Raw genomic sequence first — 72089 nt, 5'->3', positions numbered from 1 at the left:
ACAACAATACTTTTCTCAAAGTATAACCAGAGTGCTAGGATATTAGGATTCATTTGCCCTTCTAGTCACATAAACGGTCACAACCAACCTTCTCGCATGGCACTAGGTCTGTCATACTAACTTGGAGTTACTAGCTTTCTGTCTTGATTTATTAATGGAATTTTATTTCAAGAATCTCTTTGACTCAACTTGTTTTTGATCAGAAAACTCCTTTATATATCACAGCAAATATGCTTAACATCAAATTAGTTCCCTCAGATAGGAAGCTCATTTCTTCTCCAGTCATTTCCACAGACAGTGTTTTTTTGTCTTTTCTATAGACTACTTTTTCCATTTCCATAGACTATTTTCTCTGCCTGGAGAAGTTACCCTTTTCTTTGTTTCCCATCTTTTACTTAGTTAACTCCTTACATGTCTCTCAACTGTTACTTTGTCATAGCAGCTTTACCTGACTACCCAGTTTAAGACAGACTTCACATTCTTATACCCACCATTTTATGCTCTCCTATTATCATGTGCTTCTTACTTAATCACACTATTAAGGAGTTTCTTAAATTTTATGTTGTTTTGTTGTATTTTTTGCTTTTAGATAGTGATCTATTTAGCATCTATATTCTGGGCCCACTGCGATGTTTAGATTCATGTAAGAAAGGTATTCCATGGACCCCTGTTCTACAGGTTCCATTCTAGTCTTCCTATTTATAGGAGATCTAACCAGTCCATTCTGAAGGAGATCAGCCCTGGGATTTCTTTGGAAGGAATGATGCTAAAGCTGAAGCTCCAGTACTTTGGCCACCTCATGCGAAGAGTTGACTCATTGGAAAAGACTCTGATGCTGGGAGGGATTGGGGGCAGGAGGAGAAGGGGACGACAGAGGATGAGATGGCTGGATGGCATCACAGACTCGATGGACGTGAGTCTGAGTGAATTCCGGGAGATAGTGATGGACAGGGAGGCCTGGCATGCTGCGATTCATGGGGTCGCAAAGAGTCGGACACGACTGAGTGAATGAACTGAACTGAACTGAAATATTCTTTAAGTGCAGTATTTCATATCTAAATGTTGTTAGATGTCATTATATGAGAAAGACTGAAACAGAGACATATATAGAGTAAATATAATAAAATAGAAATTTAGAATTCAAACAGAGAAATATTCAACAGTGAATAGAAGCGGCCAAAAAAATTTTCTTGCCTTGAAAATATCAGTATCCATATTCAGAAGCTTATATCTGATTAGTTAATTTCATAATTATGTTACCTAAATGAGGCATTTTTTTAAATTTATTTTAATTTGATGCTTAGAGGCTTTTCCACATCCTCTCTTTGAATTCTCCTCAAATGTTAAAAGCAAACTCTGGGACCAAATTATAGTATCAGGTTTGCTACTTTATATAATTCCATGATGTTCTTGTAGTAATAAAGGAAATTTATCTACCATTCAGCTTACCAGTCTCTCCATAGATAACCTTTTAGCATTAGTTATCTTTACATAAACTTGATATGATAGTGATTAGGGTTGGGGGTGGATGGCTGAGGCAGAATGAAGGAAAAGAAAGTCACAATAATCCCTTCCCCTGTTGGGACTCTAAACTTATTTTTCTGACAAATTGACTTCTTTGCCAAATTGAATCTAAAAATAAGATAAAGAGGCAAACATATTGCTATATATATATATATATATATATATATAATTGGATTTTTTTGTGTTGGTGAAGGGAATTTCAGATAAGTGAGAAAGGAATGTTTTATAAACATAAATTTATGTTAATTTAGTTACCTACACATAATAGTTATGTCAAATAACCCTTAGAAAACTTTACTAACTAAATCCAGATTACATTATTGGGGTTTTTATTTGTCACCATAAAATATTTGGCCTTCGAGTACAGAATGAAGCAGGGAAAAGGTTAACAGAATTTTGCCAAGACAATGCACTACTTATAGCAAACACCCTCTTCAATGACCAAAGAGAAGACTCTAGACATGGACATCACCAGGTGGTCACCACTGAAATCAGGTTGATTATATTCTTTGCAATCAAAGATGGAGAAGCTCTATACAGTCAGCAAAAGCAAAACAGGGAGCTGACTGTGGCTCAGACCATGATCACCTTATTGCCAAATTCAGACTTAAATTGAAGAAGCTAGGGAAAACCACTAGGCCACTCAGGTATGGCCTAAATCAAATCCCTTATGATTATACAGTGGATGTGACAAATAGATTCAAGGGATTGCATCTGATAGACAGAGTGCCTGAAGAACTATGGACGGAGGTTTGTGACATTGTACAGGAAGCAATGAACAATACCATCCCCAAGAAAAAGAAGTGCAGAAAGGCAAAATGGATGTCTGAGGAAGCCTTACAAATAGCTGAGAAGAGAAGCTAATGGCAAAGGAGAATAGGAAAGATACACCCATTGAATGCAGGGTTCCAAAGAATAGCAAGGAGAGATAAAAAAGCCTTCTTCATTGATCAGTGCAAGAAATAGAGGAAAATAATAGGCAAGGAAAAACTAGAGATCTGTTCAAGAAAATTAGAGATAACAAGGGATTATTTCATGCAAAGATGGGCACAATAAAGGACAGAAATTTTATGGACCTAACAGAAGCAGAAGATATTAAGAAGACATAGCAAGAATACAAAGAAGAACTATACAAAAAAAGGTCTTCATGACCCAGATACTCACGATGGTGTGATCACTCACCTAGAGCCAGACATCCTGGAATGCAAAGTCAAATGGGCCTTAAGAAGTATCACTATAAAGAAAACTAGTGGAGGTGATGGAATTCCAGTTGAGCTATTTCAGATCCTGAAAGATGATGCTAAGAAAGTGCTGCACTCAATAAGCCAACAATATGGAAAACTCAGCAGTGGCCACAGGGCTGGAAACTATCAGTTTTCATTCCAATCCCTAAGAAAGGCAATGCCAAAGAATGCTCAAACTACTGCATAATTGCACTGATCTCACACGCTAGTAAACTAATGCTCAAAATTCTCTAAGCCAGGCTTCAACAATACGTGAACCGTGAAATTTCAGATGTTTAAGTTGGTTTCAGAAAAGGCAGTGGGACCAGAGATCAAATCGCCGACATCGGTTGGATCATAGAAAAAGCAAGAGAGTTCCAGAAAAACATTTACTTCTGCTTTATTGACTATGCCATAGCCTTTGACTGTGTGGATCACAACAGGTTGGAAAATTCTTCAAGAGATGGTAATACCAGACCACCTGACCTGCCTGCTGAGAAATCTGTATGCAGGTCAAGAAGCAATAGTTAGAACTGGACATGGAACAGCAGACTGGTTCCAAATAGGGAAAGGAGTACATCAAGGCTGTATATTGTCACCCTGCTTATTTAACTTATATGCAGAGTACATCATGAGAAACACTGGGCTGGATGAAGCATAAGCTAGTATCAAGATTGGCAGGAGAAATATCAGTAACCTCAGATATGCAGATGATACCACCCTTATGGGATAAATTGAAGAACTAAAGAGCCACTTGATGAAAATAAAAGAGAAGAGCGAAAAAGTTGGCTTAAAGCTCAACATTCAGAAAACTAAGATCATGGCATCTGGTCCCATCACTTCATGGAAAATAGATGGGGAAATAGTGGAAACAGTGTCAGAGTTTATATTTGGGGGCTCCAAAATCACTGTGGACGGTGACTGCAGCCATGAAATTAAAAGACGCTTACTCCTTGGAAGGAAAGTTATGGCCAACCTACATAGCATATTAAAAAGCATAGACATTACTTTGCTAACAAAGGTCTGTCTAGTCAAGGCTATGCTTTTTCCAGTGATCATGAATGGATGTGAGAGTTGGACTATGAAGAGGTCTGAACACAGAAGAATGGATGCTTTTGAACTGTGGTGTTGGAAAAGACTCTTGTGAGTCCCTTGGACTGCTAGGAGATTCAAGCAGTCCATCCTAAAGGAAATTAGTCCTGAATATTCATTGGAAGGAGTGATGCTGAAGCTGAAACTCCAAAACTTTGGCCACTTGATGCAAAGAACTGACTTGGAAAAGATCCTGATGCTGGGAAAGATTGAAGGCAGGAGGAGAAGGGGACAATAGAGGATGAGATGGTTGGATGGCATCACTGACTCAATGGAGATCAGTTGGATATACTCCTGGGTCTGGTAATGGACAGGAAGGAGGCCTGGTGTGCTTTAGTCCATGGGGTCTCAAAGAATTGGGCATGACTGAGCAACTGACGTTATTGGGTTTTTTATTTGTCACCATAAAACGTTACTTGCTTCAAAATACAACACTCATATTAAAGCAGCACTGCTCTTCACAAAGCTGTGTGCTTTTTTTTCCCCCTATCTAGAAAGTTCTCTCTCTGGGGACCTCCATATGTTTGGCAAGCCTACTAAATTTTGCATTCTCTATACCTGATATACACTTGTAAAACTTTTTCCTGTATGATGATCATTTAGAGGTGACTCAATATCTGATTTAGATTTTTTAAGGATTACATCAATTAAAATTGTATATTAGTTTCTTGGTCAAAGATCTACCATTTTTGGAAACTGCTGTAATCTGTAAGGCCAATGGCAAAAAAAAAACAACTGCATATATGAACTGTATTCTAGTTGATTAAAGTTATTTTTCATGTGGACAATGATTAACAATTTTGAAAGCAGTAAATATGTATGTATAAAAGCCATATATGCATATAAAATTAAACAAATGAATAAACGCACAGTGAGCAATGGGAACCAGGTTTATCACTGTTGAATTGAGAGGTTAGAGATAAGCATGGAGGAAAGATTAAGCTATTCCACGTGTTTTGAGATTAGAGTTGGATAACTTAGTTTGAACTCATGTTTAGCCTAATATAGATACAGATGGAAGCTATATCTAAATATTTATAGGCATATAGATATCAATATATTTGTATATCCTCATATATTTATTTGCTCTACGAGATGAGAGTCCCTAGAAATAAGAACACTCCAGCAGCAGTAAGTACACCTAGCTCTCAGATCTTGGTTTCTAATATCGTTCTTTAATACAAGAAAGCAAGACTTCTTGAAGAAATAGTTGATTCTAGGACTGAGGAAGGAAATAAATAAGATGGGACTGAAGCATTGTTTAGTACTAAGGGAAAACAGTCAAGAAATACTCAATGAAAATATAATAGTGTTATATAGAAGAAACATGAGATTCAACTGAGAAAACTCCCAACAGATAAAGCTTGAAAAATCTGACTGACAAAATAAAAAACACAATATTGTTTTATAATCCAAGGAATAAAATAAGTAACCATAAGAACATTCTGATATAAATAAATAGTTGATTTAATAATGAAGAATAAGCAAATGTGTGCAGAAGAACCCCAAGTTATTATGTATAGGTACTCCATCCTCAAGGAAAGGAAGAATAACTCTGTACTCCTAAGTCTGTGCCTCTTATAGTTGCCTCCTTCCAAAAATACACTACAATGAGAAGGGTAATAACAAACAAAAGAGCCCCCAAACACTTTATAGTATGAAAACTGTCCTGCAGAACCTCATCTAAGTGTTCAGGGTTGACACCAACAGTGATAAAATATGTTGACAATATGCATCCCTGATGTGAAGTGATAGGAATGGCTTTTTATCTCTGTCTCCCTCCAAAAAAACCCATGCATACCTGAGTGCTAAGTTGCTTCAATCATGTATGACTCTTTGCAATCCTATAGAACTGTAACCTGCAAGGCCCCTTTGTCCATGAGATTCTCTAGACAAGAATAGTGGAGTGGGTTGCCATGCCCTCCTCCAGGGGATCTTCCCAACCCAGGAATTGAACCTGGGTCTCTTAGGTCTCCTGCACTGGTAAAGCGGTCCTTGCCATTAGCGCCACCTGGGACGGCCACCCCCCTCTCTCAAAATAAAATCCCGTAAGCCTTGCCTAATCATGAGAAAAACATCAGACAAATTCCAATAGAGGACCATCGCACAGTATGCTTAACCAAAACACCTCAAAACCGTCAAAGTCACTAAAAACTGAGAAATTCTGGAAATCTGTTATAGCTAAGAGGAGACATGATAACTATGTGTAATGTTTCTGGAATGAAAAGACAATAGGCAAAAACTATGAAAAACTTAAGAAATCATGTAATTTACAATAAGCTAGCAATATCAGTTCATTGGTTTATTAACTATGACAACTGTACCATACTAAAGTATGATGTTTGTAACAGGATATGCTGTGTGTTGGTTTATGGAAATTCTCTGCACCATCTTTTCCACAGATTTCCTGTAAATCAAAAGCTGTACTAAAGTTAGTAGTTTATTTTAAAATCTACATTAAATAAAAATAAAAGTCCAATATCCTTTCATAGAACTATTTCAAATCAGTTTTGATTTACATAGCTCCTACCTACAGCAACTTTTGAAAGTGGCATTCATGTAGCATTAAGAATGATTTATTCTGTAACTCCTAACAAACAATGTACTCTTTAACAAAGCTTACAATAGCCTTCCAAAAAGAAAATGCATGAGGGAAAATTTTGATATTATAATTTTTATTATGCAATTCAGATCCCAGTGTTAGAAATCTAATGTTTCATTAAGGTTTTAATCATTTATGAAACCATAATATCACTTATTAATAATATAATGTTTAGATATAATGTTTAAGAGAAATGCACTTTTGTTTTGCAAGAAATGGAAGTTATGCTTTTATTGTGAAATATATCATACAGAAGAGTATATACCATTTATATATAGTATAAACAATAATAATCATAATCATAAAATGTGCCTGCATCCTTAGTCTCAAGATTAAAAAAGTAGAAAACTTTTAGCTCCTTTGCGACTTTTTCTATGATTAAATTTCTACTATCTTAACTTTTGTGTTAATCATTGCCTTTGACTTTGTTTTAATTTCTATCTATCATCAAGTATACCTCAAAACACATAGCTCAGTTTTGTAAAACTAAGTACCGAGCATGTACCTCCCTATTCAAAGAAAGTTTAATATTGTCAGTATTGGTTGGAGGCTTCTGTGCTAAGTCACTTCACTTGTGTCTGACTCTTTGTGATCCCATGGACTGCAGTCTGCCAGGCTCCTCTGTTAGTGGGGTTCTCCAGGCAAGAGGAATGCATTGGAAGGCAGGTTCTTTGCCACCAGTGCCACCTGTGAGGCTTCTAGGAATAATTAATCGTGTAGTCTTTGTTATTCTAGCTAGTTCCACGTTTCCTAAATGGTTATAGGAGTCCTTTCTGCATGTCAGTGGCAAAAGCATGGGTTATTTGAGAGAGAGTGCTCATCACAGTTGACCTATGTGTCAGGACTGCAGAGTGGATTATGGGCTAGATGACCAGTTGGAGTCTGGTCCATGGGAATTATCTAGTTTCTGTTTTCTGCCCTCTAACCTCCTCCTGAGTCATCCTCAACTCTCAGGAGAAACCAAACCAGCAGATAATTAATCAACCCATGATAAAGACAAATCAAGCAAGAACCTCTATGCAAAGTTCCCTAGAAAAGAGTATTTTATAGCCTCAGGGGTAAAAGCCTAGACTAGGAGCAAGGAGGGAAGTCACTTGGTGCCATGACTGTGGGAGAGGTATGGAGACTTAAGCATTTCTCAGTTTTCAGCCAGTCTTTATTTTAACCCCATCCACTCCATTTGTATTTCCAGAGGCACACAGTATGTAAATTCCTCATCATTTTGCGGATATTTCCTCTGTAGAAATGTCCTTTTGTGCTGGGTGTGGATTTAACCTTCTTAGCTGTAGTAAATCAGTCCCTATTCAACTGTCTGTTTTGCAGAATGAAAAATATTTGCTATTTTTTCTTTTCTCCCCTGTCTAATGGTACACACACACACACACAATTTTAACTCAATCATTTGATAGTACTGTTTATGGAATTTCAGATCAAAACTAAACTAAAGATATGTGTGTGTGTGTGTGTGTGTGTGTGTGTGTGTGTGTATATATATATATATATATATATATATTCAATCTGTCATCTTAAACCAGAACTTCAGAATTGAAATTTCTCAAATGATAAAAGCACAACTGACATATTTTGATTCATTGGTGGCAAGTTGTATGCTACAGTTGACCAGACAGTAGTATTAAAACTACTTGAATAAGTGATGCCTATTTGCTCATATCTTTCATTTTCTCCTAAGTAAGTCTTAAATGTAGAACCAAATCTCACCAATAGATGCATAGCTATTTAAACTTGTAAAAATTAGTAAGTAGATCCTTAGGAATCAGTTTTTCAATAACCTCTCATTCCCAATCACCAAGTCACAATATTCATTATATTTGAGAAGTCAAATATTATTCTGATCTCAACCTAAGATTTTGAAAAAATAGAAAGGCACTTTTTTTTTTCCAACTAACTATATCAGCACTGACTGGTATTTACAACAAACCATTAATAAATTAACAAAGAATTGGAATTTGCCAAGTTTATGTCATCAACATTGTAGTTATATTACTCAAAATCTAATGGAAAATTTGGAGAAAGTTATTACTACCTATTAGATAACATCTTCTTTTTGGAAATATATTACCTGACTTCTGTCACTTGGTTATAGGACCACCTTATCCTGAATTCCCACATGTTGTACCATTTATTTTTCTTCTACAAACAGGAGAGAATGGTAAGTGAGCACATAATTTTGACACTGTGGTAAACACAGTGACAGAGGTATGCACTGAATGCTATCTGTAAGGAAGAAAAGGGCCAGATTGAAGTCACTGGTGTCAGGGAAGAGGCAAGGACAGATTGAGTCTTAAGGCATTAGTAGAAGGTAGGCAGGTAAGAAGAAAAGAAAGTACATTCCAGAGAGAAGAAATTAAACAATAGCAAAAGAGCCTTACTCACATGTCTGGGCTACTTAGAAGAGAACTGAGGAAATATAAAGTAGGGAGTGGAAAGAGATTATGCTAGAGAAATCTGTAGGGGACAGATTAAGACTTTATGTGTCATACTGTGGAGGGCAGTCTTCTCACAAAGACAGAGTTATTAAAAAGTTTTAAGCACTGAGATGCAATAATTAAAATTGCAAATTATATGCATCACTCTGGAGTCAGAGTAAAGGATGGCTTTGTGCATCTTTTCATTGTACGACTTTGAACCATTTTTATCTCTTCATAAATGAACATGTAACTTTCCATTGCCAGTTACTTCTTAGGATAAAACACATTTTCTCTTCAAAGTATCACTTTGGGCTTAATTCAGTGAGCATTTGAACTGCAACCCATAATGTATATATATATATATATATTCTGAGACCAGAAATTATGAATGTCTGAAATCCTGCTATTAATTACAAAGCTGATTAGTGACATTATTGAAAGATGATGGCCAAGAGGTTAATATCCAAAGTAGGAGGTTGGCAGGGAGAGAGAGAGAGAACTAACAATTCTGGAAGATAGAAGTCTTAATATAGTTTAGCTCTATCAGTAATAGCAAAACAATGCATTTCTCTCATTTTTAATATTTTAAACAAGAAATTTCCATTATTATTTATGTAGCTTTATAACAAACTATCACTCAAATTAGTAATGAGATATGTTACATGACATTTTGTAGGTTGACTGTGCTCAGCTAGGTTCTTCTGTTCCACATTATGTTGGCTGAGATCACACATGCCTCCTTCACTTTGGAATTCAGCTTAGGCTGAACAGGATGGGTGGCTTCGCCCACTGGTGAGCTTTCACCCTCGATGGTAGCAAAGAGAATGGCTGGAGACTTCCATGTGGAAGCTTTTCTCCCCACAGGGTTGGGACTTGGACTCAGTCACTCAGTAATACACCTTGAAATTCTCTACATGAAGTCTAGTTCGCAAGAGGATGAAAACAGAAGTTTCCTTGGCCTAGAAACTACATAGTGTCACTTCCACAGAATCCATTGGTATCAAATTACACAGAAATCTCATATTCAAAGGGTGGAGAAATAAAATTTTATCTTTTGATGGCAAATGCCTCCTATGTGTGTAGAGGAGATTGAAGGCAGCCATATATGGAAATAATCTGTCATATTGCCCCTTTAAAATTATGAGAAAATGAAAAAATATTTTTGATAGATATCAATGCAATTAACATACGTAACTAAAGAATCTCAAGTTTCACAGGAAAATGCCTTTATCATTTCATACAAGTTTTATTACCAAATGTTACCTGTTAGATTTTCTAAGACAGTTTGGTTTACATATGATCTACATCATAGAGTGCCGTACATTTCTGAATTTCTTTTTTGGTAAGAACAATATATTTTTCACCTATTAGCTTCATGTTTAATCAACATAGGTTGTGCAAAAAATTAGTTCATTAAATAAACATTTCTCATTTACATGACTAAAATATTAAATATGTACATTTCTAGCATTCAGATCTACTCTTTTTTTGGAAATCAAACTGTCACCCATAAGAGACAAAGAAAGAAATACTAAAAGAGGTTAATAGCAATTATAAATTTACAGCTTACTACACACTGTTCAAACTAATACAGATACAGCACCATTTACAGTTAGAAACTGTGGCCAAAGGAATTATTCTGCTCTGCATGGAACTGGGTTTATTTAATCAATGTTGCTTCCACTAGAAAAGTGGATTAGTTTTTCTTTAAGACAGAGTTAAAAGTTTTGCAGCTAATTTATTTTAATAAGTATTCTTACTGAAAGATCCAAAAAAAGGTGAGGGAGGGGGCATGTTAAACTGTAATGAAGTACTGGGAAAGAAAGCATGACTGAATTATTTTTCTAGGGTGGATAATGAATAAATTAGCCACACTGCCAGCTTGCCATTTGTATGGAATTTATTACATTTTCCTTTAAGAACCATATCATGACAAAGTCAATTTTTCTCCTGACTGCAAACTGATTGATGGGACAATGTCTGGCTGTGAAAGACTTCCTCTTCATCTTTGTTTTGGCAATGTTGATATCATAAAGAGTGCCTGAAGTTTTCTTGAGTTCATGCTTTCCTACAAATTATAAACAACAAGTATGTTAACACTTTTTTTACAAGCTGTCTAATCATGTAAATTACAAAATGAGTAACTTACATCATGTGACCAAGAGTATATATGATTTTGGGAGGCTCTTATTGTTTTTCTTGGAAGATTACACAGCTATGCTGGAAAACTGATACCTCCACTGGGACTATACATGAGTGAGTTATATTGGGTATTAGGGTTTTTTATTTTTTATGTGAAATGTAACAAATCAAGTTTTTAAACTGGAGAAGTTGATTTACAATTTTTTATCATTTTGGATCATGCTAGTGACTGCGATTCATGGGGTCGCAGAGTCGGATACGACTGAGCTACTGAACTGAACTAAACTGAACAAGTAACCTATCATGCTAGTGACCTATACATTGAAAAATGATCATGATTTCCTTTTGGAATCAATAAAATATTCTGTATTTTTAAGTTAAAAATGGTTTCATGTTTAATTAGGTAAATGTTTCTGTATATTAAATATGTTTTCTTAAATAGATTTAACCTTGCTGCCTGCTTACGCCTAAGATCAGCTTCTGAATTAGGTTGGGGGGATGGTACAACATAACACTGAAATAGCACATGGAAAATAAAAATAACTGCTAATCTTAACACAGCATTGCAAAATGCAGTACCACAAAATTATTTATTTATTTTTGCCACATGGGATCTTAGCTCCCCAACCAGGGATCAAACCCATGCCCCCTGCATTATGAGCACAAAGCCTTAACCATGGGATTAACAAGGAAGTCCCCCAAGAAATATTTTTAAGCACTCGAAGTTCTTGGTGGTTAAGTATCTTCTAGGAAAGAAGATAACCCTGTCCTTCTTGGTCTGTTTGTTTCAACTATCTCTTCAGTTCAGTCGCTCAGTCGTGTTCAACTCTGCGACCCCATGGATGCAGTACGCTCTTTTAATTAACTAAAGAGGACTCGAAATGCTTGTCTGTTTAGAAAGTGAACTTCTTTTCGTACAAACTAATTATGATTGTGCAATAGGTGAAAGCCAATCCTTTGTTAAAACTCTTTTACATAAATGTGTCCTGCTAATTTGATTCAGTTGTGTTTGACTCTTTGCAACCCCATGGAGTGCAACCCCACCGAGCTCCTCTGTCCAAGGGATTCTCCAGGCAAGAATACTGGAATGGGTTGCCATACACGTCTCCATTTACATAACATGAGTTTATATTAAATTTAAGGAATACAAATCTTTTAATCCCCACAGTTGTGTGAATCTTTTGAGCAAATTTCTTGTAATAAGTATTTTCATAAAATAATATATTGACAAAGTATAAATTTCAAGGTCAGTGTATTACAATGAAATGCATACTTTATGTGCATATTCCATAATTAATTGCATTGTTAGAATACATTTTTACTCTGTCATAGGTAAGTCAGTGAAGGCCTTTTGAATGTAAAATGCAATTACATATATAGGCACCATTAGATAGATATGCAAACCATATACATACAATAGCACACATAAAAGTACATCTTGAAACTTTATTACCTATGTCTATTCCAGTTTGTATGTTTTGCTTTGTATTAACAGCAGAAACTAATATCCTTGCTTTAATTGAATACTATAAACAGAAACACAGTTCCCTGATAATTTTGCCTTCGAAGTAATAATTTTTAAGTGACATAGAAGTGTAATATCCTATTCGAAAAGAGCAGTCTTTACTGATATGAGAAGCTTTTACTAAAAACGTACAGTGATGAAAGAAGCAAGGGACATTTTTAGTTTGTGTCTGTCATTGAGAATTAGACAAAGACTGACAATGTCACTAGTACCTCAAACCGACTCAGGAACTGAATCAATGAGTATAGTTTATGAGTATCTCCACCTGAGAATCTGTACCACTTTCCAAGAATTAAAAAGTCTTTTCTCCTGGGTTAGGAATAATTTTTTGATCTCTGATTTTTCCTTCAGCCCCATGATCCAATTCAACCCTGAGTATCTGAAATGCTCAAAAGGTCAGGTTGATTCAAAGATATTTTATTGGATTCCAGTTCTCGGGGTAGTTTCTTTTCTTTTTTTCCCCTTGATTCTTATTTTTCTCTCAGACAGGTCCCCACTTTCTTTAAAGCAAATGCCCCACTTTCAAGGTCACATTTGATGTCTTTGCTCTCAGATTGATTTTCTCTCTTTTATGTATTCTTCCAGGAAGTTGCTTCCCTGCCCTGAGAAAATACAAAGTTAGAAGAAACATGCAAGCCAACACACCAACACACACACACATACACACACACACACACACACACACACACACAAACTAAGAAAAAATCAATTTTAGAATATTTAGTGTAAAGTTTATAAACCTGAAAGTGAAAAACTCTCATCCCAATTTAATTTACACAAGCTATTTTATGATAAATATCTCTTCACAGGAGTAAGACTAAATATATGAGTTACAGTTAGTGATATAATTGACAAAAGGATAGAAATTAGGACCAGCTACAAACATCATAGTACAAAATGAAAAGTTAGAACAATGCTCTTTTCATAAAATATTGAAAAGTTCTATATGCTAAGCTTATAGTGTTAAATCCAACATGAGGCCCATCTAAGTATAGTGCTCTATGTGATGACAGAAATCACATACCCCAGAATCTGGGTTTGATTAAAATCTTTACTTTGTAACTTCATATTTTTCTCTTTTGGTTAGTTGGACAAAAACCTTATGTAAAACTGTTAATGCAATAGTTGGTATGTAACCCTTAATTCTGGTGGCTAATGACAAGAAGAAAATTGTGTATTTTGAGTTTTCCTTTTCCAAAACCTCCCATGGAAATCTGTTTTATTCTATTTAATGTTGGGACTTTGCCCATGCACTTTCTTTATGGACTAAATCTATTTTTATCTTTTCTTTCATGGAGCAGATACCTTATCTATTTTCTTTCACATGCAGGAATTCCTTTGGCTTCAGTGATGAGTAGAAAAAGCCTTAAATAATTTTGGCTACCTCCAGGAAAATGAGACTCCTTATAGTGCTTAAATTAGAAACCTATGCTTTTTATATCTCAAGATCACCTACAAAAATGTTTTTTTTTTTTTTTTAACTTCAAACTTTGGAATCCAAAGGTATAAATGTACTTTCTTATTATTCTAGGTAAAGGATAAAGAGAATTATCTTTTAATTTAAAAAATAGAAGTACTTTTTAAATTTTTTTTATCTCCTGAAATCCAACTTATTTCCTTAAAGAAAAAAAAAATACATTCAATACAAATAAGTTTGCAATTAAATTGCTATAAACTGTAAGAAATGCTGTACATTTGCTTTTAGGAATATATTTATTTTTTGAATACAATTAAAGAACTTAAAGTGCTAGACCCTTCTGCCTAAATTGGAAGTTTTTCATTTACTAAAATTATATATTTTTTCACATTAATAGAAGAAAATTAAAAGTATGTTTAGCTAAATGCTATTTTGAAACATTTAATATCTCTATATTATGATATCCCCAATTTAAAAGAAAACATTTTTTTGGTACAGGAAAGTGTAATCGTAAAGTTTAGGTATCATTTTCCCTAGAAAAAGAAGACTAACATGTTATTTTTGGATATATTTTTTACTTCATGTCAATATCAAACTTACACAATAGTTGTAAGAATAGTAAAAAAGAGTTGCTATAAATTTTGTATTATTTTGCATACAATGATCACAATCAGGATATTTAAGATTAATAAAATATAGTAATCTAATCAACAGTCTATATTCAAGATTTATCAGATGTTTTAATAATATATTTTCACAGATTATTTTTATTTCCTTAGTTCAGTCTAGGATTAGGCATGACTATATTGTTCCTTTTTTGATTAAGCAATTCCTCAGCACTTCATTCTCCTTGACTTTAACGTTTTAAAATCAGTATGAACCATTTATTCTATAGAATGATCTAAAGTTGGGTTTGTGTGATATTTCCTTATGAATAGATCCAGGTTTCACCCTCCCCACAATTTGAACTGGGCCAAGTCTCTGGAGACAGCACAAGATTGAAGATATTGTAGGCATGGTTTAATTCTACATTTTTGCCAATTTAAAAACTATCCCTGCATCATATTTACTAACTGATTGACAATTATTTTTAAGAATACAAAGTTTAAGAACATACTAAAGAATCAAAGTAAGAGTTAGTCAACATTTTAGTATATGATGACAAAATAAGTGAAAATTGTAAACTGACATAAATTTGGGGTAATTTTAGTCAGCACACAATTGGCATGACTTCAGGTTGCTGATACTTCTCCCAGCAGTCTTGATTCCAGCTTGTAATTCACTCAGCATATAATTTCTGCATATGTTAATAAGAAGGGTGACAATATACAGCCTTGTCATACTACTTTCCCAATTTTGAACCAGTCTGTTGTTCCATGGGTCTCTTCACTATGACCCATTCATCTTGGGTGGCCCTGCACAGCATGGTTCATAGCTCCTTTAAGTTACACAAGCCCCTTTGCCACAACTAGGCTGTGATCCATGTAGCGGTTCTTACTCTTTACAGTATTAATTTTATACAATTTTGGGCTTAATACATTTCAAATTTATTTTTCCAAAGTTTTAGTTTAGTGTACCACCATATTTTAAATTTTTCTCTTATTAAAAAATAAAATTGTTATCTATATGATTCCTAAACTTTCTTTTCTTCTCCTTTATCCACATATTATTTTTCAAGGCATAGATTGTTTTAATTATTTCTATTAATAGCATAATCTGATAGACAAAGGGGAAATCTTTCCATTTTTTTTTAAATTTACTTGCTATTTCCAAATTTTCTGTTTCTTAATTATAAAGGAAATAAATCTATAACTTCACCTGAGGATAAATTGGAAAATGTAAGTCTATTGAGGAAACATATTTTCTTCATTTATTCCTTTCTTCTTTAATAATATCAACTCTGCGATAATTTACTAACAATTTAAATGCACACAATTTTTAAAAGACAATTTCAAATAGTATCCCTTCCTTCAGCAATAGTTTTGTGAAGTTGATATTTAATTGGAGAGACTGTGTTGCTCATAGCCACCTGGGGAGAGACTAATGTACACATAAATAAAATGATTCTGAAGACACAAATCTGGAAGGAAAAGGAGAAAGCATCCTCTAGGTATTGTTATAGGGTGGTGAATTCTTTCAATGGGATAAACTGGGATGAATGTTTGAGGATCCTAGGATCTCAGCAACCTCAAGCAGCTTTGGAGAACTTATCAGAAAAAAGAATGTATTTTGATAGCTAATAGAATTAATGAAAATTCTGAAGGACCATTCCAGAAGAATGGTAAAATTAAAAAAAAAAAAATAGAGAACAGGGGACATTGCTTAAGCTATGTTTCAGGACTCTGTGGCCAGGAGGCACAGCTGGTAACCTGGATGCTGGATGCTTGATTTCATTTCTACACCCGTACCACTGCACAAATAATCTCTAATTATTCTCGGTAGAAGTCTGTGGAACTTCCACAGACTCCGAATCTTAGATGAAAGCATCTGATTTTTGCAGTGCAAGTTTAATGCCCATGCTCTGGCTACCAGGAGACAAGGAGAAGGAACATTGTTGCACTTCCTTCTACTGTGTGTATTGGAGCCCAGTCACCAATCAAGACTTAAACAATATAAGATTTTACCAAATTGAGAGCTCAAATTTTGGCAGCCAACAACAACAACGGAAAAAAAAACAAAAAAGACCTCATAATTTGTTGACACTTGAGCTATAACCTAGATGTAGGAAAAGACTGCCTTTCAGAGATTAGAAGTAAGTGTGAGGAATGCCAAATACAAAGGCAGGAATGATTTGAAGCATTCAACAGCAAAAATGGAGACCAGAGTTTATAGAACAACATATTATAAACACTATTTTTGAGATAATCATATTATAGGAAATCCTTCTATATTTAACACTTAGAGTATTTTAGATAAGTGTTTATTATGTATATTATTTCCTTATATAAACATAATAAAAGCTTTTTTATTTTGAATCAATTGCAATCATCTATTTGTTTTCAGTTTTGCTTGATAAACATAGTAATAGGCAATAACTTTTTATATTAAATTCTTTGTTTTAAAATACTTTTCAATTTGATTCCCTATTATTTTGTTCATACATTAAAATCTAGTCAAAAGAAAGAACAAATTTTATGTTTCTGCTGTATCATTTTTTTAAGGATAATTAAAACGAGCCTGGATTTATAAACTATTTTGAAAATATTTTCTTTTTTGTAATCTGGAGCAAATTCTCTAGAATGGGATACACACACACACAAACACACATACACACGTATGTATATACCTATATGTTTAATTTGAAAATTATTTCTCATAAAACTATGTGCAGTTTCCATAATCTAATTCATATGTTTCATTGACTACTGACTGGGAATGATTGACAGGTATGAGCTCTAGTGACACCTTCCTACATCCCCCCAGGCAGACCTTAAGGGAGCTTCAAGTAACTATAGGAGTCACAGGGTAAGTTTGGGGACCTCCAAACTCTCTCTGCTTTTAGTAGTACTATTATCACTGTTGTGTCAGGATTCAGTTTTCAGAAATGGCCATAAGTCTTGCTTGACCTGGATCTATTGACTTACTTAACTGAGGTCTTTCAGAGTATTGCTGCCAGTTAGATGAGAATGCTCATAACTGATTCCAAAGTAATTGCATATTTGATTAATTGTTTCCTTCATTGACTGATGCACTCATTCTGCAATAATTCATGAGGTTTCTTTCTGTTCCATGAGTACAGCCATGGAGTCTGTCTCAGATTGATTTCTGACCCAAATGCTTACTAGTTCTGTACCCTGGGGAAAATTACCTAACTTCAGTGGGTCTCAGTTTCTACATCACAAAATGAGGATAAAAACATCAAACTCATAGAGTTTTGCTTTAGTTTTATAGCAATTATATGATAAATTACATTTCTTTTGGCATACAGTTATAGAAATTTAGTATACTATAACTACTGTGAAAACTAGAATACAGATCAGTCCCATAATTTCCCCTCTCTCTGTTATCTATTTATATTCATACCTCACCCTCACAATGAACTCCTGACAACCACCGATCTTTTTTATAACCCTATATTTTTGAAAACATTATACAAATGTCCAAATGAAATGATGCAACTTATAAATTTTTGAGACAGGCTTTTGCGCTTAGCATAATCTTTGAGGTCCATATAGTCTGTTTTGTACATCAATTATTCTTTCTTTTTTACAGATGAATAGTATTCCATTGTTTAGATGTACCACTATTTTTTAAAAATCCTTTAGCTCATTGAAGGACATTTTTGTTATTCCCATCTATATCTAAGAGAGAGATTAATGAATTATATTGATGGCCCAAACTGCTTTCCGAGGGGCTGTCCCATTTTATATTTCCACCAGGAATGGATGGGAGTTGATTTCCATTCTCCTTGCCACTTGATGGTAACATCATCTTTTTTAGGCATTTTAATAAATATAGTGACAATTCATCATGGTTTAGTTCACATTGATCTAGTGGCTAATGATGCAGAATATCTTTACATGTATTTGTTCATTATCTGTATATTCCTTTTTGTGAATTGTTTGTTCAAGTCTCTTGCTTAATTTTAGTTGAATTATTCAATATTTTACTGTGAATTTGTTTTTAATAAATAATCTTTATTTTTGAGAGAAGTTTTAGATTCACTGGTGGTTCAGTCATTAAAGAGTCTGCCTGCAATGTGGGAGACCTGGGTTCGATGCCTGGGTTGGGAAGATCCCCTGGAGAAGGAAATGGCAACCCACTCCAGTACTCTTGCCTGGAGAATTCCGTGGACAGAGGAGCCTGCTGGGCTACAGTCCATGGGGTCACAAAGAGTCGGACGTGACTAAGTAACTAACTTTCCCTAACTTTTCCTTTTTTTTAAGATTCACAGAAAATTTGAATGGAAAATACAGAGAGCTCACAAATACCACACATCCATACACATATACAGCCTCTTCCACTGTCACTGATCCCTATGACAATGGTACATTTATTACATTTAGTGAACCTACATAGACACAGCCTAATCCCCAAAGTCTCTAACATACCTTAAGCTTCATTCCTGGTGTTGTACATTCTACAGTTTTTGACAAATGTATAAGGACATATATCATCATTGTGGTTTCATATAGTATATATTTAGTGTCCTAAAAATTCTCTCTGCTCTGCCTATTTGTCTCCCCCTTTCCACTGTCCCCTGACAAACACTAATCTTTTTACTGTCTCTATAATTTTGCCTTTTCCAAAACTTCATAGTTGGAATCATATAGTAAATACCCTTTTCAGAATGACTTAATTTACTTGGTAATTGATAACTCATTTCTTTTTTTAATGCCAAATAATTTTTTAGTTACTAGATGAACCACAGTTTATTTATCCACTCACCTACTGAAGGAAATCATGGTTGCTTCCAAGTTTTGGCAGTTATAAACAAAGCTGCCAGAAAGAGACATGTGCATTTTTGTGTGAATGTAAGTTTTCAGTTCTTTTGGGCAACTACCCAAAAGGTCATATGGTAACAGTATGATTAAATTTGTGAGAACCTCCAAACTATCTTCCAAAGTGGCTGTACGATGGTACATCGTACATTCCCACTAGCAATGGATAAAAGCTTCTGTTCCTTCACTTTATCACAAGAAGTTGAGGTTGTCAGTGTTTGGATCTGTTCATTTAATAGGTATATAGAGGCTTTTCATTGTTGTTTTAATTTGCAGTTTCGCAGTAACACACCATGTTGAACATCTTCTCATAGTTGTAGTTATCATCCATGTATTTTCTTTTGTGTAGTGTCTGTTAAAGTCTTTGCCTTGTTTTTAATAGGGGTTTGCTTTCTTATTGCTGAGTTTTAGAGTATTTTGTATACTTAGGGCAAAAATCTTTTATAAAATATATCTTTTATAAATATTTTCTTCAAATCTGATTGTCTTCTCATTCTCTTCTCATTATCTTTCTTATAGGTTTTTAATTTTAATGAAGTATAGCTTATCAATTGTTTCTTTCATGGATTGAGTGTGCCCTTGGAATTGTATCTAAAATATCAGTGGCATAACAAAAGTAATCTAGGTTTTATTTAATGTTCATTGCTTGGAATTTTATTAGTTTGTATTTTACATTTAGTTCTATCATTCATTCTCGGTTAATCTTTTTAAGGATGTAATGTCTGTTCTAAAATCATTCTATTTTATTTTACATGTAGATGTCCAGTTGTTCCCACAACATGTGTTAAAAAAAAAAAAAAAAATTTTTCTCCAATGTATTGTCTTTCCTCCTTTGTCAAGTATCAGTTAACTATATTTATGTAAGATATATGTTTTCTATTTTATTGATTTACATTTCTGTTCTTTCTCCAGTACCACACTTTCTTGGTCACTGCTGCTTTGTACTATGTCTTGAAACTGCATGGTGTCAATCTAATTTTGCTCATCTCCTTCAATATTGAATTAACCATTCTGGGTCTTTTGTCTCCCCATATAACTTTAAAATCAGTCTGTCAATTACTGCTGAATTTTGAAACTTCCTTATATATGCAGATAATAGATTCATTGTAGATTGTGTAATTTGTAAATGTTTCCTCCCAGTCTAAAGCTTGTCTTTTCATTTTTTTAAGAGTGCCATTCTCAGAGTAAAATTTTTAATTTTAGTGAAGGCCAATTTATCAATATTTTATTTTGTAAATCATGATTATAGTGCCATGTGTAGATTTTTGTCCTTTTTAAAAAATTTTACATTTAAATTTATAATTCATTAATTTAATTTTTTAAAGGTTGTGAGAATTGGGTTGAGGTTCATTATTTTGAATATCTATTCTAGTTCTTCCCACATCATTTGTCAAAAAACTATTTTTACTTACTGAATTGTACCTGCATTTTGTCAAAAATCAATTGGGCATATTTCTGTGTATCTATTAATGGAATCTCTTTCCCTATATATCTATCTTTTTACCAATTCCAGACTGTCTTGTTAACTGCAGTTGTGGAATACATTATAAAATCATGTGGTGGTAATCCTTCCACTTTGCTCTTTTTTTAAATGACAGGTAGGCTAGTTTTCTCCTTTATTTTTCATATAAACTTTAGAATAAACTTACCCAAATATAGTCTTGCATTTTTCATATAAACTTTAGAATAAACTTACCCAAATATAGTCTTGCAAGTTTTTTTTAAATTTGAATTATATTATATTTACATATTAATATGTTTAACTGACATCTTTACTATGTTAAATCTTCCAATTTCTGAACACAGTACATCTCTTAAATTATTTCAGTCTTTTTTAAGAAAAATCATTTATCAGTATTTTTTAGTATTTTTCAGAATGAAGATTCTACAAATTCTGCATGATCCAATGAATGTTGGCAATTTGATCTCTGGTTCATCTGCCTCTTCAATATTCAGGTTATATATCTGGAATTTCTTGTTCACATACTGCTGAAACCTAGCTTGAAGGATTTTGATCATAACCTTGCTAGCATGTGAAATGAGAGCAGTTGTACTGTAGTTTGAACATTCTTTGAGCTGTTCAGTTGGGATTGGAATGAAAATTGACCTTTTTCAGTCCTATGGCCACTGCTGAGTCTTCCAAAGTTGCTAACATATTGAGTGTGGCAGTTCAACAGCATCGTCTTTTAGGATTTTAAATAGCTCAGCTGAAATACCCTCACTTATATTTGTTTTGTTTGTTATAATACTTCCTAAGGCCCACTTGACTTCACACTCCAAGACATTTGGCTCTAGGTGAGCGGCATACCATCATGATTATCCAGGTCATTAAGATCTTTTTTGTATAGCTCTTCTGTATATTCTTGCCACCTCTTCTTAATCTCTTCTGCTAGATCTTTACAGTTTCTGTCCTTTATTCTGCCCATCCTTGCATGAAATATTCTTCTGATATTTCCAGTTTCTTGAAGAGATCTCTGATCTTTCCCATTCTATTGTTTTCCTCTATTTCTTTGTATGGTTCACTGAAGAAGACCTTCTTATCTCTCCTTGCTATTCTCTAGAATGCTGCATTCAGTTAGGTATATATTTTTTTTCCCTTTCTCCCTTGCCTTTCATTTCTCTCCTTTCCTCAGCTATTTATAAAGCCTCCTCAGACAATCACTTTGCCTCTTGCATTTCTTTTTGTTTGGTGTGGATTTTGTCTTTGCTTCCTGTACAATGTTCAAACTTCCATCCACAGTTCCTCTGGCATTCTGTCTATCAGATATAATCCCTTGAATCTATTCATTACCTCCACTATATAATCGTAAAATAATTGATTTAGGTCATGCTTGAATGGCCTCATTGTTTTCCCTACTGTCTTCAATTTAAGCCTGAATTTTGCAATTAAGTTGCAATAGAGAGCTCATGATTTGAGCCAGTCTCAGCTCCAGTTCTTTTTTTTTTTTTTTTTTTTTTTTGCAGGCTGTATAGAGCTTCTCTATCAAATAACATAATCAATCTGATTTCAGTATTGACCATCTGGTGATGTCCATGTGTAGAGTCAGCTCTTGTGTTGTTGGAAAAGAGTATTTGCTATGACCTGCATGTTCTCTTGACAAAACTCTGTTAACCTTTGTCCTGCTTCATTTTGTACTCCAAAGGCAAACTTGCATGTTACTCAAGGTACCGCTTGATTTCCTTCTTCTGCATCAGCTATGATAAAAAAAAAAATGATATCTTATTTTGGTGTTAGTTCTAGAAGATATTATATGTCATCATAGAAGTCAACTGTAGCCTCTTAGGCATCATTCATTGGAGCAAAGACATGGATTATTGTGATGCTGAATTGTTTGCCTTGGAAATGAAATGGGAGCAAGTCTGTTGCTTTTTAGGTTACACCAAATACTGCATTTCAGACTCTTACTGTCTATGAGGGCTATTCTATGGAATTCCTGTCCACAGTAGTAGATAAAATTGTCATCTGAATTATTTTTTCCCATTCTCATCTACTTTAGCTCACTGCTTTCTAAGATGTTGATGTTCAACCTGCCACCTCCTGCTTGACCACATCCGATTTACTTTGGTTCGTGGACCTAAAATTCCAGGCTCCCATGCAATTTTGTTTTTTTATAGCATCAGACTTCACTTTCACCACCAGACAGATTCACATATGAGCATTATTTCCTCTTTGACCAGCCACTTCATCCTTCCTGGAGCTAATAGTCCTCTGTTCTTCCTTAGTCGCATGTTGGATACTTTCAGACATGGATGGTGAGCTTCTCACCTTCCTGTGTCATATCTATTTGCCTTTTCATACAGCACATGAGGCTCTTGGCAAGAACACTAGAGTGCATTGCCATTTCCTCCTCCAGTGAACCATATTTTGTCAGAACTCTTCACTATGACCCATCCATCTTGGGTGTCCTTGCACGATATGGTTTGTAGCTTCATTGAGTTATGCAGGCCTCTTTGCCAAGACGTGACTCTGATCCATGAAGGGGTGGTTTCATAGGTACATTTATTGGAGATACAAAGAGAAGCATGCTTACACCTTTTTTGTTGTTGTTATTCATTCGCTCTGTCATGTCCGACTCTTTGTGACCCCGTGGAATGGACTGCAGAACACCAGGCTTCCCTGTCCTTGCTATCCACCAGAGCTTGCTCAAACTCATGTCCATTAAGTCAGTGATGCCATCCAGCCATCTCATCCTCTGCCCTACTCCAGCCTTCAATCTTTCCCAGCATCAGGGTCATTTCTATTGAAGCAGGTCTTTGCATCAGGTGGCCAAAGGGTTGGAGCATCAGCATCAGTCCTTCTAATGAATATTAAGGATTGATTTCCTTTTAGATTCACCAGTTTGATCTCCTTGCAGTCCAAGGGACTCTAAAGAGTCTTCCCCAACAGTTCAAAAGCAGTTCAAAAGCATTGATTCTTTAGTGTTCAGCTTTCTTTATGGTCCATCTCTCACATCCATACATGACTACTGGAAAAACCATAGCTTTGACTATATAAGCCTTTGTTGACAAAGTAACATCTCTGCTTTAAACACAGTATCTAGGTTTTTCATATCATTTCTTTCAAGGAGCAAGTGAATTTTAATTTTGTGGCTGAAGTCACCATCTGCAGTGATTTTGGAGCCCAGGAAAATAAAGTCGGTCACTGTTTCTGTTGTTTCTCCCATCTATGTGTTATAAAGTGATGGGACCGGATGCCATGATCTTAGTTTTTTAAATGCTGAGGTTTAAGTCTGCTTTTTCACTGTCCTCTTTCACTTTCGTCTGGAGGCTCTTTAGTTCCTCTTCATTTTTTGCCGTAAGGGTGGTGTCATCTGCATATCTGGGGTTATTGATATTTCTCCTGGCAGTTTGTGGTTCATCCAGCCTGGTATTTCACATGATGTACTTTGCATATAAGTTAAATAAGCAGGATGACAATATACAGCCTTGACATACTCCTTTCCCAATTTGGAACCAGTCCATTGTTCCATGTCCAGTTCTAGCTATTGCTTCTTGACTTACATTCAGGTTTCTCAGGAGACAGGTAATGTGGTCTGTCCCACAGGTAATGTGGTCACTTCCCATCTCTTGAAGAATTTTCCAGTTTGTTATGAGATCCACACGGTCAAAGATTTTAATATAATCAGTGAAGCAGAAGTAGATTTTTTTTTCTGGAATTCTATTGCTATGATACAACGGATGTTGGCAATTTGATCTCTGGTTCCTCTACCTTTCCTAAACCAGGTTTGAACATCTGGAAGTTCTCATTCTATGCACTGTTGAAGCCTGGCTTGGTGTATTTTGAGCATTACTTTGCTAGCATGTGAAATGAGTGTAATTATGCAGTAGTTTCAGTATCCTTCGGCATTGTCCTTCTTTAGAATTGGAATGAAAATTGACTTTTTCCAGTCCTGTGGCCATGGCTGAGTTTTACATATCTTCTGGCATATTGAGTGTAGCACTTTAATAGAATCACCTTTTAAGATTTGAAATGGCTCAGCTGGAATTTCATCACATTCACTAGCTCTGTTCTTAGTGATGCTTTCTAAGGCCCGCTTGACTTCACAGTCCAAGATGTCTGGCTCTCAGTGAGATAATGCCGCTGTGGTTATCTGGGATTTTAAGTCTATTTTGTCTAGTTCTTCTGTGTCTTCTTGTAATCTCTTCTTAATATCTTCTGATCCAGGTATTAAACTGATATTGTATTAAGGAATAATGTGTTAATACATAAACATTCCTTAGAATTTTGCCTGAAATATAGTGAGGACTCAATAAATAGAAGTTATTGTCATCATTTTTATTATTTTCCAACACTGAGCTAATGCTAGGGTAAGTTCTCTGTCTTCGTGACAGTTAGAGGTTAGAAAAAGAGACAGAGATAAGCAACATACACAAATAATTATAATTTTTAAAAGTGTTATATAAGAAAAGTAGACAGTGAAGGGTTAATGATAATTTTTGTTGAGCAGATTCATTTCATGAATATGCATACATTCATGTGATCCACAATCTTTGAGAGTTGTAGTATATATTTTGTTTATGGAGCTATACGCTCAGTGATCAAACAAGAGATCAAATTGCCACCATTTGCTAGATTGTAGAGAAAGCAAGGGAATTTCAGAAAAACTACTATCTCTGTTTCATCAACTACACTAAAGCCTTTGACTGTGTGGATCATGACAAATTGTGGAAAGTTCCGAGAGAGATGGGAATACCAGACCATCTTACCTGTCTCCTGAGAAACCTGTATGTGGATCAAGAAGCAATAGTTAGGACAACTGATTGGTTCAAAATCGAGAAAGGAATACCAGAGGGATGTCTTCTTTCACCCTGTTTGCTTAACCTATACACTTAGCACACCATGAGAAATGCTGGGCTGGATGAGTTCCAAGCTGGAATCAAGATAGGTGGGAGAAACAACAACCACCTCAGATACGTGGATGATACCACTCTAGTGGGAGAAAGGGAAGAGGAACTAAAAAGCCTTTTGATGTGGGTGAAGGAGGAGAGTGAAATAACCAACTTAAGACTAAATTAAAACAAAACAAAACAAAACAAAAAAAAAAACACTAAGATCATGGCATTTGGCCCCATTACAACATTGCAAGTAGAGGAGGAAAAGGTGGAAATAGTGACAGATTTCCTCTTCTTGGGCTCCAAAATCACCACGGATGGTGATTGCACTCATGAAATCAGCAGATGATTGTTTCCTGGCAGGAAAGCAGTGACAAACCTAGATAGTGTTTTTCAGAGATACTACTGCCAACAAAGGTCTGTATAGTCAAGTGGTATATGGTTGTGAGAGCTGGACTGTGAAGAAGTCAGAACACCAAAAAATTGATGCCTTCAAACTGTGGTGCTGGAGAAGACTCCTAAAAGTCCCTTAGACAGTAAGGAGATCAAACCACTCAATCTTAAAGGAGATCAACCTTGAATATTCAGTGGAAGTATTAATGCTGAAACTGAAGCGCCAGTATTTTGATCCTCTAATCTGAACACATGACTCATTGGAAAAGTCCCTGATATTGGTAAAGATTGAGGGCAGAAGGAGAAGGGGTTGTCAGAGGATGAGATGGCTGGATGACATCAGTGATGCAATGAACATGAATTTGGGCAAACTCCAGGAGGTGATAAAGGACAAGGAGGCCTGGCATGCTGCAGTCCATGGGGTTGCGAAGAGCCAAACACTTCTAGGTGACTGAACAACAACAATACACTCAGTATATTATCAGTATATTTTTGAATTACAAGAAAGTCTCTGAGCAGTTTTATTTATAAGACATTTCACCTTTTTATTAATAACTAAATCCATGGCTTTGTTTTAATGTCTCCTCTCTATCAGTTTATTATTTTTTATTCTGGTTATCTTATTTTATTATACCATCTGATTCTCCTCTTTTGCTATTATTTTATCAAGTGGCAAGATATGTTCCTGGAATGCAGCCAGTCCACCAATATTAAACATTGCCTACTGCCTCGCAGAGTGCTGAGCTGGGCATGTTGGGAAGAAAGATAACAACAGGACCCCAAAGCAGCTGCTCTGTGGCGACCTGAAAAGGAAGGGCCCCGTGCAAGTCAAGTAGTAGGGATGCTGCTAGCAGAAGGATGAGAGAAATTTCAGGATAGATCCTGACTACTGGACAGAAACAACAGCAGAAATTAGGTCTCTTAGATGGGAATGATCTTAGTCTGCCTATATGCATCTCTTGGAAACCAAATAGCACTAAAAAGCCAATATGCGTTGTAACCACTAATATGAGTTTTCAGTATTGCAAAATAGTAGGACAGAAGATTTCAGCAGAGTTAATCTGCTGTAGTCCTTATTTTGCAGGCTGAATTTAAAATAAAAAGTATTTTAAATATGTTCAAGTCAATGTTTCCTAAGGAAACCATGTCTCTTTCCTCTCAAGGCCTTTGGAAATGCTTATTACCTATTACCAAACTTATTACTCAATTAATTTTCACATAATATTGACTTTGTAACTGAAAACTCACTTCCTCAGGGAAGATTTTCCTGAGTGACCTCCAGAGTCAGGTATTTTGCTTTCATAGGTCCTTAAACTCTAAGTGGCACCATTGTATTTCCAGAGCCTGCACTTCATAAATGGTATTAAATAATTAGCTAAAATAACTACAGAGCACTCTGTAAACATTAAATACCCTGTAAACATTAAACACCCTGTCACAAGAATAAATTAATATGATTTGTGTTCTGGAGATGTTTCTAATCTAATCCGTAAAGGTACACATGCAAGAGAATAAACAAGCATGCAGGAGTTCTATCTTCACCATCATTTACAAACACAAACTGGTGGGAGTAAGATTGCTAAGAAGACAGTGTTCAGTCTTCTGGGAAGGCAAAATGAAAGAGGTTGACAAGAAAGGCATTTTAGAAAAACTGTTTCTGAATTGAAACATGAAGAACAATTTTCTATATCCTGGGCATAAGTATGCTTTTCTGAGTGTTAAGTATACACAGATCTGAGTACATATACACACATACACAGTATATGTATATACACACACATATATATTCACAATATATAAGTATTACAGCGCTTACATGTTTTATATTTTGTGTGTATATGTATAATAAAAGGTATCCACATGTATTTTTAAAATACACATATATAACATACACTTTTACTATGACTGAACTAACAGTTATTATAGATCACCTCCTGCTATGCACACAAAGTGGTATAACAGATTAATTGTGATATCTTCAACATATGATTTTAATAATATTGCCCATGTATTATTTTGCTATTACCCCTAACTTAACCATGCATAAACATGGCTTTTACTTACTACAGGCAAATTTTGCTACAGTGAATACTAATATTGAGAATATATTTCTAAAATAAATCATTCTGTGACCCAATAAACATTATTTTGGCACCCTCATTCATATTTGCCAGTTCTTTGTAAGATTATATGGATCATTTTAATCATTTCCTTAAAAAAACAATATAACGGTGTTATTTGTAATGATTATTTAGAGCCATAGCCTATTAACAAGGCATATTTTCTTAAGACTTAAATTGTCAGTCTCTCATGACCTTTCTCACTATTCTAATGTTATAGTGTCTCAAACATAATCTCAAAGTTCTTGAATTCTAATTTTCTTGTATGATGATAAGATTTGTTCATCACTTTGTAACTGAAGCATTCTGTATAGCACCAACTGAGAATGTTTTTGTTCCTGCCTCTGAGTGCCATAGAAATGGAGTGACAGCACTGTAATTGTGAAGCAGTGTATCTTCACTCAACTTAGTCGTTATTTACCCTGTTCAGAGAACTCACACATTATTATGGCTCACATAAGTTTACCCATGAGTCCTAAAATGTCACTTTTTCTCTTATACTGATAACAGACGTTCACTGTTGAGGTAAACAGTCCGACTTTAAGAAGCAGACTGTCCCTGAGGCTTATCCTTATTTAAAAAAACAAAAAGAAAAAATTCATTAAGCCAGAATAAATTGCAATGTATTCAAGTAAAACTGTGGGGAAGGCTTTTTTTTTTTTTTTTTTTTTGGCCTGATGGCGATCCACAGGTGCAGGAAAATGCAGACACATTTAGATGAGCTTTAGCATCACACCTGTGCTGACAGAATGTGCACTCAGAACAGTCAAGAGGAAAATGAAGGCTCTATCCACTTTGTGGACTTGCTAAAGTCACGGGTTAAACTTTGGTTTTTCTTTCTTTTCCTCCTGCTCCATTTGATGGTCTTTATAAAGTTCTGGCTAATTAAAAACATATCTTCCTTTATCTTTGAATTTTTGAGTGTCTTTTAAAGTAAGCCTCTATCTCTTAGGATACCAGTTATAAAAATAACATGTTAAGATTACCTTTTTTTTTAACATTAGAAAGCATTTTGGCAGAAGACTCAGCAGCTTTTCCGTCTTTTTTTGTTCTTTAATCACTGATGGTGTCCCAGTGGTTTCCTTATTAAACTGTATAAATAATACAATAAAACTTTAAATGGCATATGGATAGTTCAACATTTATTCCTTTTAAGAGCTTAATCTTTGAATAAATTATAACCATACAGACATAAACTTTATAATAAACTAACAATTTTTAAGTATGAGAGCAGGAGCCAAAAGAAGAGACTATTTATCAGTTTTCTGTGCAGTGTCTGGAAATTTGACACAGCTGAAACCCAACAGTCATGGTTAAGGTTACCTTAGTTTACAAACTGATCTCTTTTCAGATAGTATCTGAAAAGATACTATACATTTGCTGACTCTTAAATCATTTTTCACTGGACAAGATGTAAATAAAGTTGGGATTCCAAGTTGGCACACTTGTAAAGAATCTGCCTGCTAATGCAGGAGACACAAGAGATGCAGGTTCAATCCCTGGGTCAGGAAGATCCCCTAGAGGAGGAAATGGCAACCCACTCCAGTATTCTTGCCTGGCAAATTCCATGGACAGAGAAACCTATATCTATGGGGTTGCAAAGAGACACAACTGAGTACAGATTCATTCATATATACAAAGTTTGATCTCTTGTCATATATTATTTCTGTATGTACATTTGCTGACTAAAACCACCTTTCATTGGACAAGACATAAACAAATTGCATACAATTTGAAAGAATTGTTTTGTGTAAAGAGAATCTTATTCCATACTTATTCTATAAAAATCCTTTACATTTATTGACAGTGTTTCCAGTTTACAAGGTCTTTGGCAGAAAGAAATTTGTGAAGACAAATTTTCTTAATGGACTCCTCAATCTAAGCACAAATATATTCACCAAACACTAACTTGAAGTTCATATTTTAAGAATATGCCTAGCATATATTTTAACTTTGATTTTATTACAAATTAAGAATTCTTAAACTAGATCTTCTTATATATTTAATAAACATAATATATAAAAATACATGTAATAAAAGTAAAAATATATAATAATTACTATGTTACTTCATACACCATTATAGATAATGCACAGATAATATACACTGAATTTTGTAGGTTCCAAATATTCTTTGTAATAGAACTAATAAAACCTTGATGCATATGAAATATCTCAATCTTGGTCCCACCCAGATTTATTTCTTGATATTCATTTGCTGCCTATCCTGGTTATCCTAATCTCTGTTCCATCCTTGCTCATCTTATTATCCTTTTTATTAGAAATACCTTTAATGAAGTAACAGAAGATCTAGTCTATCTGAAAGCAAATTTTCAAGATTCACACATAATCTCATGTCATTTTTTACTTCTGATTTTTCTACTGCGTCATAATATCTTGGACATACTTCATAAAAAGCACATATCCATTAACCTTATATATACTCAGTGATGCAGATTCTGGTCAATATTTTTTGAAAAGGATACAATTATTCTGTAAACAACAGTTGATTATAATCATAAAACTGATTTATTATTATAAAAGACATAAAATATAGAGAATTAAAATAAGATTCATATCTATTTCACATTCACAACCAGACATTTATTGGTAAATTCTTTCAAAGCTGTACAATTGGTTCTGTTTTACAGAAATTGCCAATATCCAATAATATTCTGGACATCAACCTGCTGTTTCAAATGAGTGTATTTTATTCATACATTCTTCATCCATTGTGAAGACTTATTTTCCTCTTTGTTTGAAATAATACAATTGATTCAGTATCAATATTCTTTTCTCTCTGACATATAAACAAAAAACCAGATTTTGCTGCATTTAATTCCCCTGCCGACAATTCCTCTTGACAGAGACCTGGGTCACCTTTCTTATTTTAATATAGGAGATTTTCTGAATACATATTGCAAATTATGGCAGTTGTGATGAATTATCCAAATATGAGATGACATGGAGAAAGTTATAAAAAGTTTTTCTTTTTCATGTTTTTTCACACTTTAATCCAGCTGACATGTATACATATATATGTTTATATATTGTAAAATTCTACAGAAATCAGCTTGACATTGGTCACCTGTCCATGAAAATTATATACCATTTTAAGCATTTTTGTTCATGCCCATTCCAGAATCTCCAAAGACTCACAAAACCCTTGGATGCCCTTTGTAAGATCTTTTTCTCTAGTGACATTTCTCTTTTTCACCCCATTTGCCTTTGAAGATTTATGATTGTTTTCATCAAAGTCATAGTCTACCTTCTACTGAGACTCTGATTTTTAAGCTTTAATATACCTGAGGATCACACAGGCTTATTTAAATAAGAGTCCTATGCTGCATATTTAGAAATTCAGTGCCTTAGTTGGAGCTTAGAGACCTGATAAAGATGTACCGATTAAACTGTAGATTTCTTAAGTGAAGGATGAGGTTTTATCAATATGTGTATTCCTGGTACTTGGCACCATGCCTAACAATAAACAATGTAATAATTGCTTGTTGAGCTGAATTAAGAGAATTAATTTGAAAAAAAATAGCTTCAGGTATTTTATTAATATTTCCTGCTAGAAAATTTTACTATCCCAGCTAGAATGTGTCAGACTTTTGAGGCTAGTCCAAACGTGGACTCCGGGAGCATTCTTCTCACAATACACACACTTTTCATACGTATCTTATGAATTCACCTGACATCTATTATACACCTAAGTCCTAGGCCTGTATTAGATGCTGTGATATTAAATTGCGTGGGGTGAATTCTTAAACCTCAAGGAATCTAAAAGTTAGGGAAGAGGTATATCAATAGTTCTAAAATAACATAATGGTTTATAACAGAATGAACAAAGCATTTTAAAAGCATTGAAAAATGAAGGTTGAATGCTGTTAAAGATTCTCTCAATATTAAAACCTCAAGAATCAGCATTCTATAATATTTTTTATGCTCATGCAAATCATTCTCTATGCCAATTTTTCAAAGAATTTGATGGCATTAGAAATTGTCAGTGCGCAACACTGTTTGTCATTAAAAATGAAAGCAGTCAGAACATCATCCTGTGCCACTGTGTCTTTCTCATTTGCTTTCTCATTTATATGCAATCATATATATTGTGCCTTTGATTTTAACTTCCTTTTTCTGTAAGAATTCATGATTTTTACTTTTATTTAAGTATGGGCTCAATCATCTATCCTTTACTCAGCCTCCATTTGATTAACCTCTCATCAGAAATGTTTCCTTTCCTGGCCCACGTACTGGAACCTTCTCTTTATTTATTTATTTATTTTTTAAAAATTTTTATTTTTACCTTATTTTACTTTACAATACTGTATTGGTTTTGCCATATATTGACATGAATCCACCATGGGTGTACATGCGACCCCAAATATGAACCCCCCTCCCACCTCCCTCCTCACAACATTCCTCTGGGTCATCCCCGTGCACCAGCCCCAGGCATGCTGTATCCTGGAACCTTCTCTTTAAAATCAAGCTAATGTCTGTTTTTGTTAAAATGTGAACCATCTTTCCTGTCACTGCTGCTTTTCCTCCAAGGATCCCTTCTCTCTTGAGGACTGGAGTTATCTTTACATCTCAACAATTTTTAAATGTTCCCTAAGGCCCTTATGGAGAAGGCAATGCTATCCCACTCCAGTACTCTTGCCTGGAAGATCCCATGGATGGAGGAGCCTGGTAGGCTGCAGTCCATGGGGTCGCGAAGAGTCGGACACTACTGAGCAACTTCACTTTCCCTTTTCACTCTCATGCACTGGAGAAGGAAATGGCAACCCACTCCAGTGTTCTTGCCTGGAGAATACCAGGGACGGGGGAGCCTGGTGGGCTGCCGTCTATGGGGTCGCACAGAGTCGGACACGACTGAAGCGACTTAGCAGCAGCAGCAGCAGCAAGGCCCTCATGGACTTCCTTCATAGTTCAGTTGGTAAAGAATCCTGCTGCAATGCAGGAGACCTGAGTTCAATCTCTGGATTGGGAAGATACCCTGGAGAAGGGAATAGCTACCCACTCCAGTATTCTGGCCTAGAGAATTCCTTGGTCTGTATAGCCCAAGGGGTCGCAAAGAGTTGAACACAACTGAATCAGTTTCACTTTCAAGGCCCTCATGACTGACATTCATAATTGTAATTCCTGCTCTGATGAACCTGCACGATGCCTGGTTTTAGGGAAGGCAGTCATATGCCTCCTATGGTAGAGTAAGTGGAAAAAACAAATCCATCCTGCTCTCATCCTTTGATGACTGAGGAAAAGGCTTGTGACCCCAGCTTAGTCATTCAGATTCTTCCACCTTGGACACTGAATCTTCAGGGAGTGAAGCAGAGATAAGAGGAGTGGAAGGGATGTGTTGCCCCATGGCAGCATCCTGACCAGATTATCTGCTGAACAGGAGTTTCTGGTGAATTGTCTTGCATTCCTGCTTCTTGTGAGCTCTGGCTCAAAAAGTTACTTTTAGCTTAGAGCAGCTGAAGTTAAATTCTACTACTGCAACTAAACTCTGAGTTGACTTCTAGTTAGTGAGAATAAGAAGCAAATAGTCTCAATATTTTCCCTCATGTTGAGTATTTATTTTTAAAATATATAATTTCATGGCAACTTAGCAATGCTTTTATAGTGAAACAAATGTTTTACTCAACTACATTGAAGTTCTTACATCAAATATACTATCAACAGATAAACTATAAGTAGACATATTGATAAGGTAAGACTAAAGATATATGCAAACTCAGCATTTTCCTATGCCAAATAATATATATTTAAATAACTTGTATCATCTCCAGCTTTAATGGTATTTTATTTTGATTCCCATATAATAGTATGGTCTATTCATTGCAGTCAGGATTTGCATTTCCCATTTTTTAAAATTGTGTTTTAGTCTGCCCTTATAAAAATTATTCTATTTAAATGATAATGCTGTGTCTGGGCTATTTTCAGAGTCCAATTTTCCCATAAAAAATTATATTTGACAAGGCAGGTTCAGGATTCAATATAAAAATTATCTACAATCTTTAGAAAATTTCATGTTATTCAATACTAGGGAATCCATTCAATGATATAGTTAATTTCCTATAGGTAGGCCATTGCAGCATTGTTCTTACTTTTGGGGTTCGTCATATTGTTGCACCTTGAGAACTATATATAGATTTTTGTGAAGTATAACTTCATAGATTTGAATGCGGCTCTTAAATGCAAGCCCCAAATAGTCCATAATCATTTGATATTTATCAGTTCACTTCAGTTTCTCAGTTGTGTCTTACTCTTTGTGACCACATGGACTGCAACACAACAGGCTTTCCTGTCCATCACCAACTCCCGAGCTTGCTCAAACTCATGCACATAGAGTCAGTGATGCCATCCAACCATCTCATCCTGTGTCATCCCTTTCTCCTCCTGCCTTCAATCTTTCCCAGCATCAAGGTGTTTTCCAATGAGTTAGTTCTTCGCATCTGGTGGCCAAAGTATTGGAGCTTCAGCTTCAGCATCAGTTCTTCCAATGAATATTCAGGACTGATTTCCTTTAGGATGGACTGGTTGGATCTCCTTCCAGTCTAAGGGACTCTAAAGAGTCTTCTCCAACACCACATTTCAAAAGCATCAATTCTTCAGCTCTTAGCTTTATTTATGGTCCAACTCTTACATCTATACATGACTACTGGAAAGCCTATAGCTTTGACTATACAGACCTTTGTTGGTAAAATAATGTCTCTGCTTTGTAATATGCTGTCTAGGTTGGTCACAGCTTTTCTTCCAATGAGCAAGTGTCTTTTAATTTCATGGCTGCAATCACCATGTGCAGTGATTTTGGAGCCCAAGAAAATAAAGTCTATAGCTGTCTCCATTGTTTCCCACCTATTTGCCATGAATTGATGGGACTGGATGCCTAGGTCTTAGTTTTCTGAATGCTGAGTTTTAAGCCAACTTTTTCACTCTCCTCTTCCACTATCATCAAGAGGCTCTTTAGTTCCTCTTCATTTTCTGCCATAAGCGTGGTGTCATCTACATATCTGTGGTTATTGATTTTCTTCCCTGAAAGTTTCCACCCTGTGCTTCATACAGCCTCGAATTTCACATGATACACTCTGCATATCAGTTAAATAAGCAAAGTGACAACATAGAACCTTGATGTACTCCTTTCCCAATTCGGAACCAGTCTGTTATTCCATGTCCAGTTCGAATTGTTGCTTTTTGGCCTGCATATAGATTTCTCATGTGGCAGATAAGATGATTTGGTATTCCCATCTTTTTAAGAATCTTCCACAGTTTGCTGTGATCCACACAGTATATTCTTATAGGAAGTAATCACACTACACATAGAATGAAAAAGAAAAATATATGTATCCTGTCTTCTATTCATATTTTCCACAGAACTGAATCATTTTTCATCTTGTTTTGTATTTTTTCTATTAATTCTTTACCTTTTCTTTCACATATCAGGGCTTCCTTATTTCTATGAAGTATTTGGGCTGGATGTAGGGAATAGAGTACATGATGGGCCTAAAAATATTTCACAAGTTGAAAAAAGGAAATTAAGCCTGTTATTTTCCCATCTGAAAATCTAAAACAATATCAAACTTGAAAGAATAGTAGCAGTTACAGGTTTTTGTTTTGTTTTTCCTGGAAAGAGAACCTGATTCATAGTAGTTACTCATGAAAAGATAATCTTTTTTCTCTAGCTTATATTAAGAAATATCAGTATAAAATAAATTTTATATTAAGATTAAAACATCTTAATATTTTATCTTAAAAATATTATCTTACCTGTGATTTGTATCTGCTTATATATAATAGAAATACATTTCAAACATCTGGTTACTATTCACATATCCTCATATATATTGTAAAAAGCACTTACCTTATATTATAAAAAGCATATAAAGCAAGTTCAGATGTTTCTCTTAATTCTTCTTTCCTACTTCAATTTTCTGTGATATTGGAGGATAGAGTTATAACAGTTTCCTTATAAGTAGAATAGAATCAAACCTCTGCTTCATGTCTGCTTAAATTTGATAACCTAAAGAATAAGATTAAAAAGCATTTTCTTTTACTATTTAAAGTTTTTCTGCTAAATTTGACAAACTTGTCAATAACTATGATTAAATTACATATTTATTTGATCAAAATAATTAAGTGAAATTAAGACATTTAAGTTAAAAAAATTTCAAGCATCATTTAAGAAAAGTACTGTATTAAATAAAAATCAATTCTTTTTCTAATACTTCCTGGAAATATCTTACATATCTAAGGTAATTGAGTATTATAACAGTAGATTATACAGTGATATTCAGGATTATATACAGTAGATTTAATAATAGCACTTGTACACAAACACTTATCAATAGATGATACTATTGCTGCCGCTAAGTCACTTCAGTCGTGTCCGACTCTGTGTGACCCCATAGATGGCAGCCCACCAGGCTCCGCTGTCCCTGGGATTCTCCAGGCAAGAACACTGGAGTGGGTTGCCATTTCCTTCTCCGATGCATGAAAGTGAAAAGTGAAAGTGAAGTCCCTCAGTCGTGTCTGACTCTTAGCGACCCAATGGACTGCAAACTACCAGGCTCCTCCGTCCATGGGATCTTCCAGGCAAGAGTCCTGGAGTGGGGTGCCATTGCCTTCTCCGAGATGATACTATTAGGCTGGTGCAAACATAACTGTGATTTCAGACTGTGAATTTTAAACATCTTTGTTAATAAAATAGGAACCATTACAATTAATACATTTTTGCCAACAAGAAATGTTTGTTTATTCTTATAGCATAAAAATCCATGCTTTGGGGTTTGATTAATGCATGGAAAGATTTTCTACTGCCTGCTGGTTGTGGAAGAGTTTTCCCTACAGAAAGTTGTTTAATGCTTGAAGAAGTGGTAGTTGGTTGGTGAGAGGTCAGGTGAAAATGCTGGATAAGACAAAACCCAGTTCGTTCAATTTTTGAATCATTGGTGGTGTGATGTGTGCTTGGGCGTTGCATAGAACTGGGTCCATTTTGTAGACCCAAGCTGGCTGCAGGTGTTGTAGTATCAGTGCATCTCATGATTTGCTACATATACTTCTCAGGTGTTATGGTTTCATTGGGATTCAAAAAGCTGTAGTCAGTCAGATCAGCAGCAGGCCCCCAAACAGTGACCATGACCCATTTTGAGGGCAAGTTTGGTTAGGGGAAGTGCCACATAGCTTCTTCTCGGTCCAACCACTGAGCTGGTTGTTGCCATTTGTTGCGTAAAATCCACTTTTCGTCACATGTCACAATCTGATCAAGAAATTGTTCCTTGTTGTTGCATAGAGTTAGAAAAGACAATGCTACAAAGTGATTATTTTTTAAATTTTTGCTCCTCGCATGAGGCACCCACTTACTGAGCTTTTTCACCTTTCCAATTTGCTTCAAATGCTGAATGACTGTAGAATGGTCAATGCTGAGTTCTTTGGCAACTTCTCATGTAGTTGTAAGAGGATAAATGACCCTCTCAATTGGTAGTTGTCAACTTCTGATGGCCAACTACTGCACCCCTACAGGGCTTTCCTCTCATTTGTAAATCTTCTTGAACCACCACTGCACTGTACATTCATTAGTAGTTCCTGGGCAAATGGGTTGTTGATGTTGCAAATGGTCTCAGCTGCTTTACAACCCATTTTGAACTTGAATTAAAAAATTTCTCAAATTTGCTTTTTGTCTAATATCATTTCCCTAGTCTAAAATAAATATAAAATAAACAGCAAGCAATAAGGCACTTGCAAAAAAACCCACAAAGTAATAAATGCACATTAAAATGATGCATAAAATAACCACATTTATTTAAGAATGTATCCAATATCAAGTGGCAAATTTCAACAATGTGAAACTGCAATTAATTTTGCACCAGCCTAAGAGTAGGCTTTCACTTGAATGTCAGTATCAAACAAACTGTAGCATTCCAAAAGGACATAATGGGAAATGATCTCTTATTCTGTATTTTTTCAGTTCACATATTTTGAGCATTATTTTGGTACAAGACATTGTCCTAGGTCTTAGGAATACAAAGATAAACAGAGCATAATCTCTATTCTCAAGAACTTTAAAATGCATTGAGGTCAAGGAAATGAAGGCAAGCCAAATGGAATATTCAGGTGCTGCATAAGCAACATGTGTGGAGGTGAAGTAAAGGAAGTAAACCTCAGAGGAAAGAGACCGAGATATTTTAAATTCTAAACAGGTGTATCTGATAGTGATTTTAATGAAACAATAGAGAAGGAAACAAAATACACTTGAGAATGATTGAAAATCAGGAGCAAAGTCAGAGAACTGAAGACATGCCTGGCAGGAAAGTGTGGAAAGTATGAAGAGGACTGGTGTGGGCAGGAGGAACTGAAGTTCAAAGGAAGAGCAAGCAACACTCTAAAGGTCATTTTAAGAAGTTGCACTGCCCTTTTTGGGCAATGAGGAGTCTTGGTAGCTTTTTGATTCATACAATGATACAGTCTTTGTTTTGGAAAGGTAACTGCCATGAAGGATGAAATAAACAATCAGATGACTAGCGGACTGGTTGGTACCAGGGATAATAAAGAGTTGAATGTGGACGAACTGGTGACTAGAGGAAATGATTTTACTTACTAAGTGGCTTTTCTGGAGTAAATGATAGGCTATACTGATGGGCTGTTAAGTGCTGAGCAATCCTATTACCAAGATGATGCTAAATTTTAATGATATAATCTTGTAACTGCATTTGTCAGAGGTCAAGCTCCCTAAGAGCAGCACATATTTAGAATATTCGTAAAATTCTTTGATTGGAGCATAAATTGCAGAAAATGAAAAATTATATCTTTAGGAGAGAATCATCAATGTCGTGATGTGGAATATAGGAAATTGTATTTAATGATAATTATTAGTGACTGGCAAAAGAATAGTAAATATTTTCTTCTTGCCCTATAGTGTTTTGTGCCAACTTATATACATGTAGCTCTCTAAAACCACTTTTCAGAGAGCAGAGCACATTAAATGCACTCATGATTTGTAATTTAAAACTACAGTTGTGCGAAATTGCAGTTTAAGCTTGTATGGATCTATACCCATTGAGTTTGAATTAAGATTTACAAATATGTATTAGGTTTGATAGGACAGTCATTGAATGAAAAATGCAATTTGTGGTATTGAAATGCAGCAAAAATATGAAAATTTAAAATATGTATAAAATCTTTCTCAACAATATGCTTATTAGATCTTAGGTGATGCATATAGCACATTTCAGAAGTCAATTGGGGTATATAGTCTGAATGCCATGATTCTAAGCTTCTTAATTTAAAAATAAATTGGAGGAACTTATTCTAGAAGTAATTATTTCAGAGAAACATCATGTCCTACAAAACTCATTCATAGTCAAGAGACTCATAAAACAAATCAACCTTTTAAAGTCCCTGGTTTTAAGTGGATGTGGCTGAAAACAGGTTTTTTTTTTTTTTTGCCATAATTGTGCACATCTTTAATCAAAAGATAGTTCTAGAATTAGTCAAATCCATGCAAAAAGGTGAAAAAGCAAGGTTAAATGTTGAAAAAATCATATGCCATCATGTTGAATAATACAAAAATTGTATTATCCTATAATGAGTAAAGTAATTACAAACTGGTCCAGAAACCCAGTTAGTGCAGGAATTAGCTCAGCAACTCTGCTTCTCAGCCCTAGTTGCACATTACAGTAGACATGCACAGCATCATAGCTAGATTATCTCATTTAGTAGGCCTATTTAAAAATATCCCTAGATCACTTTAATGTGCAATCATGGTTGAGAACCACTGCTTTCCCACAAGATATTAACCAAGATGAAGCACATGATTTTCCAGTTTGGGGATAATTTTTATTCCAGTAAACATCTATTAAGATGTGATCTGGGTTCTTATAACTTTCATCCATTGAAATTGCATCAGCGTGTTTTATTTTTTGAAAAGTGCTTCCTCATTTTTACTTATTTTATTTCCAAATAAAGTATGCATTATATAGCAGAAGGGCTATTTGCATTCATTTTTATTACTGTCAGTAATAGTTGATACATAATATAGGCTTTCTATGAAGCTGACACTTAGGTGCTTTATTATAACAATTTTAACCTTTTAATTAGTTCTAGAATGTAGATATCATTATTAACTCCATTTTAAATATAAAAAAATTGAAATAGAGGAGATTTTAAAAACATGCTTCAAATTACATGACCAGAGTTTTGAAAGTGGGGATTTGACCCAAGCATTTATGTTCTCAGCCACTCCATGCTACCTGTCAGTATGCTTAAACAAATCTGTTGAGCTAACCCAATTGTACCTACCAATCATTTTAAGATTTAAAGAAAGTATTATCTTTTCTCAACATTTTCAATAACCAAGAACTTTCATTTCTTTTTTATATAACTTTATCTGCTCAGATTTACTTGTTACTAGGAAATCAAGAAAAACTTTTCTGAAATGCTGAATTCTAACTTGCCAATATCACCGCTTGTGAAATTTAAAATGATGAACTTTAAGAATTCTTGAAGCTTAGGCCCTTATGATTTCCGTTGTATCCAACAACTAAATTGTCATTAAAAGTCTTTATTTTATATTGAATGTAAAACCCTTCTCTTTCATAGGATTATATACACATACCAAGATACTAATCTACTAATATCATGAATTTTATAAAATCTGTTTGATTTATTAATTTTTTTAAATTAAAAAGTTACTCTAAGTGGAACAAAGCCTCTGATATCTTAGGGACCCCACTTTCTCTGTTTCCTCTTTTCATCTCTGCATCTCATTCCTTCCCTGAAAACCAAGCATCCCAAATCCATCAACTAGCTCAGTAGGAAAAAACAAATGGATTGTCAAAAATCCTAAGAATGAAGTTAAGGTATAAATGTTTTTCCTGTTAAGTATCAAATTATTTGCTTCATCCCTCACTGTCTAAATGATAATTTTCCGAATATCTTTCAACTAATTATCTAGTTTGTTTTCCAATCTAGAAAACTAGCCTGCTAGTTTTTCATTAGTGTATCCTTCCCAACAAATCAAAGGTGAAGAATTTATTGAATCTTTTTTCTCCTTTGGCTGTTGCAGTGAAAGTTATAATAAAGATTAGTTCATTAGCCCCGCTGTTGGTCATATAAAGGAAATGTCCCTTTATATGACCCTCATGTATGCTGCTCAGTCATTTCAGTCGTGTCCGACTCTGTGCGACCCCCTGGACGGCAGCCCACCAGGCTCCCCTGTCCCTGGGATTCTTCAGGCAAGAACACTGGAGTGGATTGCCATTTCCTTCTCCAATGCATTAAAGTGAAAAGTGAAATGGAAGTTGCTCAGTCGTGTCCAACCCTTAGCATGGACTGCAGCCTACCAGGCTCCTCCATCCATGGGATTTTCCAAGCAAGAGTATTGGAGTGGGGTGCCATTGCCTTCTCCGCTCATATATGAGGGTCCCTCATATATTTTCTATGTCCCTCATTCCAATGACCATGTCTTCAGTCTATTTTAAATGTGTGGCAGTGTGAATCTAGTACCAATTTCTAACAAGATAGAAGCCCAAATAACATAATGGATACTTGGCCTGAAAAAGTGGTCATGGCTTTGTCACTCTGGGAAAAAATAATTTCAACAATTTTAGGGGGCTTTGTTGGGTTTTGTCTTTTAATATTTTGCTGCAAGGGAAGAAGTCACCTTACTGAAAATGATTACAGAAATATTTGAAGTTTAATGGATGAAATATTGTAATTATCAAAAGAACAGCAAAGATCTTATGGTAAAAGACAAAGTTTAGGCAATGTGGACCAAATAAATCAGCTGAGCTGCTCTGAGCAGTATTAAAAAAAAGTGGGTGAGGTATATGTACAACGTATGTTTTCTTTTAGAAATGTTTGAACATCAGTCACATTATTGGTTTTTCCCTTTGGTCAAAATGTGTGTGGACATGTATGTGTGAGTGTATATCTGCATTACATACTTTTCTCTAAGCAGTTACCCACAGGGTTGCCAATGAGTGCTTATGTCTATTGGAGAAGGAAATGGCAACCCACTCCATTATTCTTGCCTAGAGAATCCTGTGGACAGAGAGCCTAGTGGGCTGCTGTCCATAGGATCGCACAGAGTCAGACACAACTGAAGTGACTTAGCATGCGTGCATGCATTGGAGAAGGGAATGCCATCCCATACCAGTGTTCTTGCCTGGAGAATCCCAGGGACAGAGGAGCCTGGTGGGCTGCCATCTATGGGGTTGCACAAAGTCGGAAATGACTGAAACAACTTAGCAGCAGCAGCAGCTTATGTCTATTAGCATACACAGACACATAGGTATTCATATAGTCTTATCATTTATGGAATTTGCAGTATGAGACCAATATATGACTTCCCTGGTGGCTCAGATGGTAAAGAATACACCCGCAGTGCAAGAGACATGGGTTCAATCCCTGGATCAGAAAGATTCCCTGGAGAAGGGAATGGCTACCCACTCCAGTATTCTTGCCTGGAGAATTCTATGGACAGAGGACCCCTAGCACACTAGTCCATGGGGTCGCAATGAGTCGGGCACAACTGAGTAAATAGCAGTTACACTAGACCAATATGAGCTACTTTGGGAGATATTGAAAAGGCATTGAATATATTGGGAAGGGACAGAGTGATGTCAAGAGGGTTCTCATGGGATGTTGTCTGGTTTTCACTTACCTCACTTCTCCTCTCCTTCAAACCACCCTCGGTTAAATATGCTCATACTGGAATGATAGGGCTCAGCCTTAGAAGCTATTTGTTTTTATCTATACTTTCCTCCCTAGGAAACTCATTCAGTATTGTGACATTAAATCTATTTTCACTTTTCATACTGTCAATGATTCAAAAATATATATCTTTAGTGCTAATCTTTCCTCTGAACTCAAGACAAGGGGTGTCCAAATATGGACATCAGGATCCCTGTATTGGTCAGGTTCTTGCAGGAGATGAATTATACATAATTAGATACTTTGAGGGAAATTGAGTCAAGGGACAATTTTGAAGGCTTGAATAAGGTATAAAGACACCACAAGTGAGAGTGCTGGGCACTGTGCTAGGATTGGAGGGGAAGTCAGAGGGAGAGGTTACTAGAACTCAGAGAGACAGCTGAGAGGGCTGTTTTGTAGAAGCCAGGATTTTGGTTCACAGAAAGGCATGAGAGGCAGCCAAGTTCTCAGGAACTCTGCAGAGAGAGAAATTGGGGAATACAAATTTCAGCTTCATTCTCTTTCCTCCAGCCTTTTGTCATTGGTATTCCCTGTTAGCTGAATTGTACTAGAAGGTGGAAAGTAAGAGTGGTATAGATGCAACTTGCAAAATTAGCCTCCCTGGGGCACAAAGCAAAAGGAAGGAGGGTAAGTGTGAGGGTGAACTAGTTCTGTGTAAGTAGAAAGAGAATATGCCAGAGAATAGTGCATGAAAAAGCCACAAGAAGAAAGCACTCAGGCCAGTAAGTAGTTCAATACATCTGGAATTAAAAAAAAAAAAAAAGTCAGAAAAGCAATTTATAAGGTGAAAGAGATAAACATCAGCCAGATTATGAAGAGTTTTTTAAGCTAAATTAAGGACTTTGGATATAGAATTTTAAAGCAGAGGAGTGTCTTGCTAATATATATGTTGTAGAAGCAACGTCCTGGCTTCTGACTGGAGTCAGGATTATAAAGAGAGGAGGGCTTGAAATTGAAGGAGCCATTGAAGGATTGATAGTGAAATCACCAGGTATAATCAGCACTGTGATAGGATAGAAATAAAAAGACAAATTGATGGAAGATTTTAAATGTAGAATTTGATAGGATTTGGTGATTATTCAGATGTTAAAGCTAAGAGAAAAAAAAAATCAAGGATGATATGAAATTTCTGGTACGTATTACTTAGAAAATGGCAGTACCATTTCTAGTGACAAGAAAGAGACTAGAGAGAAATGAGGAAGGAAATGATGAGTGAGATATTGCACATATTTTAAAATACTAAGTTCAAGTTGCTTTTGGAATAGTTGATAAGTATTCTAACCCATAGGGGAGAACAGTGATACAGATGTAGTTTGGGGAACTATTGGCTTATTAATATTTACTAATGAAGAGAAATGAATGAGGAAATTATGTGATTTAGCCAAAAATTAATTTTAGGTATGACTGACTTAACTCTTACATGTTTTTCAATATACTCACCTAATGACAAGTTTAATAATTTTGCTAAAAATGATACTTAATGCCGAGAGTAAAAGACAGCTTGTTTCTAAAGCCCATCTTTCAATTCTAATTAACTTCTATGGATATTCCCTTACTGTCGTTTGTCAATTTAATGCTTTATGAAGTAAAATCTTCTTAAACAAGCTGTAGAGAAAATATTCTTGCAAAATTATTGGGAAAAAGAATTCCAAGTATCCAAATATTACAATAAGACTTTGAGTTTTAGAATGCACATTCAAGGTCACATAGTGGTCTCAGAGGTCTCATGTTTTTGGTGAGAAAGCAAACGACCAGATATTTATGCTAATGGGTGAATCATTCCAACATACAGTAAATTATAATGAGAGTAAATATTCAGTTAAAATAAATAATGATTATATATATATATATGTTAATCAAGCATTTTCACATAGATCATACCTATGGTGTGAGACTAATGGGGACTAGGGAAGAAGGGAGATGCTAAACAAGAGAGGATATACTATAGATTAGACTTTAATTAATATGCAAGTCTCAAAAGCTTAATCTCCAATGTTCCCAAGAAACTCCATAAAATACAAACATACTGATGTTTAAAGACTGAAATATGGGAAGCCGCTAAAACATGGATGCTGAAATTGCTAACATTACATAAGGGATGAAAAAAATCTCATTGCCTTCATGGAAACTGAATCAAATCCATAGAGAAGCAGATGTTTCCCTTTAGCAAACTTTCAAAGCAGAAGGAACTTGCATTCAGTCAGGAAACTGGCAGAGCCTCTGGAGTTATTTCTAAGTGGCTGTGAGAGTTGAGAGAATGTCCTTGAAGACCTGTGTTCTGGTTAAAATGGAAGTGGAGGCTTTGGCAGACTGTGCTTTCGGCTGCCTGCCAGCGACTTTGAAAAGTATGACAGCTAATACAGCTGCCCAGATAGCTCTTTGGATGCACCTCTGGTTGGAAGACATGATTTTGAAAGAACTCCACACAAGGAATTCCATTTGGCAAAGGCCTGCTTTTTGGCAAGGATGTAGAAAGTCTTCTTGCATAAGCATTGAAGAATAAATTGTGTCCGCCTCAGGATAAAACTTCTGGGGGATAGGAAAAGAGGCAGAAACTTTTCAAACTGACAAGGGACACTAGAAATTTGCAATCAGTAAAAATGATCCAATTGCTAAAAGAACAACAAAAAACTGTACAGTTCTTCAAAGAATCCAGAAAAAAAGGGAGCTGGCCTGGCTGCTCAGTCACTGCTGTAGATGAGGCAACCAAATAATAAAAATCACATGTGAGTCAGAAATGGGGAAATGTACACTTGAGAAAACGTTTATCTAAAAATATTAAAAAATAGTTTGCATTATGTAAAACAGATTTTATAATGTAGAAACCTGGCACCATGCTAATCATGAGTTCATAAAATTCTGACCTAAATTTGCAGACTTGGGTTCCTCCGTTACGTACTGTCTGAGATCTTTTGGAGGAAGACTTGCTAAATATGCCTTATTAGCATGAAATCCGACATTTAGCACACAGTGCAGTATCCTTATGAGGCCAGAGTGTCCACAGGCTTCCCTGGCATGAAAACTGTCATCAAGTCTTAAACTTCATCAGTTCATACACAGCTTCTGATGTGTGAAAAGCAGTATAATGTGTTTTGCCATTGGTTGATAATAAAAAGTCATATTGACTATCTTCTTTCTTTTTTAACATATGTAATCATGACTGCTTAAACCCTGTGAGAGAAAGGTTGTTTTCCCTCAGGTTGTCAGGTAAACTATAGGGTCTTGGTTCAATTTGGATTTCAGACAAACAGACACCATTTTTTTTTTTTTTAAGGTTCAGTTCAGTTCAGTTCAGTCGCTCAGTCGTGTCCGACTCTTTGCGACCCCATGAATCATAGCAAGCCAGGCCTCCCTGTCCATCACCAACTCCCGGAGTTCACTCAAACTCATGTCCATTGAGTCAGTGATGCCATCAAGTCAGTGATGCCATCCAGCCATCTCATCCTCTGTTGTCCCCTTCTCCTCCTGCCCCCAATCCCTCCCAACATCAGGGTCTTTTCCAATGAGTCAACTCTTCGCATGAGGTGGCCAAAGCATTGGAGTTTTTAGGGTAGGTATTCAAATTTAACTAGTTGTCCTATATTTTATTTGCTAAATCAGGCAGCAAATTTTAGGGACAGTTTTATGAGTGAGGGAGATCTTTCATGAGTTTCTATTGCTATGAAATACATAAATTTGCTTGGATAGAGTCCAGCATAAGTACACCTAACAACACATTTTGCTCTACTAAAACATTTATTGCTATCATGCCCCAACCTTTACCCAGTGCATGAGCTTATTTATTTTTGAAGAAATGTGTTTTCCAACTGGACTTCCGATAGGAATGCTGAAGTGAAGTGAAGTGAAGTCGCTCAGTCACGTCCGACTCTTTGCGACCCCATGGACTGTAGCTTACCAGGCTCCTCCGTCCATGGGATTTTCCAGGCAAGAGTACTGGAGTTGGTTGCCATTTCCTTCTCCAGAGGATCTTACCGACCCAGGGATCAAACCTTCATCTCCCGCACTGTAGGCAGATGCTTTACCATCTGAGCCACCAGGGAATTAGGAGTGTTGAAGAACTGGGCAAAATATGTGCTTAGTGTAAGTGAGGGGTGAAGAAAAGAGGGAAGGACAGAGGGAGATGAATGATAAATATTTTTGATGATTAAAAGCTTCTACTTCAGAGAAATCTCTGAAGTTGAATACCAGTCCTGCCAGGTACCTACCCACGTAAACTTGCCTAATTTAAATTAAATACAACCATTACTGACTAGGGTGTTTGACCATATACTCTGTGCGTGTGTGTGTGTATGTGTGGGTCTATGTTCTGTCAGTGATTTTACAATATTGTTATGGAAAAGCTGAGAGCTCAATTCATATCTTATCGCTTAAAGGACAAAGCTCAAAATGACAATGCTTTAAGCTGAGATCAGGGAAAAGAGACATTTGATGGTAATTCGATGAAAGAATCAAGGCGCAAAATGTTATTATAATTTAAAAATTAAATAGACTGCTACTGTTTTGCCATTTTAGAAAACACTTAACCACAAGGCAGTTTTACCCAGTTTTTTGGAGATATTTGACTTCTATGGGTAATCTCCTAGTGTAAACCTAGATGACACATATTTATATTTAGCAGTTTTGAGAAATAGTAGCAAAGAGTATTTAAGCCTTGCTTATGATATCCATCCTCCTTGGGTTCTGTATGGTGAGTTTAGAAGATGATTTAGCTCAGAAGATTAAATATATGAGATTATCCATCAGAACATTTGACTATAGCATCACACTATATAGATATATAGATCTATAGATATCTATAGATGTATAGATACTTGACTGTAGTATCACAAAGTGATTATGAATTTTTGGAAAAAATGTATTTTAACCTTATTATTTCAGTTGGGTCTAAAAATATTTCTAAGTAAATGTTTCTACTGTGCCCATTGTTCCTACTAGATTAAGACTATCTTAAATCAGGGTTTGTAGATATGTTATCTATAGGTTATCAGAGCTTTACACAGTGTATAATGGGCAAAAATACTAAATTGTGGAAAATAAAAAATAATAAAGTTAAGGAAACAATAAGGAAAATTAAGATTCAGATACTAGAGTAAAACATAGGTGGTTCATAAAAATTATGTGACTAACTGGGATGAAATTACTGAGCTGGTTTTTTTTTTTTTTTCTACTTGCCTTGAAAACTGTTAGGCACAATTTTCCCCAAATTTTCTAAAGTAGTTGATAATTGTTTTGCCCTAGCACATGGCTAACAAAAATGTATAACACATGGCTTTATATACCGAATAATTAAAAAATAGATTTTAAGTAGCCATTAATTTATATTGAATGTTGGATTAACATTATCAATTTTTCTCAAATAATAAGTATCTAACAGCTGGGTATCCCTGGTGGCTCAGACAGTAAAGCGTCTGTCTGCAATGCTGGAGACCCGGGTTAGATTCCCGGGTCGGGAAGATCCCCTGGAGAAGGAAATGGCAATCCACTCTAGCACTCTTGCCTGGAAAATCCCATGGACGGAGGAGCCTGATAGGCTATAGTCCATGGGGTCGCAAAGAGTCATACACGACTGAGCAACTTCACTTCAACTTCAACAGCTGAGCTATATTTAAATATATATGAAAGAGTTTAAAACATTCTTATATAGTTGAAATTGTCCTCAAATTGTAAGGTTATGGGTAAAACATAATATTATTTTCTAATCCACATGACGAGATAATATCTACTTTTCAGTAGAAAAGAAATTTATATCCAAAGCACTTAGAAGAAGCATGCGCAGTGTTAGTACATGTTGACTTTTTTTGCTGTCATATGAAACAAGTCAAGTCTCTAGACTGAATATCCATGAAGAAGGATCAATATTACAATCAAGAAAAAAAATAATTTCACTATAGGTAGATGATAGGCATAAATGAAAATTGCTGCTGCGTTACACAGTAATTGACTCATTAATGAGTTGTGTGTTTATTCATTTTAAATAAAACATTTTTCAGGACAGCCAAGTAAAATTGAAACAGCATAAAACAGGAAGCTGTCATAACCAAAGGAAACACCATCAGAATTTTCTAAGTAAAATCATGTTTCTTTATGGCGGGATATATCTAGAAGCTCTCAGGCATACATGGTTAATATTAGCCTAAATTTTCCTACATTTAGCAATATTTAGAAAAAACAAAATAATAAGTTAGCAAATTTGCATTTCTCTAATTATGAGCAATATTGAACATCTTTTCATGTGTTTGTTAGCCATCTGTATGTCTTCTCTGAAGAAATGTCTATTCCACTACTGGGCATATACCCTGAGAAAACCATAATTGAAAATGACACAGGTACCCCAATGTTCATTGCAGCACTGTTTATAGTGATTAGGATGTGGATGCAACCTAGATGTCCACTAATGGATGGGTAAATAAGTAGTGGTACATATATATAATGGAATATTACTCAGCCATAAAAAGGAATACATATGAGTGAGTGCTAGTGAGGTAGATGAACCTAGAGCCTGATAAATAGAGTGAAATAAGTCACTAACAGAAAAACAGAAAAATTAATTGTATATTAATGCATATATAGAGAACCTAGGAAAATGGTACTGATGAACCTATTTGTAGGATAGGAAGAGAGACAGACACAGAGAATGGTCTTTGGGAACAATGGGGTAAGGAGACGCTAGAGAAAACTAAGAGAGTAGCATTGACGCATATATGTTACCATATGTAAGACAGACAGCTAATGGAAAATTGCTGTAAAACTCAGGGAGCTCAACTCATTACTCTGTGATAACCTAGAAAGGTGGGATGGAGTGGGGAGGAGGTTCAAGAGGGTGGGGACATATGTATACTTATGGCTCATCCACACTGTTGTATGGGAGAAGTCAACACAATACTGTAAAGCAACTATTCTCCAATGAAAAATATATTTTTAAAAAAGAAGTTAGCAAAATGTAGCAAGACAGGGTCTTTTCCTTCCAATTATATCACCTAGAAATAAAGGAACTGAAAATCATATATCCCTGTTCCTTGACTCCATTATATCACCCCTTTTTCCCTTGCTGCGCTAGTGTCCAATGCAATCACACTAGCCACATGTGTTCATTTAAATGTAAACAAATTAAACTGAAATATAGTTAGACATTAATTTACTAATTTGCAGTAGTCACATTTCCACTGCTCACATGCTAAATATTCCTTTGGATGGTGCTGAGAATCCCTAAGGGGCCTAAGATCAGCTTCCTTCATTTTTCCCGCTAATAAGTAAAACATGGTTCCATGAATATGGCTTGATTCACCTTCATCTCTTCTCCCTTAAAGAGTGTAACCTAGATTAAAGGGATACAAAACAAAGCTTGAATTCTTCATACGGTCTAAAATCAAAGCTGAATCAAAAAGTGACCTTGGAGAGGCAAAAATGAATGTTCAGGATATGAAGGCCTCGATCCAGGGTATGCTGTCAGATTACCACTGCTTAGAATGACATATTTATTATATCATTTTCTGCCTAATTCACCAGAAACTAGCTGCATATAAAATGAAATGGGAGTTGATGTTGGTGGTGGTCAAGAAATAAGGTATATTAATTACAGAAAGAGAAGGAAGGTAAAAGAAGCCAGGAAGTATAATGGGAATTGAGAGAGGAAAGAGAAACAGTCTCTACTTTACAATTTTGACAAAAGCCGGCTGTTTGGTTAATAATAACAACCAAGAGAAAAGCAGATTTTCAACAAAAGTGCTTTATGCAGACAAAATCTACTGAGCTAAGTGCACCTCAAATCCCCTCAGCATAAAAGCTCAAAGAGCAAAGAACTTTTAATACTGACTCTTCGAGTGTATACAATACTTTCCTTCATGCAGAAGCCAAGCACAATTGTAATAATTTAGTTCTTGTCAATCTGCCTCACTCTTTGCATCATTATGCCTCGAATAGCAAGGTGAGATCTAGGCAAATTGGGCTGGGAACAGGGAGCTGGCTCTGTGAAAATGCATGTTGAAATACAGACACTTGAAGGATATTAACTCAGGGTCTCACAGTGCCAAAAAGCAGATCTATGCAATATTTTTTTCTCCCTTTCTTGAAATCTGAAAACTGAGTGATAGAAGAAATTGAGTGATTGGATAATGATACTTACGGGATGTGGTCATTATATTTATCAATGCCATATGACCATCAGAATTTTGGGAAATATGGAATGATTCAAGTTTGTAAAGGCCGAAAGGACACAATGTTTTAGAATGTTAGATTTGGTTTTGACAGTGGTGGACAAAATAAATTGTCATGGAATGAGGGAGACACACAGCATAAAATAAATACATAATATACTTGAAGTAATATAATTAAGTGCTATGTTGAAAAGTTAAAGTAAAATGAGGAATAATGAATGATGGTGGCTGGTATTTTAGATGAGATAGAAAGAAAAGGTCTTTATCAGGGAGATATTTGAGAAAGGACTTAAATGGAGCAAAGGAGAGCAAGCTGCTAGACTTTGGGGAAACCAGCTTTCCATAAAGAGAAAATGTCAAGTTCAAAGGGCTTGAAACAGCTAAGTTCTTGGGAAAGTTTGTGAAATAGCAAGGAGTCCAGTGTGAATGAATCAAAGGAAGCAAGGAAAAGTGTATGACAAAATAAAGTTAGGGTCCCAGTCAAGACCTGCTGATGTAGGGTATATTTTTAAATATAAAATTAGAAATTGATCATTTCTCAGTATCATCACTGCTCCCACACTGGTTAAAGATACCACTCTTGCTTGCTTTGCCAAATCATTTCAGCAACCACATAGTTTTTTCTAACTTACTACTATAAAGCTTTCTTTCTCCTTCCTGTCAATCTGTATTTACTCATCAACCAGAGTAATCCTTTACAAAAATAACTCAAGCTAACACCACTGTTTAAGATCTCTTTCCAACAACAGATGAGTCTACACGTGAACATCACCAGATGGTCAATATTAAAATCAGATTAATTGTATTCTTTGCAGCAGAAGGTGAAGATCTATACAGTCAGCAAAACAAGACCTGGATCTGTCTGTGGCTCAGATCATGAGTTCCTTATTCCAAATTTCAGATTTAAATTGAAGGAAGTGGGGAAAGCCACTAGTCCATTTGAGTATGACATGAATCAATCCCTTATGATTATACAGTGGAGGTGAAAAATAGATTCAAGATATTAGATCTGAAAGATAGAGTGCCTGAAGAACTATGGAAGAGGTTCATAACACTGTACAGGAAGTGGTGACCAAAACCATCCCCAAGGAAAAAAAAAATGCAAGAAGGCAAAGTGGTTGTCTAAATAGGGCTGGCAAATAGCTGAGAAAAGAAGAGAAGTGAAAGGCAAAGGATAAAGATATACCTTACTGAATGCAGAGTTCCAGAAAACAGCAGGAAGAGATAAGAGAACATTTTTAAGTGAACAATGCAAAGAAATAGAGGAAAACAATGAATGGAAAAGACTAGAGATCTCTTCAAGAAAAGTGGAGATACCAAGGGAACATTACATGAAAGATGAGCACAACAAAGAACAGAAATGACAAGGACCTAACAGAAGCAGAAGAGGTGGCAAGAATACACAGAAGAACTGGACATCGTGGTATGGTCACTCAGTTACAGCCAGATATACTGAAGTGTGAAGTCAAGTGAGCCTTAAGAAGCATTACTATGAACAGAGCTAGTAGAGGTGATAGAATTCCAGCTGAGCTATTTCAGATCCTAAAAGATGCTGCTGCTAAAGTGCTACACTCACTATGCCAGCAAATTTGGAAAACTCAACAATGGTCACAGGACTGGAAAATGAATTTTCATTTCAATTCTAAAAAAGGGCAATGCCAGAGAATGTTCAAACTACTGTACAATTGCGCTCAAGTCATATTCTATCAAGGTAATGCTCAAAATCCTTCATCCTAGGCTTCAATAGCACATGAACTGAGAACTTCCAGATGTACATACTGGATTTAGAAAAAGGCAGAGGAACCAGGGATCAAATTACCAACCTCTGTTGGATCATAGAAAAAAAAAACATGGATATTCCAGAAAAGCATCTACTTCTGCTTCATTGACAATGCTAAAGCCTTTGACTGTGTGTATCATAGCAAACTTTGGAAAATTCTTAAACGGAAGGGAATACCAGACCACCTTACCTACCTCCTGATAAACTTGTATGCAGGTCAGGAAGAAACTGGACATGGAACAACAGACTAGTTCAAAATTGGGAAAGGAGTACATCAAGGCTCTATACTGTCACTCTGCTTATTTAACTTCTATGCAGAGTATGTCATGCAAAATTCCAGGCTGAATGAATGAATGAATAGATAAATCACAAGCTGGAATCAAGATTGCTGGGAGAAATGTCAATGACCTCAGATATTCAGATAATACCAAACTAATAATAGAAACTAAAGTGGAACTGAAGAGCCTCTTGATGAAGGTGTGAGACAGTGAAAAAGCTGGGTTAAAACTCAACATTAAAAAACTAAGATCATGGCATCCTGTCCCATCACTTATGACAAACAGATGGGGAAAGAATGGAAATGATGGCAGATTTTATTTTCTTGATCTCCAAAATCATTGTGGATGGTGACTGCAGCCATGAAATTAAAAGATGCTTGCTCCTTGGAAGAAAAGCTATGACAAACCTTGACAGTGCATTAAAAAGCAGAGACATCATTTTGCCGACAAAGGTCCATATAGTCAAAGTTATGGTGTTTCCAGTAGTTATTACAGATGTGAGAATTGGATCATAAAGAAAGATGAGTGCCAAAGAATTGATGCTTTAGAATTATGGTGCGTCTCTTGGACTACAAGGAGATCAAACCAGTCAATCCAAAGGGAAATCAGTCCTGAATATTCCTTGGAAGGACTGATGTTGAAGCTGAAGCTCCAGTCCACTGGCTATCTGATGAGAAGAGCAAACTCATTGGAAGGGACCCCGATGCTGGGAACAATTGAAGGCAGAAAGAGAAGGGCATGACAGAGGATGAGATGGTTGGTTGGTATCACTGATTCAATGGACATGAGTTTGAGCAAACTCCAGGAGATAGTGAAGGACAGGGAAGACTTGAGTGCTACAGTCCATGCAATCACAGAGTTGGATATCACTTGGCAACTGAACAACAAAAAAATTGAAACAGAGTTCTTATCTTCTCTGTTCTTATCATAGTCTGCGTGGCTTGAACTTCCACCTCTCCTACTGAGTTATGCCCAAATGTACCAGCTTCCTTGCTGCTCCTCAAAAATACCAAGAATGGCCCCACCTCCAGTCCTTAGCCCTGAGCCTTGGGACAAAGTTTCCACTCAAATCTCTGTTCTCATTCTACCTCAGGAGAGGAAACTACCACTTCTTCCTATCAGTTTCCAACCACTTCCCCCAGGTTTCCTGCACTGCAGGTAGACCTGTGTACCACTGCAGCACCTCCTCCATTTGCTTTTCATTTAATGGGCTGGCCAAAAAGTTTGTTTGGGTTTTTCTGTAAGATGTTAGGAAACATCTTTTGCCTTCTGCCGTTTTCTGTCTTCCTGTACCAGAAATAAAAGTTTCCCGAGAGCAAGGTTTTTATTTTGTTCATTGTTTATTGGTAAAACCTGGACCTCTGCTTGGCATATCATAGCTGGCCAGAAACTTTTTGTTTTAAATAAATGAATGAAAAACGGAGGATAGTATCAAATCAACGTTCTCTAATCAAATTGGAGGTCAAGAGTGATAATAATAGAGGAGATAAGGACGACACCAATATTTTTATCCATAGAAACAGTGAATGGTAACTCTCTTCACTGAGATGGAAATCAAAGGAGAGAAGCGGAGTGGAGTCAAAATCAAGTGTTCTGGTTGGAAAAAAAAAATGTTAGCTTTTAGGGTTTTTATTTGGTTTAGAATGTTTGGGTTTGGTTTAGAATATTAAGGGCAATTAAGACAGAATAGTAAATCATAAGTACATTACCTTGGAGGTGGTTTAAAATAGACCTTTAAGTATAACATCCATCACAGTGTATAATTGTTTCAACGAAACATATTCTATTATAGGATATGATGGCAGGAAATCTTTGAAATTAGGAGTTTCTTGGAGTGGCCTAAGGAACACATAGGGTACCAGACATATTAAAAATTCCTCAGCCCCACTTTCCACTTTAACCAACGTATTTCTCTTTTAACAATACAAAGAAAATGTTCTCAGGATAGCAAACAAATAAATTTTAAATTGCTTTGAACTTTTGAAGCCAGGAACTTGAAACTTCTTATTCAATGGATAGAAACTATTAGGAGCCAGAAAGGTGAAATAATTTGCCTTTGATCACAAGTTGGCTGATGATGCAGCCAGGTTCAAGTGAGGTCTGTTAATGCCAAGGTCTTTTCTCTATGTTCTACCCTATCACAATACATTTTTATCAAAGAACTATCACATCATGAAAGGAATTGGGATCTATAAAGAAACTTCTGCATTGTGTTGGTCTGATAGTCTAAATTCAGCTCATACTTGTTTTTGAGAGTTTTTTAATTAAATTTTCAAAAGTTTTAGTGCCTGATTGTTAAATTCATGCATAGTTAAAAACTAAACTATATAAACTTACAATTAAATGATTATATTAAAAAACTAACAAACACCTGAAAATAATTTTCACTGTATTTTACCATTTTCTATATTCTTGATACTATTTGTGTCTATTGCATCTTTATGATGTAAATACTATATAATGCTCTGACAGTAAAGTGCCCTTCCAAATTCTTTATTCAGTGACTTCATGTAGGTAGTTTGAAATCAGTCATGGTAGGCATGCTTACACCATGAAAACTATCAATTGTCATCAGTTGACAGCCCTCTTGACTCATCCCTCCCACCTCCCACAGCCAGACCTTGTTGTTAAATATATACCAGAATACACTGTTGCTGAAAATTAGTATCAACAATATTCATTATCTTTTCTGGGATCTTGGGTAAATCATTTAACTCCTCTCTTAACTTGGTTTGAAAATTAAATACATCAATACCACCCTTATCTGATAATTGTATTGATTAAATGAGATAATGCATATGAACATACACAAAAGACTGTCTATACACAGGACTACTACTACCACATATGGCATATTTTTGGGAAGAAAAAATCCCAAGATCACTTAAGACATTGATTTGTCATAATATTATTTTAATATACAGATTTTTATTACAATAAAATACAAGTGTCATTTGCCAGAAAATTATTCAAATAATCTTCATGTTTTACTGCTTGGAAAAAAAATGGCATACAGTATAAACTTTGTATATTCAAACTAAAAAAAAAATGTTGTTTCTTTGTTTTAATATATAAAGCCTCTGCCAAAATGTTCAATCACTTGCTTCTCCTGTGTAATTCCCTTCAAAGTATTTTTTTGGTTTTATGGAGGGAGATATTACAGCCATAACAAACAATGAGTTGGGCATTCTTTCATTTTCTATGAAGGAGGACTCTCAGAAAAATTCTGTCAGGGACCTAAAGATCCCCAGCAACACCCAGTAAAGACTTGTTCTTCTCATGTTAGACAGATGGACTTCAGGTGGCACTAGTGGTAAAGAACCTGCCTGTTGCTAACTTGAATCTTCACTGCATATATAGTAGATAGGTATTGTCTTTTTATCTGAGCTGTGCAAATAGTTTAAGTCTCTGTTCATCGTGAATGTGTTTCATGTGATTCAAATATTGAAATAATTATAAGTAAATAACTATAAAATTCAGATATTTCCCAGAAAGCAAAATTAAAGCATTTAAAACATGCTGTATGCTAAATAAGAACAGTTTATTTAAAATCCGTATATTCAACTTAGGTAATAAGTTTTATTTCTTCCTTTTCTGAGAGGTGTCCTTGGGTATTGAGTACCATAAACCACTGCACATATGGAGTGAATTTTTAGAAAGAAAATCACTAGCACCTGGATTTCAGTAACGTTCAAAATGGCTTTGTATGTATCCAACTGGCATTATTTTTGCTCATCGAGAATACAAGTTTATAAGCTGAAATTTTTTCTATATCGAGACTGTCCTCTCTCCCTTATCGCCTTTCTTATTCCTATCATACTTCTTTAATCACAATAAAGTCGATTATATTCTAAGTTTTACACTAAGCCCCAGTGACCTGTTTTTCCATTTTCTATTTTATTTACTAATCTTCATGCTATACACCTGAAGTCTCTCCTAACATTCTTTTTATGTGATGCTGAATGATACTACACTATTAGATATAAAAACTAATGGACCAAATTTGAACTCCTTTTAAAATTTTATAATCTGAATGATAAATGTCTTCTATAATCTAACAAGTTTTCAAATTTTAAAACACTTTCAGGAGATTGAAATACTCAGGGTTGTCTTTATAAATTCTGTGAACAATTAATATGAGTTGTTTTTTCCTTTCAGAGTTTGTTCCCAGAAAGATGACCAAAATTGGTAGATTCTTAGAGCCCAGAAGAGATGAGAACTCAACCTAAGATTCTAAGAGATTCTTGAGGTTACCAGAATTCATCACTTCTATTTAAACATATTTTTATTATGCTCCTACACCTATAGAACTTCCCCTTTTTTTCTATTTTTTTAAATAAGTGATTTTATGTATAGGCAGATTTTTCTCATAATGCTAATTCATATTTGTCTAACTATTTTGCCTTGCAGTTTACCACTATTACTGCCAACTACTTAAAATGTGTTCCAACATCTTAGATTAATAAGCATATTAAGGATTTGTGTTTCTATAATCATTCAAGATAGTTCCATGATGATATATTTAATAGACATATAAATTAACAGTGATAATATCCCATGTTGATGCTGTGGGTGGGGGGAGGTTGTATTAACATAGACCCAAAGAGCCAAGGGAATGGCAACCTACTCCAGTATTCTTGCCTAGAGAATTCCATGGACAGAGGAGCCTGGTGGGCTACAGTCCATGGGGTCACAAAGAGTTGGATACGACTTTGCCTGTGTGTACTGAACTGTAACTTCCTCCAACTTTAAAGGAAAACTGGAGAAGGAAATGGCAACCCAATCCAGTGTTCTTGCCTGGAGAATCCCAGGGATCAGGGAGCCTGGTGGGCTGCCGTCTATGGGGTCGCACAGAGTCAGACACGACTGAAGTGACTTAGTAGTAGTAGTAGTAGTAGTAGTAGTAGTAGTAGTAAGGAGCCAAAGGGAATAATGAAGGAAGGGCAGGAGCTGGGGAAGCAATTCGTCTCAAATTTTTTCGTTAATAATACCTTCTTTGCTGTTCAACAGCAACAAGATGGAGCAAAGCCAGCAGTATTCAAACTGTAATAGACCATGGTAGTTCAAATGTGTGATTCTAAAAAAGGGCAGAGGTAAAAGTTAACAGCACATCTTTGGGAGTGTGATTTTTTTAAAAAATCTGCCAAAATCCTGGCGCACACGTGACCTTTATCCTACTACCTTGTCTGATACACACCACCATGCACTGGTTAAAGTCAATGAGTGTTCAGGAAGAAACTTTTTCTTAAGGAGCACTGCTTCACAATATTCTTTATTTTTTTACCTGTATAAAACTTGGAAGGCCTTTCCTCCATTTATTTGCTTTGCTTAATCTTTCTTGTAGTCAGAAAATAATGATTTGCATCCTAGGAGAATGTCTCAGCCTGGGTGATAACACATTTCAGACACATGCCATTAAATTTATAATAGTTAAATCATTGGACATATACATTATCCAGTAATTACAAATGTATTTCAGATCCATTTCAGCAAAAGTCATCAGATAACAATTTGAATTTATTTTAAAGAAACATCTTTAGAGTTCTTTCAAAAGGAAAATACGTATCTGCCATTTTTCTGAACTGAAAACAACAACAAAACCCTAATAGCATTTTTTCTGACTCTGTATATAAAAAAGAATTTTTTTACCCCAAAGTGATTCCTGTCCACTAGAGATACTTGCTAGATGACATAAGATCTTCTTCACTGGCAGATTCAGAGGCTATTTGGAAAGCTTCACTCCCAGCTGCAGCTGTACCTGTTGTGAGGTTTTACTTGTAAATTTCTTGGTGAGTTCAAAATCTATTGCCTATATTAATAAAATGAGCCTAATCCTAGAAGCAATTTTCTAGTATAGTTAAGGAACTTCCCTGGGTAGGAATGGACTATACAGATACATTTTTCCCTTGCAAGTTTACATGAACTAATGCTTGTATAAAAAATAAACAAATTGTGGATTGGGATGTAATTTTCTTTATTAACTAACATTATTGTACTAAAATTGCCTAGGTCAGAATTTACCATACAGTTAGTCCTCACATCACTAGTGAGTTTCAAAGAAGAAATTGACTCTAAAATCTTCTGCTTTTTCTATCTGATTCTAGAAGAAATTTAAAAAAAATGTTTTATGTTTTATAATGCTGTATTTGTTTCAAAAGGAAATCTTGGACTTATCAAGCTGGAAATTAAAAAATCCAAAATCCAAACATGGTACCATGGCCTTGAAGACACTGGTCAATATGGTCCTAAGGGATATTTCTGATCTCAACTCTCACACTCTCTCCAGTTCATACTGGACTAACAACTCTGACTTCTTGAGGATCTTCAAACATATTGATATTAAGAATACCCTGGCCTCAGGGCCTTAACTTAAGCTCTTTCTTAGATCTGAAACAGCTGTTCCTTATCTGCACACCTGAGCTCCCTTACTTAATTTAAATGATAACCAGGGGATCTTCCCTACCCAGGGATGGAACCCAGGTCTCCTGCATTGCAGGTGGACTCTTTACTGATTGAGCCACCAAGGAAGCCCTAGAATGCTGGAGTGGGTAGCCTATCCCTTCTCCAGGGGATCTTCCTAACTCAGGAATTGAACCAGGATCTCCTGCATTGCAGGTCTAAGCAGAGAGGCCTTATCAAATACTTCAGTGCCCCACCACACAGTCATTAAATGCTTTTTTACCTGAACTTATTATTTTCCAGTTTTTAACATCACTAGATATAAATTGGTTTGCTTCAGTTCAGTTCATTGCTCAATCGTGTCCGACTCTTTGCAACCCCATGGACTGCAGCATACCAGGCATCCCTGTGCATCACCAACTTCCGGAGCTTACTCAAACTCATGTCCATAGATTCAGTGATGCCATCTATCCATCTCATCTTCTGTCATCCCCTTCTCCTCCTGTGTTAAGTCTTTCTCAGCATCAGGGTCTTTTTAATTGAGTCAGTTCTTTGCATCAGGGTTATCTGTTCATTCATTGTCTCCTCCCAAAGAGTTTAAGTTCCACAAGTACAGAAACTTTGTGTATTTTGTTTTAATCCCTGGGAAAAATGAGTAGATAATAAATATTTCTTTAATAAATTCACAAAAGAATGATGCATTACACTTTGGTATAGCTAATAAGACTACTTCCCTTAATTTATTTTCAAAATTTACAAAATGTATGATGTTTTAACAGATTAAATACCTAAAGTTGACTTTCGTTTGTTGTGAAATTGACATTACCAAGGATTATATAAAGTAGTAAACAGCTTTTTCTTAATATTCTAATAGTTTGAAATTTTGGCAGAATGAGAGGACATATTTTGGTAAAGACACTTCAAAAAAAATTATTGGAGTTAAGTTGTTTTATAATATTGTGTTAGTTCTGCTGTGGAGCAGATGAAGCAGTTATACCTATACACATATCTACTCTTCAGATTATTTTCTCATATAGGTCATTATAGAGCACTGAGAATTCCCTGTGCTATACACTAGGTCCTTATTAGTTATCCATTTTATATATAGTAGTGTGTATATGTCAATCCCAGTTTCCAGATTTATCCCTCTCCTTACCCATCACTTCTCCACCCCAGAACCAAAAGTTTGTTTTCTACCGCTATGGCTCTATTTCTGTTTTGTATATAAGTTCCTTTGTACCATTTATCTTTTTAGATTCCACATATAAACAATACCTTGTATTTGTCTTTCTCTGTCTGACTTACTACACTTAGTATGACCGTCTCTAGGTCCATCCATGTTGTTGCAAATGACATTATTTAATTCATTTTTATGGCTAAGTAATATTCCATTGTATGTATGTATTACATCTTATTTATCAATTCCTCTATCAGTGGGCATTTAGGTTGCTTCAGAGCCACTTTTGTATTCATGATCTTATTCATATACCCAGCATAAAGCAGTACTTTACCTCCCAGTGTTAGGAACTCTGTTTGCCAGTGTATCAGAGAATCACCAAATAAGATTTTTTAACCAAGGTATAGACAGTATCAATGTCACTTAACCACAAGTCAATCTAACTTCCTCTTTTCCTTTCAGATGAGGATTGACTACATGAATTTAAGGATGGTTTTAAATAAAGATGGTCATGGTTCTATCATTGTCATTTAATTGGAAAAGTCTGCTTCTACTCAAGATGTCAGAACACTTTTTTTATTGAAAAATGAATTGACTTCCTGTTAACAAAAGCCTCATCATCTGTTCTCAAAAATAAACAAAGTAGAGATTCCTTGAAGACTAAATGACATTGATATCTTTATAAAGATCACATTGAATTTAAAAATGAAAAACAATAACACAGTTTGAAAACCATACATCATTTTTAATAACTATAGTTTTGAGGACAAAAAAATTACCATGAGTAAAATGTTCATAGTATATCCTTAGTATTTTTTTTAAAAGTATTTTCTTCCAGAAAAAAAAAAATTATTAAGTCAGTAATGAAGCGATATTTAGTATTTTAGATCTTGGCAATAGAAAAAAAGTAAACTTTCATTAATGTTGAGAAACATAGGGTCAAAATTTCAACAGGGAGTGTAATTAGATAAGACACTCTGCTAGAGATGCTTATTGTTATGGCTAGTGATAAAACTTCCAGGCAATTTTACTAAAGTGGCAAAAAGCTTTTCTATTTATTAAATAAATTTATATTTTTAGTTCAATTTAAACATTTTAGAGCTTTTCTTTGAAATTCTTGATTTTTCATTTGATCTCTTTATTTGCTTTATTTGTAAAATAAAGTTTGGATTTATTTATTTAGTTAATATATTTAATTAACATGTGTTCCACTATTAATTGTATTCAATATATTGTATTCTAGCTTCCCTTAAGGAGATATTTTTTCTATGTTTGTAGTGCTGACTTATTATAAGGTTAGATTCATCTGTTTCTTTTGTTTTTCATCTACAAGATTTAAAAATAATTAGATAATTAAATAATAATTACACACAGGAATAACTGGAAGAGGGTACGGCAAGCCACTCCAATGTTCTTGCCTGGAGAATACCACAGACAGAAGAACCTGGCAGTCTATGGTCCATAGTGTAGCAAAGAGTTGGACACAACTGAAGTGGCTTAGCATACACACACATGCACACAATTAAAGTTAAAACTCTATACAAAAGATATACATAGAGAAGTCTTATTTTCATTGCTGTCCCTCCACTACATTTTTTCCTTTCTCTTATTTTTATTCGGAGAAGGCAATGGCACCCCACTCCAGTACTCTTGCCTGGAAAATCCCATGGATGGAGGAGCCTGGTAGGCTGCGGTCCATGGGGTAGCTAAGAATCCAACATGACTGAGTGACTTTCCTTTCACTTTTCACTTTCATGCATTGGAGAAGGAAGTGGCAACCCACTCCAGTGTTCTTGCCTGGAGAATCCCAGGGACAGGGGAGCCTGGTGGGCTTTCGTCTATGGGGTCGCACAGAGTCGGACACGACTGAAGCGACTTAGCAGCAGCAGCAGCAGCACTGACAATCCTTGTGAAAGCCTGTGTTTTGTTAATTTAAACATAATAGCATGTGTATTATTTTCCCTTTACTTTTCTAAAAGTTAGTATATGATATGCACAATGCTGTACTTTGCTTTGCTTTCTTAAGTTTGCAATATATTCTGGACTTCTCTTTATATTAGTACATTATTTTGGGGGATTGCATAGATCTGCTATCTAAAACCACCAGTTTCTTCAGCTTGGTATGTAAGTTGCTTTCAATGTTTGGTGGTATGAACAATGCCACAATAAATAACCTAGCAAATATATCATTTCATATTTCATATGTGTGTATGTATATATATATATATATGAATCCCAATTAGATTCTTCAAAATAGGGTTGCTATGCCAAAGAGTATGTGTAGTAGTAATTTTGATCAAAATAACCAATACTCTTCTGCATAGTTTTATAACAACAATAATATGTGGAAGAGTATTCTCACAGTTTTGCCAACAAATATTTGGATTTTAACCAATTTGGTATATGAAGAATGTTATATCTCAGTATAGTTTTAATTTGTATTTTTTTTATATGAGGGAGGTAGGACTTCTTTTCGGAGAAGGCAATGGCACCCTACTCCGGTACTCTTGCCAGGAAAATTCCATGGATGGAGGAGCCTAGTGGGCTGCAGTCCATGGGGTCGCTACAAGTCAGACACGACTGAGAGACTTCACTTTAACTTTTCACTCTCATGCATTGGAGAAGGAAATGGCAACCCACTCCAGTGTTCTTGCCTGGAGAATCCCAGGGACAGGGAGCCTGGTGGGCTGCCGTCTATGGGGTCACACAGAGTTAGACACGACTGAAGCGACTTAGCAGCAGCAACAGGACTTCTTTTTATGTGGGTGTAACTATATATCATTTTGCTTATGAAAGATTTGTCTTTTTGCCGTTTTTCTTGTCTTTTTTCTTAACAATTACTTGAAGGTTATTTCTCTATTAAGGAAATTAACTCTTTATGATGGATGGCAAATATCTTTCCTCAGCTATTTTCATGCTTTATTTTCTTTATAATATTTCTTTAATTTTAATTTTTATGCAGTTTTGTGTTTCTATTTACAGTTATTACAAAATATTGGCTATAGCCCTTTGTTATATAATAAATGGTGCCTGCATGCTTAGTCATGGCCAGCTCTGCAGCCCCATGACTATAGTCCACCAGGATCCTCTATCCAGGGAATTTTCCAGGCAAGACATTTTAGTGGATTGCCATTTCCTACTCCATGTGAAATGCATCCTTGAGTCTATCTTACACCCAATAGTTTGTACCTCCTACTCTCCCTTCCCTTTATTGCCCCTTCCTCTCTCCTCACTGGTAACCCCTAGTTTGTCCTCTATATTTGTGAGTCTGCTTCAGTTTTGTTGTATACTCGTAGTTTGTTGTATTTTTGAATTCCATATATAAGTGATATCACTCAGTGTTTATCGTTCTCTGACTTTTTCACTCTTTATGGTATTTCTTTTTGTTGTGCAGCTTTTTAATATATATATATATATATTTTTACTTTTACTGTTTCAAATTTGATATTTTTTATTTTTTTACCTCAAACCATCTGAATTGAAAATTTGCCATAATAAATTTACATATGTGTCATAGCAAAAAACATTAAAGTAACTGCTGAGCATTTGGTAGAAAATGCAGATTGTATTATCATATTGTCTTAGCTGCAGTCTCTGTAGCATCAACCTCCTTCCTGAAATGTTTACAGGTTCGAACTCTCACTAACCTGTACTCACCACCACTTGAACAGTGCCTATAGATTCTATGTCTTTCTTGCTGGGAAATCTCCCTTGAGCATTTCAAGTGGCAAATGCCATGTTTCTGAAATTGTCATTTCTGTTTATTTTGCAAAGTATTTTCCATTTTTTTTTATGTTTGAAGCAAAATATTTAATGGAGTTTATTTATATAACAGCTTATGTTCATTGCAGTATAGAAACAAAGCATAATTTGTATTGAACATCATAGAAGTCACTGCATGCAGAACACAAAGCTACTAATTAATAAATTCATTAAGTATTAAATTATTAGGTAATTGATGTTTTAAATGCTTTATGTTATGCAAAAGCCCATGGGGGACTGTCCTATTGCTGTTTCAGAGTGTTTATTGACATCTGGGAAAGTTAGGTGAAGGTTTTGGATGGACCAATCGTATTATTATTATTTCCATTTAGTATAATGGAAATAAGGCTCCCTCTATCCGAAAATTTGCCATCCAGCATGTTGACCAGCTTGTGTTAGATTCAGATAAACAGTGTTGTTTGTACTTGTTTGAGTTGTTTTCTCTTTATTTCACATATCTTTGATGTATTTGAGTTCTACCCTGATGTTTGGTGTGATCTATAATACCAAATTTTTTCTTCTGCTATATGGCCATCTAGTTATCATAACTCTATAGACCTAATCTTTATTCAACTTCTTTCAGATGTTATTTCATAAACTGTATTCATCAAAGTGCTTGTGTATATCTAACTCTTAAATATTATCTTTTTTTGAAGGTGTAGATATCTCTTTGTGATGGTAATCACCTTTCTTTTGCTACATATTCAGAGGTAGAATTACTGGATCATATTGTAATTCTATTTTTAATTTTCCAGGGAAGGCCATACTCTTTTCTCCCATGTCTGTCCCAATCTATATCTCTTCCTATAGTGCACAAGAGTTCCATTTTCTCTACACTTATTTCTTATCTTTCTGAACAACACCAGCCTGAGAGATGTGATATAATATCTCACCATTATTTTGATTGCATTTTTCTGATGATAGTGATGTTGAGCACATTTTCATGTACCTGTTACCATCAGAATAACTTCTTCAAAGAAATATTTATTTAGGTCTTTTATCTATTCTAAATTTTTTCAATTATTTAAGCTTAAAATAAGTTTATCCATTTCTCCCACTCACTGCTGGCAACCACCAATTGTTTCATGACATCTATGAGCTTGTTCTTATTTCAGTTAGTATAATGCCCTCAGGGTCCATGTATGTTGATACAAATAGTGAGATTTCATTCTTTATTAAATCTGAATAATATTCTATTGTATACACATATATGTGTATGTGTATATATATGTATTTATATATATATATATGTATATAGTTAAAAGTATACATGTATACACACCATTTCTTTCACCATTTATTTGTCCATCAGTGGACACTTAGGTCATTTCCATATCTTGGTTATTGTAAATAATGCTTCAATGAACATGTGTGCATATATATCTTCTGAAGCTAGTGTTTTAATTTTTTTCTGATATATACTCTAAAGTGGAACTGCTGAATCATATAGTAGTTCACTTTTTTAACCTCCATACCTTTTAACATTATTCACAGTAGTTTAAACATGGCAACAAACTAAATATCTATCAATGGATGAATGGATAAAGAAAAAATGATACAGATGGAGATACAGGAATATTACTCAACTGTAAATAAGAAGGAAATCCCATCATTTACAACAACATGGATGAACCTGGAGTACATTATGCTAAGTGAAATAAGCCACATAGAAGGATAAATACTTTATGATTTCACTTTTACATAGAATCTGAAAAGGTCAGACTCGTAGAAGCAGAGTAGAATGGCAAGTGCCAGTGGTGGGGGAAATGGGGAGATCTTAGTCAAAGCAAACAAACTTGCAGTTATAAGATAAATAAATTCTGAAGACCTAAGTACAGCATGATGTTTATAGTTAATAATAGTGTACTGTATATTTGAAATTTCCTGAAAGAGTAGATCTTAAATGTTCTCACTATACACACACACACGGTGACTGTGTGAGGTGATGGATATATTAACTAACTTGCAGGGCTTCCCAGGTGGCACTGTTGGTAAAGAATCCTCCTGCTAACACAAAAGATGCAAAGGACCTGAGTTTGATCCCTGGGTTGGAAAGGTCCTCTGGAGAAGGAAAGGGAAACCCACTCAACTATTCTTTCCTGGAAAGTTCTATGGACAGAGGAGCCTGGAAGGCTATAGTCTATGGGGTCTATAGTCAAACATGCCTAAGTGAGCACATGTGTTGTATTAAATCATGACACTGTTCTTCTTAGAGAAAGATAGCACATGGTACACCCTAAATATAAACAATTTTTATTTGTCAATCACACATCAATAAAGCTGGAGAAAACAAGTAACAACTAAAATTTTTCCCAAATTAATGACAAATACCAAACCACAGAGTCAAAAATCGCTAACCAGAATAAATACATGCAAGTATGCACATGTCTCCCCCAACTCACACAAACCGTCCCCAGGCATGCTACTAGATGTATCATATTCAAACTGTTAAAAAAAAATCAGTTGACTATGAATCTCATCATATTTAGACATTATCTTCTATACCACTGATCTATTTGTCCATCAATATGCCAATACTAGATTTTCATGATTATTAAATAATCAAAAAAGTCTTAAAATTAAAAAATAAAATTAAAATCCTTTATGGTTCTGCCTAGGCTTTATTATCTTCTCCTTTTAATCATTCTTAGAATTTCATCTTCTATATGCTGATAACTCTCAAATATAAACTTCCAGCTCTGTTCTTTCTTGAATTTTGTATCTGTATACTTAACTGCATACTTTACTAATTTGCTGTCCAAATTTACTGAGATTTCAAAAGGAATCTCGGCCTCAAAATGTTCATAACTTAGTCAAATTTCCTCCTCATTGATGTACAATCTCCAGTCTTTTATGGCAGTTAATGACACCGTTTTTTTCATGAAGCTGCTCAAATATTTTCTTCCTCACTTCTCATCCACACTCACTTGCAAGTGATCTTTTAATTTCTTCAATAACTGTCAAAACTAGTCAATTCTTTCCACTTTCACCACTACAACATTAGACGAGAAATCATGATCTGGTTTCTGTTTCTTCTTTCACTCATTTATGCACCAGCTTAGTCCATTCTTCTCAGTGCTTCCCATACGAAGAATATTTGTAGTGGAGATTTAATATTGCAATTCCTGATGACAGCTCATTTATGAGTTCCACTTAGCTATATAATAAAGTCCAATATCTTTTACAGTATTTACAATATTCCCATGATATGCTAATGACCAACCTCTTACCTTTATTAAACTCCAGACATGAGTTTCTTTTGAGTCCCAAATACATAACACTTTTTCTACTTCTAAAACTTCATATGCAAATTCTCACTTCCAGTAATTGTCACTCAATCTCTATTTATTTTTCCCGGCTAATGTTTCTTCATTTTCAAGTTTTAAATGACATTCCTCAAGAAAGCATTTACCAATTCATTTCTTTGAAAATTTATATATTAAGTATCAGGCACACTTTAAGGTATCGTGGAGGATAGCGTTTTACCAAAGCTTAAGGAAGCTGTCTTCTATTGTGGGAGAAGGCAAATGTAAGAAATATGAATAAGTAAATCCGCAGAATAATAGAGATAGGCAGTACTGATACACACTCATTATGCACTGGAAAGTGGTTCAGTCTGTCAGACTACTGAGATATACAGTTTAGCTGCTCTCCTGAGTTTCAAAACATCCCTGTGTGAACAGATTAACCTGGTTCTCCACCCCAGCACTCCCAGACTATCTAGTAAAGAAAGGTTTAATGTCTAAAAGAGCAGGGGTTCTCCTCCCCTGCCTCCTGCATTTATTTTGCTTATCTGGTACTAGAGCCTTTCAGTCCTTCAGAGGTCCCAATTGCCAAGCATTACCAATTGATTCCCCAAGGACTCTGAAGCACTTTATCTTCTGGCATGCATGGCCCTGTGCCTTTGGTTCAGTTCAGTTCTGTCACTTAGTAGTGTCCAAATATTTGAGACCCCATGGACTGCAGCATGCCAGGCTTCCCTGTCGATCACCAACTCCCATAGTTTACTCAAACTCATGTCCGTTGAGTGGGTGATACCATCCAACTGTCTCATCCTATGTCATCCACTTCTCCTCCTGCCTGCAATCTTTCTCAGCATCAGGGTCTTTCCCAATGAGTCAGCTCTTTGCATCAGGTGGCCAAAGTACTAGAGTTTCAGCTTCAACATCAGTCCTTGCAATGAACACCAGGACTGATCTCCTTTAGGATGGACTGGTTGGATCTCCTTGCAGTCTAAGGGACTCTCAAGAGTCTTCTGCAACACCACAGTTCAAAAACATCAATTCTTCAGTGCTCATCTTTCTTTATAGTCCAACTCTCACATCCATACACGACTACTGGAAAAAACATAGCCTTGACTAGATGGATCTTTGTTGGCAAAATAATGCTTTTTAATATACTGTCTAGGTTGGTCAAACCGTTTATTCCAAGGAGTAAGCGTCTTTTTATTTCATGGCTGCAGTCACCATCTGCTGTGATTTTGAAACCCAGAAAAATAAAGTCCGCCACTGTTTCCACTATTTCTCCATCTGTTTGCCTAAAGTGATGGGGCTGGATGCCATGATCTTAGTTTTCTGAATGTTGAGCTTTAAGCCAACTTTTTCACTCTCCTCTTTCACTTTCATCAAGAGGTTCTTTAGTTCTTCTTCACTTTCTGCCATAATGGTGGTGTCATCTGCAAATCTGAGGTTATTGATATTTCTCCCAGCAATCTTGAGTCCAGCTTGTGCTTCATCCAGCCCAGCGTTTCTCATGATGTACTCTGCATATAAGTTAAATAAGCACAGTGACAATATACAACCTTGACATACTCCTTTTCCAATTTGGAACCAGTCTGTTGTTCCATGTCTAGTTCTAACTGTTGCTTCCTGACCTGCATACAGATTTCTCAAGAGGCAGGTCAGGTGGTCTGGTATTCCCAACTCTTTTATAATTTTCCACAGTTTATTGTGATCCAAACAGTGAAAGGCTTTGTCATAGTCGATAAAGAAAAAATAGATTTGATCTCTGGTTCCTCTGCCTTTTCTAAAACCAGCTTGAACATCTGAAAGTTCACAGTTCATATATTGTTGAAGCATGGCTTGGAGAATTTTGAGCATGACTTTGCTAGCGTGTGAGATGAGTGCAATTGTGCAGTAGTTTGAACATTCTTTGACATTGCCTTTCTTTGGGATTGGAATGAAAACTGACCTTTTCCAGTCCTGGGCCAAGGCTGAGATTTCCAATTTGCTAACATATTGAGTGCAGCACTATCATAGCATCATCTTTAAGTACTGAAATAGCTCAATGGGAATTCCATCACCTCCACTAGCTTTGTTCATAGTGATGCTTCCTAAGGCACACTTGACTTCACATTCCAGGACATCTGGCTCTAGATGAGTGATCACATAATCGTCATTACCTGGTCATGAATGTCTTTTTTGTACAGTTCTTCTATGTATTCTTGCCACCTTTTCTTATCTTCTGCTTCTGTTAGGTACATATCATTTCTGTCCTTTATTGAGCCCATCTTTGCATGAAATGTTCCCTTAGTATCTCTAGTTTTCTTGAAGAGATCTCTAGTCTTTCCCATTCTATTGTTTTCCTCTGTTTCTTTTCATGATCATTGAGGATGGCTTTCATATCTCTCCTTGCTATTCGTTAGAACTCTGCATTCAAATGGGTATATCTTTCCTTTTCTCCTTTACTTTTGGCTTTTCTTCTTTTCACAGCTATTTGTAAGGCCTCCTCAGAGAGCCATTCTGCTTTTTTGCATTTCTTTTTCTTGGGAATGGTTTTGCTCCCTGTCTCCTGTGCAAGGTCATGAACCTCTGTCCATAGTTCATCAGGCACTCTGTCTATCTGATCTAGTCCCTTAAATCTGTTTCTCACTTCCACTGTATAATTGTTAGGGATTTGATTTAGGTCATACCTGAATGGTGTAGTGGTTTTCTCTACTTTCTTCAACTTAAGTCTGAATTTGGCAATAAGGAGTTCATGATTTGAGCCATAGTCATCTCCAGGTAATGTTTTGCTGACTATATACAGCTTCTCTGTTTTTGGCTGCAATGAATATAATTGATCTCATTTTGGTGTTGACCATCTGGTGATGTCCATGTGTAGAGTCTTCTCTTGTGTTGTTGGAAGAGGGTGTTTGCTATGACCAGTGCATTCTCTTAACAGAACTCTATTAGTCTTTGTCCTGCTTCATTCCGCATTCCAAGGCCAAATTTGCCTGTTACTCCAGTTGTTTCTTGACTTCCTACTTTTGCATTCCAGTCCCCTATAATGAAAAGGACATCTTTTGGGAGTGTTAATTCTAGAAGATCTTGTAGGTCTTCATAGAACCATTCAACTTCAGCTTCTTCAGCATTACTGGTCGGGGCATAGACTTGAATTACAGTGATATTGATTGGTTTGTTGGAGACAAAAAGAGATCATTCTGTCATTTTTGAGACTGCATCCAAGTACTGCATTTTGGACTCTTTTGTTGACTATGATGGCTTCTGTATTTTTTCTAAGGGATTCTTGCCCACAGTAGTAGATATAATGGCCATCTGAGTTAAAATCACCCATTCAGTCCATTTTAGTTTGCAATTCCTAGAATATCGACATTAACTCTTGTCATCTCCTGTTTGACCACTTCCAATTTGCCTTGATTCATGGACCTAAAATTCCAGGTTCCTATGCAATATTGCTCTTTACAGCATGGGACCTTGCTTCCATCACAAGTCACATCCACAGCTAGGTGTTGTTTTTCCTTTGGCTTTATCTTTTTATTCTTTCTGGAGTTATTTCTCCATTGATCTCCAGTAACATATTGGACACCTACCGACCTGGGGAGTTCATCTTTCAGTGTTCTATATTTTTGCTTTTCATACTGTTCAGGAGATTCTCAAGGCAGGAATACGGAAGTGGTTTGCCATTTCCTTCTCCAGTGGCGAAAAATGTGGCCCACTGACAAAATGTGGTCCACTGGAGACTGTGGAAGGTGACTCTGGTAAACCACACTATGGTCATCCTGCTGTCCAATATACCAAGTTTTCTGTTCATTAATCTCCCTCTGCTTCTTAGAATCCCAGGAGCCTGCCCAGAATCCAACAGGAGAAATAGTATCCCCTTAAGGCAGCACTGGCACACTTGCAGACAAATGTCTAGCACCTTTCTCCTAACATGTCTATGACCACTGGCCTGCAAATAGTCCCTGAATCATCCTTTAGTGGCTGTTGGTGGAAATAACTTGATGAAAAAGATCCACTTGTAAGAAAGATGATGATGATAAAAGAGATAAAACAATTGGCAGAGAGATTCTTTGAATAGTTTTCAGGAATGATCTGGCCTTAGATACAGGAGTGAGTGGTTCATACAAAGCAGTAAGATAAAGGCAGGAGTTATATGCACAGGTGATGGTAAAGAGTCAGTATGACTATAGAATCCTTGATTTTGCTTCTAATTTTTGATAAAATGAGATCCATGCTATAAAGTGAGAGTGACTATGTAGAGAGTGACTATTGTAGAAACTACAAAGTTTACACTAATTATCTTTGCTACATATTTCTTTACCACCTTTTATTTCCTGTTTCCTAGCAGTCCTTATATTTTTAATTTCTTG

This window comes from Ovis aries, chromosome 1, assembly GCF_016772045.2.
Source record: "Ovis aries strain OAR_USU_Benz2616 breed Rambouillet chromosome 1, ARS-UI_Ramb_v3.0, whole genome shotgun sequence".
NCBI lineage: Eukaryota > Metazoa > Chordata > Mammalia > Artiodactyla > Bovidae > Ovis > Ovis aries.
Note: the sequence above shows the minus strand (reverse complement) of the source record.